Source organism: Sciurus carolinensis, chromosome 16 (genome assembly GCF_902686445.1).
Source record: "Sciurus carolinensis chromosome 16, mSciCar1.2, whole genome shotgun sequence".
Classification (NCBI taxonomy): domain Eukaryota; kingdom Metazoa; phylum Chordata; class Mammalia; order Rodentia; family Sciuridae; genus Sciurus; species Sciurus carolinensis.
The window spans coordinates 63,464,364-63,527,360 of record NC_062228.1 but is presented as its reverse complement, the minus strand read 5'-3'; the positions used below and the strand labels follow the sequence as shown (position 1 = coordinate 63,527,360).

The following is a 62,997-nucleotide window of genomic DNA, read 5'->3' as shown; positions in this document are numbered from 1 at the left end:
AGCTGCTCAGTTCACAATAGCCAGATTGTGGAACCAACCTAGATGTCCTTCAATTGATGAATGGATAAAGAAAATGTGGTATATATATACAATGGAATATTACTCAGCCATAAAGAATGATAAAATTATGGCATTTGCAGGCAAATGGATGAAACTGGAGAATATCATGCTAAGTGAGATAAGCCAATCTCAAAAAACCAAAGGACAAATGATATCGCTAATAAGTGGATGATGACACATAATGGGGGGTGGGAGGGGTTATAGTTAGGGTTAGAGTTAGGGTTAGGGAGGGGGGCAAGAATGGAGGAAGGAAGGAGTGTATAGAGGGAAAAGAGGGGTGGGAGGGGTGGGGGGAAGGGAAAAAATAGCAGAATGAATCAAACAACATTACCCTATGTAAATTTATGATTACACAAATGGTATGCCTTTTCGCCATGTACAAACTGAGAAACAACATGTATCCCTTTTGTTTACAATGAAAAAAAAGAACGTGCACTATTCATCTTTTTATTTCTACATTTTCACTTAATGCCCTCCAGTTTCTGTATGTAGCCACAAGTGACAAACATTCCAACCTTCCAATAGCTTAATAATATTCAAATGAGGGTATATATTCTCATTTTCTTTATCCATTTGTCCATTCATGGACACCACAGCATTCCCTGCTCTCTATGGGCTTCATGATCTGTGTCCAGGGATCAAGGAAAGGAGTCTCCCCAGACACTGCCAAATCTCTTTGGAGATGCCAGCTGGGAGCTAGGAGTTGTTTTGGTAATGGGATCAGGAAAAAAATTTTTCTGATGATCTCAGCTTCCCCAGCTGCACTGCCATTGCCATGACAGGTGACATGATCATTGCAGCTCTGCAGGGAGGTGAGGTCACAGAATCACAAACCATATCTTGTGGTCTACCTGCCTCCATCCACACAGCACTGCCTGTCAGGACCAATGGCTTGTGCTCACCGGTCAGCAGGATGGAGGAAGGTGAGGATGTTACATTTGAGTCTGACAGAATGTGTGAGGGAAGGAGGCATGTCGGAGTCTAGGTAAGTGGTCGTGTGAGATAAAGGGGCTCTTAGAGTTTGGACGTGCTCCAGTGGCAAGGCCAAGCAGGAGGAGTGCACACTCCTGAGAACTGAGCTGAGCTATTGTAGGGAGTTAAGAGTAGCAGACCCCTCACCAATGCCTGATGCCCCCAATGGAACGTAGTGTTTTTGTCAGTGATAAAGACTTTTATTGTTAATCCATGTGACACTGAAACCTGAGTGTCAAGGTGCTTAAGGAATGCAATTCTGAAATCAGTCTGCTGTTCAGCCTGCTTTTCCTCAGTCATAGATATAATTTTGAGAGTAACTAGAAATGTACTTATATAACCTTCATGCTTATAATATGCACTAGGATTAGTCTGCAGGAACTGTCTTGTCCTTTGCAGATTCTGTGCACTCAATTTTGCTGGCTGTAATAGAAATGTCTCCTCAACTCTGCTGTAGGAGGTGCTGAATGGACTGTAACTGCAACTGAACTGGGGACAAGAGAGACTGATGGTGATGGTGAGTTTATTTTCATTCCTGAGGTTCAGGAGACAGCATGGAAGGAACAGGTGACATACAATAACTAGAGTCAGATGGCAGTTGTTAGACTTTGATGAATCTTGATATGAATTTTCTTGCTTTATGAAATTCTGATATCACATTATCACCTCCTCAAGAAGATAAATTCATGAACTTGCAGATTTGTCAATTAAATGATTGACACTATCGCCAATGTATAAAGATCAAAAACATCCCATTTTACCAAATACACGTGATCTGTCATTTGAAAATTAATGTAAACACCAAGTCTACTCTTTTCATACATAAAATGCACATGACTCCATGCCTTACAAATTTCCCATTTTGTCCTGCATAAGTATTTCCCTTTGTCTCACTAGGTGAGCAGTTGTTTCATTTAGAAAACATATTAATTAACATGTGTAAGAAGAAAACCTGGGAAACTGAATTTCTATCCTACTCACTGATGTACTAGTGTTTCATGTGTTGCAGTTAAGTGTGTGCTGGCAGAAGTTTAGTAAATGCTGTGGTAGAAGCTCTTTCCTGTTTTTTTTTTTTTTTTAATGTCCTAAAGGGATATCATTCTTTCTTGGCAATCTGATATGGGGATAATCTCATCTTGATTAAAGTCATCTTGATCCTGGTGCAGCTTTCTCTAAATTCATACTATAGTGAGTGCATCTGACTTTGACCATGATTTTTAAGATTTATTCATAACTGATATTAGTTGGTGGAATTATTACTTCTACATGAAGGGAAGCTAGCTAAATTTTATAAAATTACTTATGGGTGATGAAACACATAATGAGAAGTTGTGAAGTACCAATTAAATACATATCTAGAAAAGCAGAACTCAGTTAATTAGCCATGAAATGAGGGCAACGTGGGTTAAATGTATTGTTCGGAATCAGGACAGTAAGGATCAAGTCCCTTTATTACCAACCAAGTGAAATTGAAAAATTTTAGATAATATCTCTCCACTTAAATTGTCCTCATTTTGAGAACAATAGCAGTGGCCTTGCAGAGTTCTGAAGAATAAACAGGTTACAAATATCTACTCCTGTAATAGCTTTAATACATTTCTACATACTTTCTAATGTTGGAATCCTCTTAATAACAGAAACACCTTTAAGTAAATATTCCTACTGGGAGGTAGCAGTAAGTAGCAGCACTGGACTTCAGTTGACATTTTCAATGTAGCCCATGCCTCTTGTCCTCATGCAGGATCCTCTGCCTCTGAAGATAAATATCAGTCTGTGAGAACTGGCAGAATGGCCTCTGGGGATTTGATGATGGGTATGATCTTCTTAACCCTGACTGTGGGTGGAATCCTGGGGAATTTCTGTCTCCTTTCCTCCTACTTCTGCCTTGACTTCTCTGGGTGTAGGTTGAGATGCACAGATTTGATTATTAAGCACCTGGTTGCAGCCAACTTCCTATTCCTTCTTTTCAGGGGAGTCCCACAGTCCATGGCAGCTCTTGGCTTTAGACATTTCATCAGTGACCTTGGATGCAAACTTGTTTTCTATGTTCACAGGGTGGGTAGGGGTATGTCCTTCAGCAGCACGTGCCTCTTGAGTGTCTTCCAGGCCATCACCATCAGCCCCAGGGACTCCAGGTGGGCAGAGCTCAAAGTGAAAGCTCCCAGGTACACTGGCACCTGTGTATTCCTGTGCTGGATCCTCCACCTGCTGGTCAATATCATTGTTCCTATGTGTGTGACTCATAATGGTAATAACAATATCACAAAGAGAAGAGATTTTGGGTACTGTTCTGGTGGTAATGATGAAAGAACTGTTTATGTAATAAATGTAGCCTTGCTGTCCCTCCCTGATGTGCTGTGTCTGGGATCATGCCCTGGGCCAGTGACTCCATGGTTTTCATCCTGTACAGACACAAGCAGAGGTTCCAACACCTCCATGGCAACAGTCCCTCCCCCAGATCCTCTCCTGAGTCCAGACCTACTAAATCTGTCCTTCTTCTGGTGAGCACCTTTGTGTCTCTCTACACTCTCTCCTTTATCATGCACATTTGGTGGGCCATTTCTGGTAACCCCAGTCAGCTCTTGGTGCACCTCTCTGCCTTAACCAATGCCTGTTTTCCTGCTCTCAGCCCCTTTATTCTCATGAGCAGAGACACCAACGTGCCTAGGCTCTGCTGGAGTAGAATTTCCTCTAGTGCCCTCAGAAACATGTCACATGTATGCACCTGCACAATGCCCTTCTGCTAATTTATTCATCTCCTTAGGACCATAAATGCAATTATTATAAAGTGAGAGCATAAGGAATTATCAGGATACACACATATGTATCCTTATGAATGTGTTACACTATACATGGTCATGTGTGTTTCTGTGTCCATCTGTCAGATTATGTTTATTGTCATCAAGTTAGAATATTAGAAAATTGCATGTAACAACATGAAAAGTGATATTAATGACAACAAAAAAATTCTATACTCTTTTACATTTTATGTCATGTATATCAGTGTGGTTATGATGAATGTTTTACATTTCTTTAAGTTATCTGACTGTATATAGACAATTATTTGTTCTCAATAGAAGGCTTTTGTCTGTTCTGTTGAATAAATAATGGAAACATGTGGAACCAGATTCATCAACTATTTACTCTTCATGATACCTGTTGTATTTTCCTTTCCTATCTTAATATCTTCTATAATAATCCAAACAGAATCCTACCTTTCAATCTTTTTCCATGGAAGTTGTGTATTTAGTACATTTCCATTTTTTACCTAGACAAGACAGCTTATTTTAAAACAGTGGTCACAGTTTCAGGCAATTTAATATTTATGGACTATATAACAGTAGGCTACTTTCCTTCCTTCCACATCAAATAATTTCTGACTTAGATAAAATTATTTCAAGGTCCATGCACAGGTCATTGCCAGACAGCATGATGGAACTTAAAAACTGGACACAACTCTGTAGAGTCTTTCTTGAAGAAATCAGGACGTGATCTGCCCACATATTTCTCCTCATGATTCTCTGTGGTCACTCTTCTCAGGAGTGAGCAATATTCTGACATCTGTTGGCAGAGAACACTGTAACCTCCTTTTCACTGTATGCAACTCTTATACCCCAGGAAATATTTTTGGTGGCTTTAAAATTTATCGGTTGCCTTAAATTCATGTGTCTTTAAATGTAATTGTGGATCCTTTTACTGCACCGAATCCCAGTGTTTATGGCAGCTTCATTGATCTAACTGTCCACTGCAGATGCACACTTGAGTGTTCTCAGTTTACTACTAGGAAGTGTTCTAGAAGGCTAGAAAGCCTTTTGGTGACACATGGAAGAACCTGTTGCACATAGACGTAGTTCTGTACATGGTGTGGAGGTGTTGGATTCTCTTCTGTGTTAGGTGATATTGCCAAGTAGGTTTGTAAAAGGTTTGTATGAATGCCACTGGTTTCAATGTGCATTTCCCAAAGCCTGGACTGCAAAGAGCTGATGAAGCACTGTGGACCTTGCATGCTCCTTTCTCACTGTCTTGAGGACTACATTCCATTGCCAGTAGGAAGTGGGTATCACCATGTTTTCATGTTCATCTATCACAACAGGAACATTAGCAATATCACAGCTCACAAAATCACAGTGAGGAACTGGGGATATAACTGAGTTGGTAGAGTGCTTGCCTACCACACACAGGCCCTGGGTTCAATCTCCAGCACTACAAAAAGAAAGTCATGGTGAGGATTTGGCCCAAACAAAAGACTTCAAGGAGGATCAAATAGAGACCTGGCTCTGAGATCTAAGGGAAAAGAATGATATGGGTTAACCTTGGGGTCAGCATGTAGGTCAGTGGTACAACCTTGCTTGCCATGCCTAAAGCCCTAAGTTAAATCCCCAGTGCCATAAAAATAAGGGTATCCTTTATTGTAATACAAAGAAAAATGAAAACATTTCTTTGGAAACAGATGCATTGGAAAGCAACACCAAAAGCAAAATTTCTAAAGTTCTAAATATATAACATTTCAGGAGGAAATGTGGACAGGGATCCTGTCCTGGAATTTCTCACCCGAGAGGCTGCCATCTCTTCCCACTCCTGTTCTGGGTTTCCTTCTCAGGCAAGATTACCTTTCCCATCTTCTGCTTGAGAAGCTGCCTTTAAAGACATCAACAAAACCCTTCACCTATCTGCCACACCCTTGGGCACAAGGATCTCACAAACAGAAAAGACCTCACTCCTGTGTCCTTTGTCCCAGCAGAGGTTCAAGAACAATGAACTGTGTGGAGACCAAAATGGGAGTCCCTTCCTGCACGCAGGTTGTTCTCCCCTGCCTCCAAAACAAGAATTTTTGCTACAGTAATGGGAATATGGGCTGCCCTGTCCTTTCCTGCCCCTAATGCAACTAGGCAGAGCCTGTTACCTCCCTTTGGAATGGGTAGTAAACTCAACTCTATGAATGTAGTGAGAAACCCTCATGGTTGACCCTGGACTTATCTTACATTCAACATGAACAGTTAATTCAAACACCACTGGTACATCTCCCATGATAAGCAGACTCAATTCACAGTGGTGGACATGGTGAATATATTTCTACAACTGGGTGTGATGCTCTTTGGAACTCTGGACTGAGATGTTCATTGGAACTCTGGGCTGAGACCACTTTGGCAAGTTGCTTCTGGATCTTCCATGTGCTTGTCAATCATGTGGTGTCCACAGTCCTATCTAAGACGTTGTAATTCTGCTGGTTTGGAGTGAAACCCATGAATTGGCTCTTTTAAAAAAACTCCCTGTTGATGGTGATGTTCTTCCCTCTGTATTCACCACGACCAAACCTACACTAGAGAAAGTAGGTACTGCACAGGGTCCCTCACACCCAAATACATTGTATCAACACAAATACTACTTCTTTTTGTTCCCAGTGAAGAATGCTAATCAGCATTCTGAAAGACCACATTTTTTTTTAATGCTTTCTATTTTATGGAAGGTGGTGCAGGCACTTGTCTAAGAAAGTCTGCTTTTGGAAATAACCATGTTTACATTCATTAATGAAATTTTTAATAAACCTGTACTACATGATCAGAAGTATGTTATGTGCCATCTGATGGAACCTCAGTTCTGTTCTGAGTAAATCATCATAATATACAGGGAGATGCAATACTGTATTAGATACTGCCATACACCTTTATTTCTCTTCTGTTTCTTATAATTGTTTTAAGTAAGTTGCATAGAGTAAGAGGTAAATAACATGGATCTTAAGATACAGAAAGGAAGGTGGAAGAAGTAGGTCAAAGAAATTCTTTAAAATTTATCTTTAATGGACTGGGGCTGTGCCTCAGTTATAGAGTTTGTCTAGCATGTGTGAGGGACTGGGTTCTGTTCTTACAACCACATATAAATAAAATGATTAAATAAAAATTAAAAATTAAATCTGTATAGCACCTTTGGAAGTATGGTCATTTGAATAATATTAATTCTGCCTATCCAAGAGCATAGAAGTTCTTTCCATCTTCTAAGGTGTTCTTCAATATCTTTCTTTAATATTCTGTGTTTTTCATTGTAGAGATCTTTTTTTTTTAATGTAAACAAATGGGATACATGTTGTTTCTCTGTTTGTACATGGCGTAAAGGCATACCATTTGTGTAATCATAAATTTACATAAGGTAATGTTGTTTGATTCATTCTGTTATTTTTTCCCTTCCCCCTCACCCCTCCCACCTCTCTTTTCCCTCTATACACTCCTTCCTTCCTCCATTCTTGCCCCCTCCCTAACCCTAACTCTAACCCTAACTATAACCCCTCCCACCCCCCATTATGTGTCATCATCCACTTATTAGTGATATCATTCGTCCTTTGGTTTTTTGAGATTGGCTTATCTCACTTAGCATGATATTCTCCAGTTTCATCCATTTGCCTGCAAATGCCATAATTTTATCATTCTTTATGGCTGAGTAATATTCCATTGTATATATATACCACATTTTCTTTATCCATTCATCAATTGAAGGACATCTAGGTTGGTTCCACAATCTGGCTATTGTGAACTGAGCAGCTATGAACATTGATGTGGCTGTATCTCTGTAATATGCTGATTTTAAGTCCTTTGGGTATAGGCCAAGGAGTGGGATAGCTGGGTCAAATGGTAGTTCCATTCCAAGTTTTCTAAGGAATCTCCATACTGCTTTCCAGAGTGGCTGCACTAATTTGCAACCCCACCAGCAATGTATGAGTGTACCTTTCTCCCCACATCCTCGCCAACACCTGTTGTTGCTTGTATTCTTGATAATCGCCATTCTAATTGGGGTGAGATGGAATCTTAGGGTGGTTTTGATTCGCATTTCTCTTATTACTAGAGATGTTGAACATTTTTCCATATGTTTGTTGATTGCTTGTAGATCTTCTTCTGTGAAGTGTCTATTCATTTCCTTAGCCCATTTGTCGATTGGATTATTTGCATTCTTGGTGTAGAGTTTTTTTAGTTCTTTATAGATTCTGGAGATTAGCGCTCTATCTGAAGTAGGATTGGCAAAGATTTTCTCCCACTCGGTAGGCTCTTTCTTCGCATTGCTGATAGTTTCCTTTGCTGAGAGAAAGCTTTTTAGTTTGAATCTATCCCAGTTATTGATTCTTGCTTTTATTTCTTGTGCTATGGGAGTCCTGTTGAGGAAGTCTGGTCCTAAGCCGACATGTTGAAGCTCTGGACCTACTTTTTCTTCTATAAGATGCAAGGTCTCTGGTCTGATTCTGAGGTCCTTAATCCATTTTGAGTTTAGTTTCGTGCATGGTGAGAGATATGGGTTTAGTTTCATTCTGTTGCATATGGATTTCCAATTCTCCCAGCACCATTTGTTGAAGAGGCTATCTTTTCTCCATTGCATATTTTTGGCCCCTTTGTCTAGTATGAGAAAATTGTATTTATTTGGTTTTGTGTCCATGTCCTCTATTCTGTACCATTGATCTACCCATCTATTTTGGTACCAATACCATGCCATTTTTTTACTATTGCTTTGTAGTAGAGTTGAAGATCTGGTATTGCGATACCCCATGCTTCACTCTTTCTGCCTAGGATTGCTTTAGCTATTCTGGGTTTTTATTTTTCCAGATGAATTTCATAATTGCTTGCTCTATTTCTGTAAGGTACATCATTTGGATTTTAATTGGAATTGCATTGAATCTGTATAGCACTTTTGGTAGTATGGCCATTTTGACAATATTAATTCTTCCTATCCAAGAACATGGGAGATCTTTCCATCTTCTAAGGTTTTCTTTAGAAATTGGTCTATTTAAATTGTGTATGTCCTCCTCGATCAGTTTAGGCAATTCATATGTCTCTAGAAACCTGTTGATGTCTTCAAAATTTTCTATTTTGTTGGAGTATAGATTTTCAAAATAGCTTCTAATTATGTTTTGTATTTCAGTTGTGTCTGTTGTGATATTTCCTTGTTCATTCCGAATTTTAGTGATTTGGGTTTTCTCTCGTCTTCTCTTCGTTAGTGTGGCTAAAGGTTTATCAATTTTGTTTATTTTTTTGAAGAGCCAACTATTTATTTTGTCAATTTTTTGTATTGTTTCTTTTGTTTCAATTTCGTTGATTTCAGCTCTGAGTTTAACTATTTCCTGTGTTCTACTACTTTTGGTGTTTGTTCTTCTTTTTCTAGGGCTTTGAGCTGTAGTGTTAGGTTGTTTATTTGTTGAGTTTGACTTCTTTTATTAAGTGCGCTCCATGAAATAAATTTTCCTCTAAGTACTGCTTTCATAGTGTCCCAGAGATTTTGATATGATGTTTCTTTGTTCTCATTGACCTCTAAGAATTTTTTAATTTCCTTCCTAATATCTTCTGTTATCCATTCATCATATAATAGCGTATTGTTTAATCTCCAGGTGTTGGAGTAGTTTTCTGTATTTTACTCTTTCATTTATTTCTAATTTCAATCCATTATGATCTGATAGAATACAAGGTAGTATCTCTATCTTCTTGTATTTGCTGACATTAGCTTTGTGGCATAATATATGGTCTATTTTAGAGAAGGATCCATGTGCTGCTGAGAAGAAAGTGTATTCGTTCTTTGTAGGATGGTATATTCTATAAATGTCTGTTAAGTCTAAATTATTGATTGTGTTATTGAGTTCTATGGTTTCTTTGTTCAATTTTTGTTTGGAAGATCTGTCCAGTGGTGAGAGAGGCGTGTTGAAATCACCTAGTATTATTGTGTTATGGTCTATTTGGTTTCTGAAATTGAGAAGAATTTGTTTGTCATACATGGATGAGCCACTTTTTGGGGCATAGATGTTTATGATTGTTATATCTTGCTGATTTATGCTTCCCTTAAGCAGTATGAAATGTCCTTCTTTATCCCTTCTGACTAACTTTGGCTTGAAGTCCACATTATCTGAAATGAGGATGGATATTCCAGCTTTTTTGCTGAGTCCATGTGCATGGTATGTTTTTCCCCATCCTTTCACCTTTAGTCTATGGGTATCTCTTTCTATAAAGTGAGTCTCTTGCAGGCAACATATTGTTGGATCTTTCTTTTTAACCCAATCTGCCAGTCTATGTCTTTTGATTGATGAATTCAGGCCATTAACATTCAGGGTTATTATTGAGATATGATTTGTATTCCTGGTCATTTGGTTCATTTTTAAAATTTTATTTATTTATTTATTTTTTTGACACAACTTGGTTCCTCCTTTATTTGACAGTTCCTTTAGGATGATTCCTCCCTTTGCTGATTTGCTTCTTTGTTTTTTATCTCTTCCTCATGGAATATTTTGCTGAGAATGTTCTGTAATGCTGGCTTTCTTTTTGTAAATTCTTTTAGTTTTTGTTTATCATGGAATGATTTTATTTCATCGTCAAATTTGAAGGTAAATTTTGCTGGGTATAAGATTATTGGTTGGCATCCATTTTCTTTCAGAGCTTGAAAAATGTTGTTCCAGGCCCTTCTAGCTTTTAGAGTCTGGATTGAAAAATCTGCTGATATCCGTATTGGTTTCCCCCTGAATGTAATTTGGTTCTTTTCTCTCACAGCCTTTAAAATTCTGTCTTTATTTTGTATGTTAGGTATTTTCATTATAATGTGCCTTGGTGTGGGTCTGTTGTAATTTTGTGTATTTGGAGTCCTATAAGCCTCTTGAACTTGATTTTCCATTTCATTCTTCAGATTTGGGAAATATTCTGAAATTATTTCATTGAATAGATTGTTCATTCCTTTGGTTTGTTTCTCTAAGCCTTCCTCAATCCCAATAATTCTCAAATTTGGCCTTTTCATGATATCCCATAGTTCTTGGAGATTCTGTTCATGATTTCTTACCATCTTCTCTGTTTGTTCAACTTTGTTTTCGAGGTTAAATATTTTGTCTTCAATATCTGAAGTTCTGTCTTCCAGGTGTTCTATCCTATTGGTTATGCTTTCTATGGAGTTCTTAATTTGGTTTATTGTTTCCTTCATTTCAAGGATTTCTGTTTGGTTTTTTTCAATATCTCTAACTCTTTATTGAAATGATCTTTTGTTTCCTGTATTTTCTCTTTTAACTGTTGATTGGTGTGATCATTCAATGCCTGAATTTGCTCTTTCATCTCATCATTCAATGCCTGCATTTGCTCTTTCATCTCATCATTTGCTTCCCTGATCATTTTAATTATGTACATTCTGAACTCCCTTTCTGTCATTTCTTCTGCCATGCTGTCGTTGGATTTTATTGATGTAACATCTAGATTTGTTTGGGGCATTTTCTTCCCTTGTTTTCTCATATTGTTCAGAAATCAGTGGGTCATTAAGATATTGCAGATTTCCTCTATCGACTTATAATGTCCCTGAAGATTGCTAGTATATCCCCTCTTATCCTTCAGTAGCCTGAAGTCTTGGAGGAAGTTGATAATGCGGTGCTCCACAAGGAAGCTGCCTCTCTAGGGTTGGTGACCCTCAGGTGGGGTATATTCCCTGCTAGTGGGCAGAGGTGCCTCCACTTGTTGACCAATGGTCATCCAATGGGGAACTAGGCTGCGGGCTGAGGCAAGGCCTGTTTGTGCCTGTGTCTCTGGTTTTACCGTCCCTGTGTGAAAACCTCACCCGGCAGGGAAGACTCACCTGGTGGAGACGTCTCACTGGTCAGCTCCCCCCACTAGAGGTTCCCTTCAATCTACAACTACCACCTGGGCTGGGCTGCCTTCCTCTGCAATGTTCCCAGGGGCCCGGACCTACCTCCTGGGCCTGGGAGCCTCACCCTTCGCAGACGAGTCTCCTTAGGCTGCTTCTGCTCAGAGAATCTGCCCGCAGGCCTGGAACCTTCGCTCCGCCCCTAAGCGTGTCTCTGTGCGGCTCTTCCACCACGAAGCCGCCTAGGTCCTGGGACCCTGCTCTGCACCTAATCGCCTGGCTATGAGGCCCCTCCTCTGAGCCGCCACCTGGAGCCCTGTACAATAGCTCCGAGACCCAGAGACCCGCCACACTCCTCTTCCTCCGGACAGCTGCCCGGTGTTCCAATGCAGTCACTAGGAGTCCAAGCAACTTACTTCGCGTCTCCTCCTCCCGCCAACCGCCCATAGCCCTAGGCAGTCACTCAGAGTCCAAGTGACCCGCCCTGTTCCTCCTCCTCCTCGGGGTAGCCCCCCGGGTGCTCAGGAGCGGTCGCTTCGAGACCAAGCGACCCACCGCGCTCCTCCCCCAGGCAGGCCACCGGCGTTCAGGAGTGGTTGCTTTGAGTCCAAACAACTAACCACTCTCTTCCTCCTCTGGCAACCACCTGTAGCTCTGATGCAGTCACTCCTAGACCACGCGACCCGCCACATTCCTCCTCTTCCTCCGGGCAGTCCCCTGGTGTTCAGAAGCGATTGCTCTGAGTCTAAACAGCTCGCCACACAGCTCCTCCTCAGGCAGCTGCCTGGAGCCCCAGTGGTTGCTCCGAGTCCAAGCGCTGTGCTGAGCCGCCTCCTCTACGATGATCCCAGTTGTCCGTGTTTACCGCCCCAGTGGGGGGGAGGGGCGTCTCGCTGGGCAACTCTACTTCACAAAGTTCCCTGCGTTCCGGGGCTTCCGCCCCATCCGGGATGCCTCCCCAAGGGAGAGACTCACCCAGCGGGTTTGAGTTGGTCCCAAGTCTCTCACTGTCTCCTCTTTTGAATCCTGCGTCCTGGAGCAACATGAAATGCAGCCACCCTCTAGTCCGTCATCCTGAATCCTCCATTGTAGAGATCTTTAACCTCTTTGGTTAGATTGAATCCCAAGTATTTTATTTTATTTTTTTGAGGCTATTGCAAACGGAGTTGTTTTCCTCATTTCCCTTTCAGATGTTTCATCACTTATGAATAAAAATGCATTAGATTTATGTGTGTTGATTTTATATCCTGCTATTTTGCTGAATTCATTTATGATGTCTAGAAGTTTTCTGGAGGAGTTTTTTGGATCCTATAAATAGAGAATTATGTCATCAGCAAATATTGACAGCTTGAGTTCTTTTCCTATTTGTATTCCTTTAATTTCTTTGGTCTGTCTAACTGCTCTGGCTAGTATTTCAAGCACAATGTTGAATAAAAGTGGTGAAAGAAGGCATCCCTGTCTTGTTCCAGTTTTTAAAGGTAATGCTTTCAATTTTTCTCCATTAAGAATGATGTTGGCCATGGGCTTAGCATAATTAGCTTTTACTATGTTGAGGTATGTTCTTACTATCCCCCTTTTTCCTGTGTTTTGAGCACGAAGAGGTGTTGTATTTTGTGAAACACTTTTTCTGCATCTATTTAAAAATCATATGATTCTTAACATTAAGTCTATTGATGTGATGAATTACATTTATTGATTTCCAAATGTTAAACCAATCTTGCATCCCTGGGATAAACCACACTTGATCGTGGTGCACTATCTTCTTAATACATTTTTGTATGCAATTTGCCAGAATTTTGTTAAGGATTTTTGCATCCATATTCAAAGAGATATTGGTCTAAAGGTTTCTTTCCTTGATGTGTGTTTGTCTGGTTTTGGTATCAGAGTGATACTAGCTTCACAGAATGAATTCGGAAGGGTTTCCTCCTTTTTTATTTCATGAAATTCCTTGAGGAGTATTGGTGTAATTTCTTCTTTGAAGGTCTTGTTGAACTCAGCTGATAATTATCTGGTCCCAAACGTTTCTTGGTTCGTAGGCTTTTGATGACTTCTGCTATTTCATTGCTTGAAATTTATCTGTTTAAATTGTGTATGTCCTCCTAGTTCAATTTGGGAGGATCATATGTCTCTAGAAATTTGTGGATGTCTTTGAGATTTTCTATTTTGTTGGAGTGTAGATTTTTATAATAGCTTCTAATTTTATTATGTATTTCAGTAATGTCTGTCATGATATTTCCTTTTTCATTATGAATTTTAGTAATTTGAGTTTTTTCTTTCTTTTTGTTAATGTGGCTAAGGGTTTATTTATTTTGTTTACTTTTTCAAAGAACCAACTTTTTGCTTTGTCAGTTTTTTAATTGTTTCTTTTGTTTCAATTTCATTGATTTCAGCTGTGATTTTAATTTTTCCTGTCTTGTACTACTTTTGGGGTTGTTTTGCTCTTCCTTTTCTAGGGTTTTGAGATGTAACGTTAGGTCATTTAGTTGTTGACTTTTTATTCTTTTCTTGAATGCACTCAATGCAATGAATTTTCCTCTTAGTACTGTTTCCACAATGTCCCAGAGTTTTGATATATTTTATCATCATTCTCATTTACCTCTAAGAAATTTTTTATCTCTTCCCTGATGTTTTCTGTTATCCATGCTTCATTCAGTAGCATATTATTTAGTCTCCAGATGTTGAAGTAATTTCGGCTTTTTATTTTGTGATTGATTTCCAATTTCATTCCATTGTGATCTGATAGAACACAAGGCAGTATCTCTATTTTTTGCATTTAGTTAGGGCTGCTTTGTGGCATAACATATGGTCTATTTTTGATAAGGTTCCCTGTGCTGCTGAGAAGAAAGTGTATTTGCTCATTGATGGATAGAATATTCTATATATGTCTGTTAAGTCTAAGTTATTGATTGTGTTATTGAGTTGTTTGGTTTTCTTTGTTTAGTTTTTGTTTTGAAGATCTGTTCAATGGTGACAGCAGTGTGTTAAAGTCACCCAGAATTATTGTGTTGTGGTCTATTTGATTCCTGGAATTGGGAAGGATTTATTTGATGTGCATGGATGCACTGTTGTTTGGGGCATAAATATTTATGATTGTTATGTATTCCTGATTTATGGTTCCTGTAAGCAGTATGAAATGACCTTCTTTATCCCTTCTGACTAATTTTGACTTGAAGTCTACTTTATCTGACATAAGGATGGAAACCTCTGCTTTTTTACTGAGTTCGTGTGCATGGTAGGTTTTTTCCCATCCTTTTGCCTTTACTCTGTGGATGTCTTTTTCTATGAGATGAGTCTCTTGAAGGCAGCATATTGTTGGGTCTTTCTTTTTAATCCATTCTGCTAGTCTATGTCTTTTGATTGATGAGTTTAGGCCATTAACATTCAGGGTAATTATTGAGATGTCATTTGTATTTCCAGTCATTTGCGCTTTTTTTTTTGGGGGGGGCAGTGCTGGGGATTGAACCCATGGACTTCTGCTTACAAGGTAAGTACTCTACCGACTGAGCCATCTCCCCAGCCCCTCATTTGGGCTTATTTTTGGTTCTTAACTTGACTTGTTTTCTCCTTTGAATGGTTTTTTCTTTAAGGTAGTTCCTCCCTTTGCTGACTTATGTTACTTTTCATTTTCTCCTCATGGAATATTTTGTTGAGATTATTTTGTAGCACAGGCTTTCTAATTGTAAATTCTTTTAACTTTTGTCTTTCATGGAAGGATTTTATTTCATCTTCAAATATGAAGGTTAGTTTTGCTGGGTATAGGATTCTTGGTTGGCAACCATGTTTTATTAGAGCTTGAAATATGTTGTTCCTGGCCCTTCTAGCTTTTAGGGTCTGGGCTGAGAAATATGATGATATTTGTATTGGTTTTCCCCATCTGTTATCTGATGCTTTTCTCTTGCAGTCTTCAAAATCCTATCTTTATTTTGTATGTTAGGCATTTTCATTATAATGTACCTTGGTGTGGACTTGTTGTGATTTTGTGCATTTGGTGTTCTGTAAGCCTCTTGTATTTGATTTTCCATTTCATTGTTCAGTTTGGGAAATTTTCTGATAATATTTCATTGAATAGGTTGTTCATTCCTTTGGTTTGTATCTCTGTGCCTTCCTCAATCCTGATAATTCTTATATTTGGTCTTTTCATGATGTCCCATAGTTCTCTGAGGTTCTGTTCATGATTTATTACCATCTTCTCTGTTTGGGCAACTTTATTTTCAAGATTAAATATTTTGTTTTCATTGTTGGAGATTCTGTCTTCCAAGTGATCTAGTCTGTTGGTGATGCTTTCATCGAGTTTTTTTATTTGGTCTATTGTTTCCTTCATCTCAGAATTTTTATTTTATTTTGAGAATCTTTGTTGAAATGATCTTTTGCTTCTTGCAGTTGCTCTTTCATCTGCTTATTAGTGTGATCATTGCCTGCATTTGCTCTCTTATCTCATCCTTTGCTCCATGAATCATTTTAATTATGTATATTCTGAACTCCTTTTATGACTTTTCTTCCCACCATACTGTCACTGAATTCTGTTAATATATAATCTAGTTTTGTTTGGATCATTTTCTTCCCTTGTTTTTTCATGTTGTTAATGTATCTTCCCTTCTAGCAGTGTAGATCTGGGGTATTGCAGTCTCTCCCTATAGGCTTATAGTGACCCTATAGGTTTCCAAAATCTTTTCTTTAAGGGGAAGATCAATATTAGCAGTGCCAATATAGACAATATGCAACTCTAAACCAAAGAGCCCCTATGAGTACATAATAATACTGTCATAATAAACAGAATGAGTTTAATTATTATCTACAGTATAACAAATAGATTTGCAATAAGCTCTGCAGTTTCTGAAGGAGGAAGAAGAGGATGGGAACGGGTGTAGGATGTAGCTCTTAATGGAAAAAGAAAAGAATATACAGAAGTTCTAGATCCTAGAAATAGTGATAGTGTAATCAAAAGAAGCTGGTTGTTAGCATGCAAAAAGTTAGAAAGAGACTCTGAGCGAACGGGTGAACAAAAGGAAAAGAGAACAAGAAAAGTAAAGAAATAAACACATAAATTTTTAATAAGGAGATAAAAAATAAAATCTACAGTATAACAGTCATATAGTGTTCAAACCTCCCAGTCTTTTATCGCCTGATGTATGAGAGGTACCTGACAATGAGCTTCCAGTCTCCCGCAGATGCCTCAGGATGGCATTTGCCGCACTTAAAGATGGGAGATACAGCTTCCAGTATTATCCAAGATGGTCATTCTGGCTTCCAAATGTGTTGGCAAATGGGGAGGTGCAGCTCGGGGTGTGGGGTGGTTGGCTGGATGTCCTGGAGGTGAGGTGCAGTTGATCAGGCAGGGGTCCTGGAGGCAGGGTGCAGTCAGTTGGTCTGAGGCCTCTGGAGGCAGGGAGTGATCAGTTGGGTTGAGGGGTTCTGGATATGGAGCTCAGTCAGTCTGGTCAGGAGACCTACAGGTAACCTGCAGCAGCCACAGGTAAACAAACCTGCAGGTACTGTGACAGTGAACTTCCAGGCAACAGCAGGCAGCTAGTGCTACACTGGCGGTCTGCAGTAGGTCTGCTGGCTGCTGTAAGATGATCTTCAGGTGAACCTTGTGTGGTGAGTGATGGGTAGGTGAAAAGTAAGAGGCAGGCAAATGGCGGATGGTAGGTGCCAGACAGTGAGCAATCAGCGCTCAAAATTAGTCATAGATATGCTGGCAGACTGCAGGTGATCACAGTAGACAAATGGGGTAAATAGCAGAGGATTGATAAACAGCAAAGGATTGATAAACAGCAAAAACTGCCTCACCAAGAAACAGATATCCTCTGCTTGAAAACTAAGATACCCCAATATAATTCTTAATGGAGAAAAATTGAAAGCATCCCCTCTAAAATCTGGAACAAGACAAGGAGACCCTCTTTCACCACTTTTATTCAACATTGTCCTAGAAACTCTAGGCAGAGCTATTAGAAGAAAGAAATTAAAGGTATTCAATTAGGTAAGGAAAAACTCAAACTATCACTATTTGTTTGTGATATGATTCTATATTTGCAAGATGCAAAAAATTCCACAAAAAATCTTCTAGAACTAATAAATCAATTCAGCAAAGTATATATAAATCCATACCCACAATTCAAACTTATTCCTATACATCAGTAATGAATCCAATGAAAGAGAAATAAAGAACACTACCCCATTTACAATCTTCTCAAAAAAAAAAACTTGGGAATCAATCTAACAAAAGAGCTGAAAGACCTCTACAACAAAAACTATAGAACACTAAAAAAAGACATTGAAGACCTTAGAATATGGGAAGATCTCTCATGCTCCTCAAGAGGCAGAATTAATATTGTCAAAATGGCCATACTACCGAAAGCATTACCCAGATTCAATGCAATTCCTATTAAAATTGCAATGACATTCTTCATAGAACTAGAAAAAGCAATCATAAAATTTTTTTGGAAAATTAAGAGAGACAGAATACCCAAGGCAATCCTTAGCAAGAAAAGTGAAGCAGAAGGCATCACAATACCAGACCTCAAACTATACTACAGCGCTATAGTAATAAAATCCCATGGTATTGACACCAAAACAAACATGCAGACCAATGATACAGAATAAAAGGCATGGAGACAAACCTACATAAATACAGGTATCTCTTAGAAGCCCACATAAATATGGGTATCTCGTACTAGACAAAGGTGCCAAAAACATTCAGCAGAGAAAAGATAACTTATTCAAAAATTAGTGCTGGGAAAATGGAAAGTCACATGTGATAAAATAAAATTAAACTCTTATCTCTCACCCTGCACAAAACTCAACTCAATATAGGTCAAAGACTTAGGCAGTAGAACAGAGACCCTGCACCTCCTAAAAGAAAAAGTAGGTCCAAATCTTCACCATGTCAGCCTAGAATGTGACTTCCTTAACAAGACCCCCAAAGTGGAAGAAATAAAATCAAGAATCGATAAATGGGATGAGCTCAAACTAAGAAGCTTCTTCTCAGCAAAAGAAACATCAATAATGTGAACAGAGAGCCAACAGAATGGGAGAAAATCTTTACCACATGCACCTCAGATAAAGTATTAATCTCCAGGATATAAAGAGAACTCAAAAAGCTTAACACCAAAAAACACAAATAACCCAATCAATAAATGGGCTCAGGAACTGAACAGACACCTCACAAAAGATATACAATTGATCAACAAATATGTGAAAAAATATTCAGCATCTCTAGCAATTAGAGAAATGCAAATCAAAATTACCCTACGACTTCATCTCACTCCAATCAGAGAGGCAATTACCAAGAATACAAGAAACAATAAATGATGGTGAGGATGTGGAGAAAAAGGTAGACTCATACACTGATGGTGGGAATGCAAATTGGTGCAACCATTAAGGAAAGCAATATGGAGATTCTTCAGAAAACTGGGAATGGAGCCACCATTTGACCCAGTTATCCCACTCATTCATTTGTACCCAAAATAGTTAAAATCAGCATACTATAGTGACACAGTCACATCAATGTTTATAGCAGCTCAATTCACAATACCTAAACTATGGACTCAACCTAAGTGTCCTTCAACAGATGAATGGATAAAGAAAATGGGATATACATATGTAAATATACGCACACACACACACGATGGAACATTACTTAGCTTTAAAGAAGAATGAAATTCTAGAATTTTCCAGCAAATGAATGGAGTTAGAGAATATCTTGCTAAGTGAAATAAACCAAACCCAGAAAACCAAAGGCTGAATGTTTTCTCTGAAATGTAAAAGCTAATTCACAATAAAGTGTGTGGCGGAACTAGGTACAAATAGAGTTACTTTATATTAGGTAGAGGGGTGTGAAGGGAGGGGAAGGCATACGAGGGAAGGAATGACAGTAGAGTGAAACAGACATTATTATTTCAAGTACATGTATGACTGTATGACTGATGTGATCCTGCAATATGTGTAATCAGAAAAATGAGAGATTATACTCTATTTATATATGATCTATCAAAATGTATAAATGCATTGTATTGTCATGTACAACTAATTAGGACAAATAAAATTAAAAAATTAAAAAAGAATTGATAAGTCAGTCAAGTGACCAAAAAAGCATAATCCACAAAGCCAGAATGTGGACCTTCTCCAGGATAAAGTAGTGAGATTGAAAAATATTGGGGAAAAATTTTAGAAGTTACTGATGAGACATAACAAGAGAATGTAATGAGTGGATCTTATTTCATTCTGAATTCCAACAAAGCTACTCTTAAAAGATATATTTTAGGTAATTAGGGAGATTGAAATGTTGACTGGATATTAAATGACTTTAAGGAATGATAGTTAATTACTTAAGTGGTACAATGTTAAGTGTTACACTCTTTTCAATTATAGATACATATTAAGTAAAATAACATGAATTTTGTTTAAAATACTTTAAAAAAGGGGATGATAATTGAAATCATATGAGAAAAAAATGGAAATTATTGAGTGCTGAGTGGTACATGGTAATCCTTAAACAACATTCTTAAAAAAAAAAAAAGCAAATCTTCCTTGACCCAACATTATCATGCACTTTTCTGGACAATATGCAAGCTCTTAAAATTCGTTCACTCTGTTTTCTCCTCCAATTTCACTCAGTAAATGTGGCCAAAATATCCATGCTACTTACTGAATGCTTTTCTGTTTTAAAATTTCCTCCATTGAAAATTTCAGTCCATCACTTTTTAATTTAACCTCACACAAATTCTCAGAACATGGACAAAATTTAGTTAAGTTCCTTGCCTCAATAGAACAAAAGGGGCTTCTATTCCAATTCCCAGTAGGACCCTCATTTCCCTCTGAAACTTTGTGAGCACAGTTCACATTCTTATCCAAATTCTGGTGTTCTGAACTCCCACCAGAATCATCCATTCAGTTGCACTTACAGTATTCTAAAGCCTTTCCAATTTGCATTTCTAATCTTTTCAACATTCTTCCAGGAAAGCAGCTACAAAGGGTTCTGAACCACATGGGTAGGTTAGTCAGGGGAATCACCCCGCTTCTCTGTACCAATTTCTCTTTTAGTCAGTGTTCGCATTGCCTGAGCAAAACACACAAGAACAACTGAGAGGAGGGAAAGTTTATTGGAGGCTCATGGTTTCAGAAGTCTCAGTGTTTAGATGGCTTAGTCCATTAGGCTGGGTCCAAGATGAAGCAGCACATAATGGTAGAATGGACAAGCAGCAGTAATCTGCTTATTCCATGGTATGGCCAGGAAGCAGACAGAGGGAGAAAAAACCATGTGGATGATGGCCATCCAGGGGATGCCTCCAGTGTCCCATCTCCAATAGCCTTGTACAACCTGTGTAAAGTTACCAGTGAGTCCTTCCATTTCATTTAGGATGGATTGTTTAGATTATTGCTTGCACAATCAAATCATTTTTGCCCCTGGATATGCCTGCATTTTTAGGAGCATTGGGGGGAATCTTTATATCAAATGACAACCTTGGGTAAATTTAGCATACCACTCTCAACAATTTTTAGAAATAAAAATAACCCATGAACTGATTTTAATGAATCATTAGATATTACAAGAAGAGACTGCATTGTAGTAGCAAAAATATCAAATATAATTTAAAATAAATAAAAATAATCCAAGGAAAATTATCAATCCTTTTATACATAGAAAATATCGATTTTAAAAAGGAAAAACCCAATCATAACCTTGGTTACCTTATTAATTTGCTGATGCAGCCATAACACAACACTGGGTGCTTCAACAGCTTGTGTTTACTTAAGAATTCTGATGTCTGGAAAGACCACATCAAAATTCTGGGCCCACTTCTTTTTTTATTATTATTAGGACCATATATTATATATAGTATTTGGTTTAATCCTAACAAACACACTCACACTTGAAAATCATTTTTTATCCTCCCTTTTCCTTCCTGCCCTCTTTCCCCTTTCTCATTTTTCTACTCTACTAGACTTCCTTTTGCTCATCTATTAATTTGTATTTGATTTTTTTTGCCATCTTATCCTTCCCTCCCCTTCATTTTATTCTAGTTTCTGCCTATGAGTTTCTGAGTTTGGCTAATTTTACTTAGTATGATGCTACGTAGCCCCTGGCTTCTTGAGAGTGCTTACAAACTGTTGCACATGGTGGTCTTCTTGTGTCCTTATGTGTCAAGAAGGACAGCAACATCTTCAGGTTTTCTTCTGTAAAGAGCCCTAATCCTACCTCAAAAGTCCCAACATATGATCACATTAAACTAAAGTTACCTTCTGTGTGCTTAATCCAAAATACCCTTATTTACTGGGGCCAAAAACATGCACTAAATAGGAAGATATGCACTACCCATCTAGGTAATTTTTTTGTAGAAAGAAGTTTTTTTTTTAACATGTGAAATTGATGTAAACAGTGTACCTATTTAAGGGCTACAGAGTATTTTGGTACATGTGTACAATATGTGTTAAAGAGGGGAACAAACATATCAAATCAACCTCAACCATTTTTGTGTTGTAAACACTCAGTATCCCCTCTACTTGCTGTTTTCAAATACACAATTGTTGTCAACTAATCACCCTACTGTGTTGTAGAACACAAAAATTTATTACTGCTACAAAACAGCACAATTGCACCTGCTACCCATGCTCGCCCCATCCCTCTTCCCATTCTACCTTGCCTCTTGTAACCACCATCCTGCTCTGATTTTTAAACTTTGTAGCTCAAAACATAAGTGAGGACACACAGTATTCCTCTTTATGTGTATACTTTTCACTTACAATATTCTCCAGGCTCATTCATGTTGATATAACAGCAGGTATATGAGCACAGATCCTTCAACCATTCAACCATCTATGAACACCATAATATTCCCTGCTCTTCTTCATGTGCCCCGCTACCTGTGATCATGATTGAATGTTTTAAACAGGGTCCCAAGACAATCCCAACTCTCTTTGGAGATGCTAGCTAGCAGACAGGAACTTAACTTGCTAATTGCAACAGGGAAAAATTTTCCAGAGTTGTTCTCATCTTCCCCAGATGAACCATCATTTCAGTGACAGGTGAAATTGCAGCTCTGCAGGGAGATGAGGTCACAGAATGACAAAGTCATATCTCATGGTCTGGCTGCCTCCACCCACACAGCACTGCCTGTCAGGACCACTAGACTGCACTCACCAGTCAGCAGGATGGAGAAAGGTGAGGAGTTTATGTTTGTGTCTGATAGGTAGAATCTGTAGGGGAAGAAGGCATTTCAGGTAGAGGGGATTTTATGGGTTTGATTGTGGTACAATGACAAAGCCATGCAGGAGGAGGAGTGATTCCTGAGGCATGAAATAAACTAGTGGAGAACTGAGGATAGCAGACCCCTCCCCAATACCTAAAGACCCTAATGGAATTTAGTATAGTCATTAAAATAAAGGTTTTTTGTAATCCATGTGACATTGAAAACTGAGTGTGATTGTGATTATGCTTGGAGTCTGTACATCTGAATTATTCTGCTGTGGAGCTTGCTTAATATCAATCATAGACTCAAGTTTTAGAATAATTAGGTAGCTTAATTCTTGTCATAAAGTAAAGGATAAGCCTGCAAGAAGTATATAATCAGGTACTGATTCAGTGTATCTGATTATCAGTGGCTGGAATGGAAATGTTCCCTCACACTCTGCTGTCAGAGGTGCTGAATGGGACAGTGACTCATCTGTACTGGGGACATGAGTGGCTGTGGGTGATAGTGAGATGGTTTCCATCCTGTGCTTCAGGATGAAGTGTGGAAGGAACAGTTGAATTCATGGTAATCAGTGTCAGATAGCAGTTGTCATATTTCCTTGACTCTTAGGATGATGTTGTTCTGCACAATAAAATTCTAATATTCTATTTTCATTGACTCCATCCTGACAAGTTCACAGACTGACTGAGCTGACTGACTCTTTAAAAGTGTGCCTTTACATATGTATATTTATATAAATATGTAAAATTGTACACTATCAATGTACAAAATCTTTAGTGAATTAACACAAATATCATTAAAAATGTAATACCAACCCCCTTATCTGCCATTTCAGTGTATCAAATGCACAGAATTCCATGTCACACTATTTAAATTTTTGTAAATATATATAGAAATAATCTTTACACATCTTATCCCTTTGTGTTGTTTTATGTACCTTATGTTACATGATGAGCATATGAAGTAATACTAGTCAATGATAGCTTCTACACTCCTCTACTCTAATATGTACTAGGGTTGCATTACTGATAGTATTGGGATGCCATCAGATTGTGGTAGGGATCCTTAGCTTTTCTCCTGGTCTAAAACAAGTCATTCTGTGGCTCTCTTCAGGTGGGGCTGATCGTGTATTCATGATATCCAACTTGATCATGGGGTAGGTTCTTGTAATCCAATACTGCAACCAGCGCATCTACATTTATCAAGATATTTGAAGGTTTACTTATCATTGATACTTACTTACGGAATACTTCTTTACATATCAGTAGAAATGCACAGAAAGTTAAATTAGATATTCCTGATATACAACAGAATGACAAAGTGTAAAAGAAAAATGAAACATATTTGGGGTAGTGGAAGAAATCAACTAACTAGCTGTGATGGTGAAACATGGTTGTTAATGCACCTTTTAATTATTTCTATTTTCCTAGTCTGGTAACATTTTTTAATAAAATAGCACTGTAGGTAAAATTGGGAGGTTTTACTAGTTTTAGTCAACAAATCCTCAAATATTGGTTCCTTCATGTGAGACTATTTATGGCAGAATGGACTTTGTTACAAGTAACTAGTATAAAGACCACAACTATGTCCAATGCACTCTTTTAATCAGGTTGGACTTTATCAATTCTCATACTGTTGATCCAGGGAGGAAATAAATCATTTATCACTCAGTTTAAATCTTCTTCATGTTTTAGTAGCAGTATGAAAGGAATTATAAAGAATGAAAGTTTGTCTTCTCTTTACATCAGTGATAAATACATAATAATACACTTGAAATGGTTGTCATCCTAAAGTTGGAACCTTTTAAAAAGCATGTGTCATTTTATTTCTACACATAAAATTTTTACTTAGAAAATTAAAACAGTTTAAGTCCAATAATTGGAAAATCTTTAATATGTTTAACTGAAGAATAATAAGTGGACATATTGACTGTTATTTGACATTTTCAATGTAGCCCATTCCTCTTATCCTCATGCAGAATCCTCTGCCTCTGAAGATAAATATCAGTCTGTGAGAACTGGCAGAATGGCCTCTGGGGATTTGATGATGGGTATGATCTTCTTAACCCTGACTGTGGGTGGAATCCTGGGGAATTTCTGTCTCCTTTCCTCCTACCTCTGCCTTGACTTCTCTGGATGTAGGTTGAGATGCACAGATTTGATTATTAAGCACCTGATTGCAGCCAACTCCCTATTCCTTCTTTTCAGAGGAGTCCCACAGTCCATGGCAGCTCTTGGCTTTAGACATTTCATCAGTGACCTTGGATGCAAACTTGTTTTCTATGTTCACAGGGTGGGCAGGGGTATGTCCTTCAGTAGCACTTGCCTCTTGAGTGTCTTCCAGGCCATCACCATCAGCCCCAGGGACTCCAGGTGGGCAGAGCTCAAAGTGAAGGCTCCCAGGTACACTGGTACTTCCCTATTTCTGTGCTGGATCCTCCACTTGCTGGTCAATATCATTGTTCCAATGCATGTGACTGCAAATAGGGGTAATATTAATATGACAAGTAGGAAAGAATTTGGGTACTGTTTTGCTAGTGATTATGAAAAAAGTGTACATACAGTAAATGCAGCCTTGCTGTCCCTCCCTGATGTGCTATGTTTGGGGATCATGCCCTGGGCCAGTGGCTCCATGGTTATCAATCTATACAGGCAGAAGCAGCGGTTCCAACACCTCTGTGGCAACAGTCCCTCCCCTAGATCCTCCCCTGAGTCCAGAGCAACCACAACCATCCTTCTTTTGGTGAACACCTTTGTGTCACTGTACACTCTCTCCTGCAGCTTCCAGGTTTGCTTGGGTGTTTCTGGAAATCCCAGTCAGTGGGTGGTGCACTTCTCTGCCTTAACCAACATAGCTTTCTCTGCTCTCAGTCCCTTTGTTCTCATAAGAGGAGACTCCAAAGTATCCCGGCTCTACTTCACCTGGATAAGGGGTGGAGGATTCCCTTTTATCTGCATAACTGTGTGAACTATATGCACCTATACGATGTTCTGCTCTTTACTCATCTACCTTGATCCACAAGTGCAATTAGGACATAGTCAAAACACAAGGAAGTGTCAGAATGCAGACCGTATTAGTATAAAGGAGCCATTATATATCTTTGTGTGTGATGTTTAGTTATATCATTCTGATAGTCTAGTAAGAAATAATATTGGAAACTTCTACATTAAGAAATAATAATAGGAGCTGGGGAGATAGCTCAGTTGGTAGAGTGCTTGCCTGGTATGCACAAGGCCCTGGGTTCAATCCCCAGCACTGCAAAAAAAAAAAAAAAAAAAAAAAAAGAAAAAGAAAAAAAAAAGAATGGCAAAAGAACTAATAATAAATGGATACTCATCTTTGCAAGCTAGTCTCATGGGGCATTAATTTAAAGAAAGCACAAAGCCACTGAATTGGACAGTGGGGAATGGGAGGATGGAAGTGGGGTGGGAATGGGAAAGATAGTAGAATGAATCAGACCTAACTTTCCTATGTTTATATTTGAATACATGACCAGTGTAACTCCTTATAACGTACAATGAATAGAATGGGAAGTTAAACTCCTTGTTTGTATATGTCAAAATATATTCTACTGTCATGTGTAGCTAAAATGTACAAATAAAAATATTAGAAATATTTTATACTTGAATATTTTATGCAACATATCCAGTAAAATACATAGGTTGGATATTTTGCTTGTGGTAGACTTTAAAGTACTGAACTTAAATGTTTATAGAACTCATCAAATTTTTTATTTCTTTCTGAGACCATTTCAATACAACACACTTTTCTAGACATTTATCTGTTTTATCTAAATTTTCATATATATTAGAATAAAGGTTTACATAATGTTCTAAAAAAAAACCCCTAAAAAGTACTGAAAAAGTTTACAACAACAACAACAAGAACACCAAGAAATAATCCAAATGATAAAAGGGAGAAAGAACAACACAGACATTTCTCCAAAGGGAAAATTCAAATTGCCAAAAAGTATATGAAAAATTGTTTAAAATTCCTATCAATCAGGGAAACTCAAATAAAAACTACACTGAGGTTTCATCCACTCTACTGAGAATGACACTCATCAAGAAAAGAAATACTAATTAACGCTGGTGAAAATGGAGCCAGAGGAGAGGTACATTTGTCTTTTATTGGTAGGACTGCACAACTCTTTTGATAAGCATATGGAGATATTAAAAGAACTAGTAATGGAAACACTATATATCCCAGCATCCCATGCTTGTTACTGATCCAAAGAAGACAAATCAGTCTAGTACAGTGATTCAGAAACATTAATATTTATTGTAGTATAATTCACAAGAGCTAATTTGTGGAAAAAACCCAGGTGCCCCTACAGAGATGAATGGATTAAGAATATGTGGTATATTCTGATAAGTGGATGATGATACAGAATAGGGTGTGGGAGGGGGGAAGAATGGAGGAAAGATCAATTATATAGAGGAAAGTGAGGGGTGGGGAGAGGGTGGGAGTAAAGAAATATTATAGAATGAGACAAACATCATACTCGATGTACATGTAGGATTACACAAATGGTGTGACTCTACTTCGTGTGTAACCAGAGAAATGATAGTTGTACCCCATTTGTGTACAATAATTCAGAATAAAAAAATCATATGTGGTATATATGCCCAATGGAGTTTTACACAGCCATTAAGAAAAATAAAGTTATGTCATTTGTTGGAAAATGGATAAAACTGGAGAACATCATGTTAAGTGAAATAAGTCAGAATCTGAAAGTCAAGAGTTGAATGTTTTCTCTCATATGTGACAACTAGTGCAAAAGAAAAAAGGGGGACAGGCAGATCCTAGGAAAACATATGGGAGGTGATTGGATTAAAGAAGGAAAATAACAGGGAGGAAGGAGGACTGGGAGCAGTGAGGGAATGGGGAATGAAATTGACCATATTTTGCTTTGTACATATATGCGAATACCACAGTGAATTCCACCTTTGTGTTTATAGCACCAATTAAAAATAAGTAAATATGGGGATATAGCTCAGTTGGTAGAGTGCTTGCCTCGCAAGCACAAGGCCCTGGGTTCAATCCCCAGTACCCCCCCCAAAAAAAAAAAAAAAAAAAGTAAATATCACAAAGACCAGTAAGGAGTGAAATGGGACAAATTATATTCCATGCATGGATGTTTGGGTCAAAATGAACCCATTATGGTGTATAAGTATAATGCATTAATAAAACATAATAAAAGAATGTAAAAAATACTAGTTACAGTGTCGTGTCCCTCACCCGCAAGAAAGCACGACACAGGAATCTTCCTTCAGCAGTTTAATCAGGACCTTAATATTATAAAACCATGGTTTTTCTTCTTCTACCTCTTGAGCTGAATTCATACACTTTAATACTCTTGCAATAGGCAATCTACTCTTGCCACTTGGCCTATGTTCATAGGTGCTCCCATTTGCAACAGTTAGCTCAACCAAATATGGGCTTGTTTACCTAGAAAGCACTTCAGGAAGCCAGCGCCATCTTATCATGGTGGCAAGGCGGCTCGCCACAGCTCCCCCTTCTTTATTTTATGAACACAGGTGAAGGTAGAGGCCCTATCCTACTGTGCAAAAGTGGCAAATAGTGAACGTCAGTCCCAGAATGGCGCCTTCTCCAGGCCTAATATCACCTAAGCCGATGCCTTTTTTTGTAGGGTGGGACGTGGACATCAAACCCACATGCAATAGGGCATGCCTTCCTTGAGGTTTAAAAATAAAACTCTCAAGTGCAGTGCTTTGCCTCGCATCCTGTGTCCATGAAGACATAGCGGTATGGAAAACCATACTAGGGGGAGCTTATCCAGCTTACGCAACTGCAAAGGCCTGAGGTAGGAAAACACATCACCCTACTTGCCAATGCTGCACAATACAGGGGCACCATAATGAACACAAGGCATACAGTAACAGTTCTCTCCTCCAACATCATTGTTATAGCTCAAGATGAAAAGTGGAAGTTACAAGACAATTGAAGCCTTAATTAGTACAAGAAATCCCCAGGATGCAAATACACAGTCCTCAAAGAAAAGTATATAGTAATTACAGCAGTACCCTGCAGACACCTAGCGTAAATGATAATTCTAACTCTAACAGAGATATATTAAAAATGTCACTTATTCCCGTGCCAGATTAGCCAACCACACAGAAGGTGACACCCCTTGTTCAATGGCTAACACAGCTTGAATTAACACCGCCTTTTCACGTGCTTGACGCACTCTTAGCTTGCAAATAAACCAAAGGCAAAGGCAAATGCCTGCAAAACAAATACATCCAAAGATCCCCACACCAACCCATTCTTTAAAATAACTAAAGGCAGAGGTGAGCTAGTTAGAGAACTGACTCAAAGTAACAGGCTCAACACGAGTGTCATTTAAAATCACAATCTGCAATAATTGTTGATTCATCATCTTCTCAGCTTTTAGGGACCAGTTGCCTGCAAGAAAGGCGGAAATCAAGTGGCTTTGATTTTTTGCTTCTTCATATCTTACTGGAGTTATACACATGTGTTTATGATTCCCGATGCATCCAACTTGTGCAATGTTGAAAAGTTCATCCAACTGTACTTGTAGTAAATCTATCCTTTGATTCACTGCCAAGATCCCAAATAAGATATGTCTGTTGACGCGGTCCTGGGATTCTAACACCTGTGCAGTTTACTGTATGACTTGATCAATGGTTTGTGCTGTTTGAACTTGATTGGTCATGGCTAGAGCAGCGGTAGTGGCTGCAGCAGCAGAGACAGCAATAGCAGTTATTATGGCTGCGGTAATGCCAAAGTCTCTCTTTTCTCTGAAGAGGTTCACCAACGGAAAATTATCTGGATTGACCTCCACTGGGACAGGTACAAAGGTGGGTACCTTTACAATCACAACAACAGATTCACTACCGTTCCAACACTCTGAAAGCAGGCAGGTAATATTGTCATTAGAACAATTTAAAATCACTTCTGAACTGTTTGATAATAGGAATAGAAAAAGGGGGGCAGGCGGCGAACAATGTCTGTCAGCCGCAGAATTATCATGTGCATCCAAAGTTAAAAAATTAATGGTAAAAAGAGCCAAAGACAAACGCTCTTTAGGAGTACGGCTTGCTCCTATTCCCCCTTTTTGTCTTTGCAAAAGTTCTTTAATCGTTCTATGAGCTCTCTCCACGATTCCCTGACCTTGGGAGTTGTAAGGCAAGCCATGAGTCAGTTGCACTCCCATAGTGGAGCAGAAAGAGGTGAATTGTTGACCAGTGTACGCTGGCCCATTATCTGTCTTTAAGGAGCATGGAAGGCCCCAGGCGGCCCAAGCCTCTAGGCAATGGGAGATGACATGATGGCCTTTTTCTCATGCCAAAGCAGAGGCATGCATAATTCCAGGGAAAGTATCTACTGAGACATGAACATATTTTAGGGAACCAAACTCTGCAATATGAGTTACATCCATTTGCCAAATCGTAAGAGGTCGCAAGCCTCGGGGGTTAACGCCAAAAGAAGGGAGATGGTGAAATGGAACACAATGGGAACAATCTAAGACAATCTGTCTCGCTTCTGCTTGAGGAATAGAGAAGCGCTTACGAAGTGTTTGGGAGTTAACATGAAACTTATTATGAAAGTCTCGAGCACTGTCAAGAGAAGAAAGAAAAATTGTGCGGGTAGTGGCATCTGCCCTTGCGTTTCCTTCAACAATAGGTCCAGGAAGAGCTGTATGAGCTCTTATATGTAGAGGAAAAAAGGGTGCAGAACGGCCCAAAATCAAATTTTGTAACTGAGTAAATAAAGATGAAACTTTGTTGTTAGGATTGATGGCACCTACAGTTTCCAACACCTTAAGTGCTCCTTAGAGAAGTCCTTTTATTCCCTGGGTTCAGGCTGACTGAGGGCAAAAGATCCAAATACTGGTGTATCTTGCCTTCTGTACTCCAATCTCTAAGTTTGATCTGAATCATCCAGCAAGCCAGTCTCACTAGTCATAAAGTAAGACTACTGGGCTTTAACTTTAATGTCCATAACTTTACAGTTATTTACCCTTTTATCTAACTGGAGTCTGCATTAGTTCTGGAAGTTACCACTATTTGTTCTGGTATCTGTTACCACTATTTGTTAGGTGATGGCTTATTATCACAAGTTACCTAGGTTGCGTGTTCCTGAAGCAGCTACTTCTGCAAAACATTAATAGGCAACAGTTTTATAAGATGAAATAAGTAAGAGTAAAAATATATTCTGCTTGTATAATAGCTATTTTGAATTTTGACTGAGAACCACATTATATTCCCTATTTGAGATCATAGTAATTTTACAACAAAAAAAACCAATCTTTTGATTATAACTTTAAATAAGCTGAAGTCTGACTTATTTTGGAGTCACTCTAACATGCAGTAAGGTGGGAGGCAGAGCCTTATCTCAGGTAAGGCATGACTCTTAACAGATCTTAAGTGTTCTAATCCTACAACTAATTTTTTGTCCCTTTTGTCATGACCAGCATGACCAAATTTTTAAGTTCAGTGAGGGTCAAAGGAGTATTAGAAAATAAAGGTTTATAAACACAGGTTTTGAAGATTAAGCTGAGATCAGATGGAGCTCTGTTCTCTGATGGAAATGTAGATCTAAAGGGTTATGTTAGCAACATTTATACATGTCTTATTATTAAGTTAAAGACTATGTAAGCATTATTCTTTGTTTTCAGGAGAGTTACAGAGACCAGACCATTTACATAACTTTTTCTCACAACTGCAAAGTGCAATGTTAGAAACTCTGTGTAGCTTTTAAAGAAGTCCACTGTCCAAAGTTACTGTAAGGTGGGCAGGAACTAGAGAAGGGAACTGATGAAACACTGGTTATCTAGCAAAACAATTTCTTTCTGCCCAAGAGCTGTGTGCTTGATATCAATGTAAGAGCTGATAGGACTCCTGTACAGAGCCTCCCCAGGGAGGTTACTGCCACAGCAGTTAGGCATCTTGTGCTCCTACACAGGAACACTTCCAGGCACCAGGCATGCTACAGTCATGAAGTCAGGGACCCCAATCTCAGTCATTGTTATCTCATTTTTGCTATAATGCATTATACTCTTTCTTAAATGTCATTTTAAGAAGTTTATATATATTGATTTTTGAGTTCATATAAACATCAGTTAACACAGTCTAACATTATATCCAAAACAGGAATTAATCAAAGAAAGGCTGAGAGAGCTTTTAACTTTTCTTTTGTGTAGCAAAATGCTTTTACCTTCTACAATATGAACCTTTAAACAAATCAGGCTGTCACTAACTCTTAGATATATATTTACATTTAAATTTTTATCTCAGTGAAATAAGTAACCAATGTTACATATACCTTACTGATAATATGTCCCATAATAGAACATTAAATGATAGAAATAAATCCCCAATTAAAATTTACTCTTTATAAGTTTAAGATTACCATTACAGACAAGTTTAATCTGGAGAATAGCACAGCTTGATAAATTTCCTGCTTTAAAAACTTGTATACCTGAAAAATATGAACACATTTAATATACAACTAGTGACCATTTTACAATTACCTTGACACTTTTATCTTACCAAATTTAGTTTCTTAAGAAAAATGTAGACTCTGTAACACAGTACAATACTTTAACAGTTGTTTAACCATAATTGTATACACCCCAATTTTTAAGACTAATTGTTCTAAAGAATAAAACTTAATAGACACAAAGTTAAGAGTAAATTAGTGTTTCTAAGAAATCCTCGCCATTTTACCATGTCATTTTACCATGTAGATTAAACTTTGGTTTATATCAGAACATTAGTATTTCACCTTAGGAAAAACCTTTAATAGCTTTAGCTGTCTCACATACACACAACCAACTCAGTTTCACACAAACATGTTGAAACTTGCCCTTTACTTACATAGACTTTCTTAGCACTTACTTAGACCCTCATGTATTTCATCACACAAGCACTTTCTTACCCAGAGACATTTCCTTTTCCCTTTTACTAAATATATTTCCATACCCAGACCCTTTTATTTTCTCTTTCCTATCTGTTGACCCCTTTTTGTTCACATTCTGAAACAACTCTTATGAAATTTCTGAATTTAGATAAATTGCTCTATTTTAATAAGATTAAATATTTTGTTGTTTATAGTACTCTAATTGAAACACAGTTGAAACCTTTAGAACCCTTTGTATATAGAATTTCACTTGTTAGGACATAACTCTTAGTAACCTTGTTTTTAGTTTAGTGATGACACAAAGCAAGTTTAAACCCTTTTTATTTACCAACCTATGAAAGCACCAATAATGTTTAAGTATGATACTCCATGGAATTTAAGGAGTTAAGAGTACTTGATGTTATTTAACAATGAGCATTTTAATTTTGTAAATTAATCAGATGTCTCTACAAACACATTTAAGTAATCCCATATATGGTAACTCTAATTTACTTATTCTGTAAAAACCAAGAAAGCAGGCAGGTGTCCTGAACAGTATTTGCTGTCTCTTTCCTGTTGAAGAAAAGTCCTAGAAACAATTGATATTAGACATTGTTTAACATTAACATTTCATTAGTTTGACCACCTAGAGACTTGTAAGTTATTTTTAAAGACATGTCACTTTTATTAGTTTACTCAATTTAAATTGAACCCTTTTAAATCACGTGAATAAAAGTATTTGGATCCATTTTTAAATTTTAATTTTAGGAGCGCTCAGTTTTGATGCAGACAAGACATGACACCAGACAGCATGACATACAAATAACACAAAATCAAAGGCCTTGTAACTTTATAGGTGAATCTCCATTGCAATGTAACAGATGTTCAAAAACTTTAGTTGAATAAAAAAATAGAACTGATCAAAAAGAAAAAAATCATTAACCTAGGTATGCAAGATCAAAATTATGAGCTCAAAAATACAGCATTAAAGAAAAACAAAACAAAACAAGAATCCTGGAAAATGAATTAGTTCTGTGTAGCAACCCAGAAGTTTAAAACAGACACCCTTTTGTTTTCTTTCTCTTATCTTCAGGTTACCCCCCTTTCCCGCTGAGACTGTTACAGTTTACATTCCAATGCAGGCTTCAGCAAGGCCAGGCAGGGGGGAGGGAGGATCACCCAGGACTTTTTTTAACCCTTTTTCTTCCTGGTTGAGAAATCAGGTTAGGTTTGAATGCAGAAAATCACAAAACATTATTTCTTACTACTTTTGAGGAATGGAGCTGCTGAGATCTCTGCCTAGGGGGAGGACTGCTTCAAGGACATGGGTGTTCCCTCCCTAGGTGGCCATGGAGCTGCGTGGAAGGGATCAGGAGGGGGGCCTTTTTCTGTCTCTTGTGATATTTTCTCTTGATCCAACAAGCCCTTATCTAAAAACCAAGGGGCTTCATCTTCTACAGTTTTTAAAAACTTCCTAGCTGAGGAAACCTTTAAAGGTGCTCCATTAGCCTTTAATAAAGCCTTTAATAGTCCTTCCATGCGAAGGAAGGCAGCGGCTAAGCCTGCATTTGTTAATGGGCCACCTATTTCTCTACAAGCTTTCATCCATGCCTCTATGTCTTTGCTTTTAAATGGATTAATAGCATTTCTGCATTCTCTTGTACATTGTTCATATACTAATTGTTTAATTAAAGGCATAGCTACATTAGCATCCCCGAAGATCTTCCCTGCTGCATCTACCATTCTAGCCACGAAATCTGAAAAAGCTTCTGTGGGGCCTTGGACAATTTTTGTTAAGTTACCTTGCACCTCTCCTTTATTAGGGAGTGCTTTTCAGGCAGCAATGCAGATCTTATTAATTTGTTCATAAACCTCTAATGGAAAGCCTGTTTGCTGATTGGCAAATCTACCCTGCCCCAGAAGCATATCCACATCCCAGGCAGGTTTGCCCATAGCTTGGTTGCTTGCAGCCTGTTCATTGGCCCCCTCTAACACGAAGTCTCTCCAGTCTAAATATTTACCTGGGGAAACACAAGTTTTCACTAAACTGGCCCAGTCCGAGGGGGTCATGCAGAATCTATTGAGCCCCTCTATTTGGGCGATAGTAAAAGCAGCATCCACACCATAAGTGTGGACAGATTCTGCTATATTCTTTATCATTTTAAATTCTATGGGTTCCTGATGTCTTCCCCCATCATTGTCCTGGAATACAGGACAGGCAAACCCCAACTCTACATGGGCAGCCCTCCAAGCTGCAGAGTTAAAAGCTCTACCCGTGCCTGGAACCCCTCCCACATATGGGGGAGGATCATAGGCTAGAGCTGGCTTCTGTTCTTCCTCATAGTCCTTCTGTCTGAAATCTTTTTGCCTCTTAGTTCCCCCTTCTTTTATCTTCACCTTCTGTAAGTGCTGCGTTAGCTCTTTCACTTTCTCATCACCGTCTGATTCTGACTCCCCTGTATCTTCTGGTGTTCTAAGGGCTTTTAAATCTGGGTACAGTCTCCTCTTTGGAATAGTTCCATAAACCTGCTCTCCTGCACTATGTTTACTGGAAGTACTCATAGAATCCTCGGACTTCTCCTCATGTAGTTGTTCAAGAACTGCCTGTCCTTTATGAATAGCTTCCTGACATCTACCATCAAGAATACATCCTTTTATTAATTTCCATAGCGGTATCACCCCTTTCTCCAATTGTCCCTGCTCCTGAAGGAAATCCAAATCTCTTTCCAACTTATCCCAACTGGCAGGAGTCAAGCTTCCAGAGACAGCAAACCATGGGGCCACTTTATCAATTCTTACAAGGAATGTTTCTAAAGTACTGTGTTTGACCTTGAGCTCTTTGGAGCGCAACAAAAAAATCTAAAGACTGTACTAATGAACTAGATGGAGAATTGCCCATAATGAAAGCAGCATTCAGAGCAAGCAGAATGAAAGCGAAAACAAAATATCTTTCTTTGTTGACCGACTACACAAAGTCGGTTGAATTTATCTTTGCTGACCGACTACACAAAGTCGGTTGAATTTATCTTTGCTGACCGACTACACAAAGTCGGTTGAATTTATCTTTGCTGACCGACTACACAAAGTCGGTTGAATTTATCTTTGCTGACCGACTACACAAAGTCGGTTGAATTTATCTTTGTTAATCGACTATGCAAGGTCGATTCCCGCTCTCTCTCTTTATACAGAGGAGCGCCCCACTATGTGTGGACCCCACTTACCTGTGGTACTTACCGGTGCACCCCCTGACCACTGAAAGTTCTGACTCCCGGGTTTCAGCACCACTTGTCATGTCCCTCGCCCGCAAGAAAGCACGACACAGGAATCTTCCTTCAGCAGTTTAATCAGGACCTTAATATTATAAAACCATGGTTTTTCTTCTTCTACCTCTTGAGCTGAATTCATACACTTTTATACTCTTGCAATAGCCAATCTACTCCTGCCACTTGGCCTATGTTCATAGGTGCTCCCATTTGCAACAGTTAGCTCAACCAAATATGGGCTTGTTTACCTAGAAAGCACTTCAGGAAGCCAGCGCCATCTTATCATGGTGGCAAGGCGGCTCGCCACATTACAGGAATGACAAATTGCTGTACCATTTATCATTTGCTTTTGATATCTATGTCACTAAGGTAGTGATGAATGACTAATATCTCTTCAAAGATCTGACTATGGTTACAGATATGTCTTCAAGAGGAACACTTACTCTATTTTTGTTGAACATAATATTGGAGGTATTTGTGACAAGAATTATCACTGTATGTGTGTTCCTCACATGGTGTTTTGCCATCTTCCTATCTTTTATAATAATTTTGAGAAATATTTTATATTTTTCATTGGAAGTTTTATGGTTATTATATCTTTGTTTTTAATCTAGTCTACACTTTATTTTAAGATACTAAGCACAAGTTAGAGATTTAATATCTGTGGGCTTTGGATTATTTTCTGTTATTCCATTTCCCTTCCTTTAGAAATATTGTGATTTGGGGCTTTCAATGAGGTTCATGATAGAGTGTCCTCCTAGTGTGTGTAAGACACAGGTTCAATCCTGTGGGCCAAAAACTAATTTTAACACATGTAAAATATTTAATGGTGCATGAAAATGTCATCAATGGTGTTCACATGATGTTTGAAAAACTAGGCAAAACTCTGAGTCTTGTTAGACAAAAATCAGTACATGTTCAGCCAGAGAGCTCTCCTCATGATTCCTGCTGTCTCTGTCCTTAAGGGTGAGTTCTCTTCTGACTTCTATCAGCAGAGAGCACTTTAAGGTGCTTTGTTTTGGATACAGACATCATACAACAGGAACTCTCTTGACCACTGCTTTTAAATTCTATGGGTTGCCTTGAGTTTATCTGCATTTTTGCATGTTATTGTAGGTCCTTTTCCAGCACTCAATTATGCTATGTGAAAATCAGACCACTGACTTAATCATCCTCTGCCTATGGGAATGTGAGTGTGTCCCAGTTCAGTTATTAGGAAGAATCATAAGTTACATCAAATCTGGAAAATATTTAGATGACAATGTACAAATTCCTATAGCACATAGTAGTGGAATCATAGGGTGTTGTTTAAATCTCTTCTGACTTCATTAAAACTGCAAAATATATTCTGGATACTTACTCCCTTCCAGAGAATTAGCTGGAAAAGGTCTTCTCCCATTCTGGAAGACTCTCTCTTTATGCTTTTAATTATTTCCTTGCTTTGCAAAAGTTTTTACATTGGATGCCATCCCACTTAATAAAAGATTTATTTGACTCACAGATTCAGAAAATTTAGTGTATGATCAGGTGCTCTATTGCTTTTATGACTGTGTTGAGACAGAACATTATGTCAGGAAGCAAGAGTGGAACCCAACAGCTCACCTCATGGAATGGGGATGAAGAAAGAGAAATTGTGGGGGCAGGGAGAAAATATATCCTTCACAAAACACCCCAAGAACACCTTTCCTCCCATTAGCCCCATCTCCTCAGTCTCTATCCACTCCCAGTAGCCCATAAATTATAAGTGCACCCGTGGACACACTTACTGATGAGGTTAGAACCTCAAGATTAAATCATCTTCTAAAAAAGGCCCTACCTCTGAACACAGCTGCTTGGGGGAACAAGACTGAACCCATGATCCAAACCATAACATGGAACCTATGCTGACATGTTTCCTCAGTTTCTTATCTCATGTTGGGTCAAATAAGGAACATGGGACAAGGGTACAAGGTCAACATATCATATCTTCTCCAGGGTTCTAATCTGCTATGTATATCTATATTCCATTTCCTCATAAAAAAGTTAATGAATTATAATGTTCTCTAAGTTGTCAGGACTTTTTATGGCTTAGGAGGTGATCCATACTGTGAAAATTTCCTTGAATTATTCATAAGATTGTGTATTCTGCTATGTTTGGTGGAGTACTCTCTACATGCGAGGCTTGACTGTTTTGTAGCATTGCTCATGTCATGGCTTCCTTATGCATACTCTGTGATTTCCTTATCCGTTATGGGAAGTAGGACAACTGAGGTTTCTAGTATGACTGTGATGCTGTCTACTGATTCATTTGTCAAAACTGTCTCACACAGTTGGAAACCCTAAAGTAAAATGCATATATATTATAATTACATAGGTTCCTGGAGAATGCATTCTTTTCTTTCATTTTTCTTTTTTTTAACAGTTTACACCTTAAAGGGTAATTTGTATAACAAAATAATAATGACCACTCCTCGGTTTTGGTTTCCAGTTGCATGGGGGTGTATTTTCCATCCTTTTGCTTACAGCCTATTTGTGTTCCTAGATCTAAAGTGAATCTATATTAGAAAATTTCTAGTTGGACTATGTTTTTCTATTTTTAAAATACCTTTGGGAAATTTAGGCAATTTGATTTTGAAATTTAATCAATTTATATTTAAAAATTTCTTGCACATGTCCTGACTGAGTGAGGAAAATGTTTCCCATCAGAGGGACAGGCTGGCTGGGAAATAAAAGCTAAGAAATTTATATATCAGAAATAAGGACAAAAAGGCAAGAATATTTTTAAAGGTATACTTTACCAATTGAGTCATCCAGAAATGTGTGGCTCTAACAAAGGAAGGAGTCCTCGCTTGCTTTATTTATAGCAGAACAGATCAAAGAAGACGAGTAGGAGCTTCTTTGAGAGAAACAGGATGTGGGGTGGTGGTAAGTAGGCCATTTGGCTCTAGTAGGTCACTCCCATTTCTGATGCATGTATTTGAAGTTGAGTGGTGAGCTGACACAGGATAATCACAGGAGTCAGGTGTTCTGGAACAGTAGTCCAACTCTGAGTTCCTGAGTCAGATATTCCTGGTTAATGGCTCAAAATATGCTCAGTTCTCATACAAGTCATGAATGGTTTCCTGCAAAAATTACTGAGAAAAATTCTAAGAAGGTGGGTGGGGAGGTTCACGCCTGTAATTCCAGTGACTCAGGAGACTGAGGCAGGAGGTTTCTGAGTTCAAAGCCAACCTCAGCAACTCAGCAAGACTCTGAGCAACTCAGTGAGATCCTGTCTCAAAGTAAAATATAAAAAAGGACTGTGATTGTAGCTCTGTGTTTAAAATTCCCTGGTTTCAATCCCTGGTATGAAAAGAAAAGAAAAAAAAAAGTCTAAATCTAAGAACATGATCTGAAAATACTTAGTTATCAGTAGCTGCTCCAGAGATAGATTCATAACAACTTGAGAGTATGGTTATTAAGGTGAGTGACTGTGCAAAGCAACTGGAGTTTAGTTTTGAACAGACCAAGCCAGGTTTTAAAAACACTGGTGGCATCACAGACTGCAACACAGGCTGTGGGAGAGGGCCACAGCTCTTAACATGGCACATCACTGCAGGTGGCTGAGGTAGAAGTCAATGTGAGGAAAAAAGAGGCACAGATCTGGAGAACACAGGGTGCTCAGCTCTCTGCACCATGCAGACATTCAGTCTTAACAGAGATTTAACATGGGAGTTTCATCACTTGCCAGCACTAGGAATGCCATCTCTACTTTAGTTTCTAGGCACTGTTCTGAGGAATCATCCAGGGAGTTATCCTGAGAAGGTCTCAAAGCAGTGTCATGGAGCCACATAAAGATAAGGATGCTGTATCATGGAGTCATCTTGCATCATCACTGTGCAGTACTAGGGAACCATTGTAAGAAGCTGTGTGACAGGATCAGGAAGTCTTCATATGGAAGTCCTGGCATGACTGTCCAACCATGCACAAACACTGCATTGTGCACAGAGCCCAAAGCCTCCAGGGTACATCACAGCCACCTACAGTGGGAACAGAACAACAAGCTGTGCACATATCACTCTCTGGGTACTGGAGGGTGAAACTGACCACATTATGTTATATGCATGGTTAATAAGCACAATGAATTCAAGTATTCTGGATGATTACTCTGTATCATAGAAAAGAGATAAGAAATATAGTATCAAAAAAAATATAAGGAAAACTAATAGAGTAGAAGAAAGAGTCATGACCAGGAAGGAGAGGAGGGGGTGGAAAAGACAGAGGACTAAAATGAAGCAAATTGTGTTATGGAAATATATGAATATGTTAAAATGAACCCCGCTACTATCAAATGCACTTATAAAAATATTTTTTAAAAGAAAGACATGGAACTAAAAACATTACTGAAGGAAAGTAATTACTGAAGGAAAGGAATTATGATGGTCATTTGGTCAACTGTTTTCTGAATTTCTCAGTCCTATGTTAATCTCCAGCTGCCATCCTCTGTGTTTCATTAATTTTTCTAGGGACATGTATTGATCTGCATTTCATTTCTTTTCATGTGGCTTCTACAATGGGATTAAAGTAGCCACAAGAATGTTACAAGTATATACTTTAAGCTGGTTATAAATTACTCAATTTCTATACAAAAACTGTTGGTCTCTAGGTCTACCCACACAGTCACACTGTGGATATCACAAATAGAATCTATTCAGACAGCACATTTATCAATAGTTTTAAGAATATTTATATGCTTCGTTTTCAAATTCTGTGCCAATATTAAAAACTCTTTTATGCATCACCATATCAGTACTATTGAATTCTATATTTTGTATGTATAGAAATTTCTCTGATGCCATTGCTTTTCCATGTAAGTATGTGTTGATATCCGTATTTTATTTTTCATTGTATGGACTCCTTTAAGCATTTCTTGTAGCACAGGTGTAGCAATGAGGTTTTCCTTAGGATATTTTTAACTGTATTTGAAACACAATAATGGTGGATAATAACATGTCAGTGTAACATTTATTACAGATGCATACACCATATTTAATTATCAGACCAGAGGATTTGGCATAACTATCATCTACCAATATTTACCATTTCTTTGTGTTGAGAGCATTCAAAAATATTCTCTACAAGCTTTTTAAAAAATAATTGTTGTCAACCATATATTATTTATATTAATATCCAGTGGAAGAATAGAAATAATTATTCACAGAGATGAACTTTAAGGGCACCTACACCTCAGAAAGCCTTGAGAATGTCTCTTTTGATTGTGTTTTACTTCATTTCTCCTCATAGTATCGCAGCTTTTGAGGTTTTAAGCTGTTGTGCAGCCCTGTGTTGAGCAAGTCCACTGAACAGTTTCATCAGAAACATGTTCTCAACTTTTGTCTTCAAGTCACATTTTCATAATTTTTATATTTGAAACTATTTCATTAATAATAGATCTATTTTGGTGATGTTGGGTCAGTGATGTTTGATAGTACCACTGTAATTATTTGGGGACTGCATAACCCAGGCCAATATGAGAAGAAAACATTTCTGATAAATGTGTGGGTTCTGAAAACTCCATCAACATTCTGTTCCATCTCCCTCACTCCCTTTGTGCCTGCTACCAGAGACAGGAAAACACTGAAATTAGACCAATTAGTGACTCAACAATGGCCAGCAAGTCTTCAAGCAAAAGGAAGCACTGCACACTCTCACTATAATCAAAAATACAAAAGGCTATGCTTAGTAAGAAAGCCATGACAAAAACCAAGTTGGACTAACAGCGAGGCCTCTGGTGCCAAACAGGGAGCCACATCACAAATGTAAGAGAAAAGCTTCTGGAGGAGAATTAAAATGATGACCCAGAGAATCTCAAATGGTAAGAAAATGAAGCCAAATTATTCCTTATTTGGAGAAAGTTTGGAAGATCACACCAGGAAAATGTCAAGTTAGATCTAGGGACTCTAATTTAGGGAAGGTTCTGAGAGTTGGGGAAACTGCAGAGAAAGAGGTGGAAGCTAGAAAAGGTTTCTCCAAAATATGAAAGTGCAATGGAAAGCAACAAGCACTGATGGAGAAGGGGCAGTCGGTTATCCAAGAGACCAGTCAAGATGATAGATGACAATGGCTACACTAAATGAAAGATTTAATTTTTTACTTTTACAGACCGCATTTTGATTCATTGTACACAAATGGAGTACAGCTTTTCATTTCTATGGTTGTACACAATATAGATTCACACCATTCATGTAATCATACATGTACATAGGGTGATGATGTTCATCTTAGTCCATGATCTCTCCTTCTCCTGCCCCTCCCACTCCATTTCCCTCTGCACAACCCAGAGTTCCTTCATTCTTCTCTTACCCCCCCTCCACCACCCCTCCTGTTATGTATCATTATCCACTTATCAGAGAAAACATTGAATCTTTTGTTTTTTGGGATGGGTTCATTTCACTTAGCATGATATTCTTTAAGTCCATCCATTTACCTGCAAGTGCCATAATTTTATTCTTTATGGCTAATATTACATTGTGTGCATATATCACAGTTTTTTAATCCATTAATCTATTTAAGGGCATCTAGGTTGGTTCCACAATCTAGTTATTATGAATTGAGCAGCTATAAAACTTGATGTGGTTGTATTACTGTAGCATGCTAATTTTAAGTCCTTTGGGTATAAACCAGAGTGGAAAAACTGGGTCAAACAGTGGCTTGAGGAATCTTCACACTGCTTTCCAGAGTTGTTGCACCAATTTGCAACTCCACCAGCAATGTATGAGTGTGCCTTTCTCCCCACATCCACACTTAGTTCTTGTCTTCTTGATAATACTTATTCTAATTGGAGTGAGTCGAAATAGTAGGGGGTTTTGATTTGCATTTCTCTAAATACTAGATAATGAGAACTTTTTCATATTATTTGTTGATCGCCTGTATAACTTCTTCTGTGAAGTACTTGTTCAGTTCCTTACACCATTTATTGATTGGGTTCTTTGTCTTTTTGGTATAAAATTTTTTAGTTCTTTATAAATTCTGGAGATTAGTGTTCTGTCTGAAGTGTGTGTGGAAAAGATTTTCTCCCACTCTGTAGACTTTCTTTTCACATTGATCGTGTTCTTTTTAGTTTGAATTCATCCCACATATTGATTCTTGCTTTTTTTTTCTTGTGCTCTGAGAGTCTTGTTAAGGAAGTCTAGTCCTAAGTCATCATGATAAAAATTTGCACGTACTTTTTCTTCTATTTGATGCAGGATCTCAGGTCTAATTCCTAGGTCCTTGATCCATTTGGAGTTGAGTTTTCTGTAGGGTGAAAGATAGGGGTTAAATTTCATCATACTGTCCAAGGATTTCCAGTTTTGTCAGCACCATTTGTTGAAGAACCTATCTTTTCTCTAATGTTTGGTTTTGGCACTTTTGACTAGTATGAGATAACTGTACTTATGTGTGTTTGTCTCTGTCTTCCATCCTGTCCCATTGGTCTACCTATTTTCATGCCAATACCATGTCTTTTTTATTACTTTTGCTCTGTAGTATAGTTCAAGCTCTGGTATTGTGATACCTCCTGCATCACTCTTCCTGCTCAGGACTGCTTTGGCAATTCTGAGTCTTTTGTTCATCCAGATGAATTTCATGATTGCTTTTTCTATTTTTATTGGGAATGTCATTGGGATTTTAATTGGAATTGCCTTAAATCTGTATAGCACCTTTGGAAGTATGGCCATTTTGACAATATTAATTCTGCCTTTCTAAGAGTAAGGGAGATCTTTCCATCTTCTAAGGTTTTCTTTAATTTCTTTCCTTAGTGTTCTGTAGTTTTCATTGTAGAGGTCTTTTGTCTCTTTCATTAGATTGATTCCCAAGTATTTTATGTTTTGGGGGCTATTGTGAATGGAGTAGTTTTCCTAATTTATTTTTCAGAGGATTCATCACTTATGATTAGAAATGCATTAGATTTATGCATGTTGATTTTAGGTCCTGCTACTTTGCTAAATACTTTTATGAGTTATAGAAGTTTTCTGGTGGTTTTTTGGAGTCACTAAATATAGAATCATGTCATTGGCAAATAGTGATTACTTGAGTAAATTATAGACTTTCAATGAAAACAAAACTATCTTAATTATGAAGAAAAATCCACCTAGACAATCATAGCTAGAAGGTCAAAGTCTGGATTCAAAGTCATAACAGACAAGCTGACTCAATCACTGGGGACTAATACAGCTGGTGATTTGAAATTGAAGCCAGTGGTCATTTGTTGAGGGCCGTCTTGGATAAGATGACACCTGGCAGTGAGCCAAAGGGCACTGGCTACCAAAATAAGGAAGTACCCCAAAAGGCTGCTTGCTTACTAGTTCCTTGGAGACTTATGACGTGTTAACGCCAGGCACAAGGATTGGCTATCTAATATCATGCCACGCGTGGACAGCTCATGATTTATATAGTGCTATGCTGGCATTCCTCTGCATGCTCTCCTATGTGAGAGAAAGCTTTGCTATAATTGACTGATAAGCAAGAGCCTGGGGGAGGAGAAAGGGAGAGGGTAGAAGAAGGAAGATAGAGAAGAACAAAGGAGACAGGAAAACATGGAGGATGCAATAAATTTCAACAAACTAAAGATTAGTGGTGTCTCCTTTCTCTGCACCGATTCCACTGGATGGAACAAGTGGTGGCCTGTATGGGGAACTTCTTTCTCCTGTGTCCTCCCAGGTAAGTAATTTGAGGTAAGCTATAGGAAAACTAAGTAACTTAAGCTATAGGAAAACTAGGATAATCTCCCAGAAATCTCTGGCCAGAGTGTATAAGGGGGAGGTCACATAACCCTGGCGAAGGGGTCACATAACCCCAGCGAAGGTGTCACATAACCCCGGTGGAGGGGTCACATAACTCCAGAACGGGGTCACAAGTGTCAAAGAATCAAATGTTAAGAATCATACAAGATGTACTTAAAGCTAATGGGACTGCTATAAAACAATCTACTGTAACAGCATATGTAACCACACTGGCCAAGGTTAGTCCTTGGTTTTTGGAAGAGGGAGCCCTAAATATTCCACAATGGGAACATCATAAAGAGGATCTTATCAAAGCAGAAAAGCAATCCCCGTTACCTAGAGGTACTTTTCCCATGTGGCAGCTCATTAAGTAATGTCTAACATCTGAGAAAGGCAGAATAAAAACTTTAGTAGAAGAAGGAAATATGTGTCTATAAGAGATAAAGGAACAACTAAGTGTAACTTCTCATAAAGAGAAAGAAGGGGAGGAGGGGCTTACCAGGGAGGAATTAGAAAGAATATCAGGGACACGGTTGCCCCACCAGTTATGTCAGGAAGGAACACCAATCCCTTCCTGGAGGTAGCAGCTCCCCCCCAAGCAACCTACCCCCTATATCCCCCAAGGTACCCTTGGGAGGAGTTAGCTCATGCTATAAATCAGATGGGCTTTTCACTGCGGGGAAAAGAAACCCCCATTAAAGAAACCTCAGCAGTCCCACAATTCTTCCCTGTGCTAGAGGACCAAAATAGACAAAGACTCCACCAACCTCTGAATTTCAAAACAGTGAAAAATTTTAAGGAAGCAGTGGCTACATACGATCCACAGGTCCCATTTACAATTAGTATGTTGGAATCAGTAGCGGGGCTAAATCTGGTGCTGGAAGATTGGAAAAGCCTATGTAAAGCTGTACTACCAGGGGGGCAGTACCTAGTGTGGAAAACTGCATAGCAGGAAGCCTCATTATAAATGGCAAGCTGTAACGTGGCCACAGGCTTTCCCCAAAGAAATGTGGAAATGCTAACCGGAGAAGGAAACTATGAAGGTATTCAACAACAGATTATTTATGATCCTGGGGTGTATGCACAAATTGCTGCTGCTGCCACTAAAGCCTGGAAATTAATTCAAGGGACAGGAGATTTACAGGGGCAGTTGTCCAAGGTGATTCAGGGAAGTAACAAACCATTTGCAGATTTTGTTGATAGATTAATCCAAACTGCTGCTAGAGTTTTTGGAGATTCAGAACAAGCAATGCCCTTAATAAAACAATTAGCTTATGAGGAAGCAAATAAATGGTGTAAAGAAGTTATAAGATCATGGAAAAATAAAGATTTAAGTACCTGTATAAAGGTCTGCAGGGATATCAATGGTGCAGTCATTACAGGACAAGTAATAGCTGCTGCTCTTCATGGGCCAAATCAGGGACCATCAAGAGCTAAAGGAATAATATGCTTTAAGTGTGGGCAAGAAGGGCACTTCAGAAAAGACTGCCCGGAAGGACCCTTAGGATTAAAGCCCAGGGAACACCTAAGACTGGAGAACAACAAGGGACAAATCAACCTGCCTCAGGTCTATGTCCCTGGTGCCGAAAAGGAAGGCACTGGGTGAAACATTGTACATCAAGATTTGATATAGAGGGAAATCCTATGCCAGTGCAGTCAAAAAATGACCAGGGGGGCCACCCAGGGCCCTCAAATATATGGGGCCTTTCAGAATCCCATAGTACAGATCCCCACTCACAAGCCTTTCTGACTACCTCCTCATTGTCCCAAGGAACATCAGGGAGCGGGGGATTGGACCTCTGTGCCTCTGCCCAACTCATCTTAACCCCAGAAATGGGAGTACAAGTGGTCCCCACAGGTGTACATGGACCGCTCCCCGAGGGCACAGTAGGATTATTATTAGGATGGAGTTCCACAACTCTGTCAGGATTACAAGTATTGCCAGAAGTCACTGATTCTAATTATACTGGAGAAATAAAGATTATGTTATCTTCCCCTCAAGGCGTATCTGTTGTTTCTCCAGGAGATAAAATAGCACAAATATTGATATTGTCTAGCCATGATGGGGCCTTTCCCAGTTCACAGAGGACTAGAGGAAACAATGGGTTTGGATCCACAGGATCAGGTGTCTTTTGGGCACAATCAACAAAAAATAGACCTATGCTTAAATTAAAAGTTAATGGTACTCCCATAGAGGGTCTAATAGACACGGGTGCTGACATCTTTATTATAAGACAGAAGTACTGGAACAAATCATGGCCTGTTACAGCATCAAGTACTACCTTAAGGGAACTTGGATTTGCCCAAACCCCATTACAAAGTTCAACTGTATTATCTTGGGAGGACCCTGATGGAAAAAGGGGGACATTCCAACCTTATGTATTACCTCACCTGCCTGTCACTCTTTGGGGAAGAGACATTTTAACACAGATGGATGTTTTCATTTCTTTCTCAGTTGAACAAAATATTTCCTGTCTAAACCTAACAATTTTGCCAGTCATGGTGAGACAAGGTTATATCCCTGGAATAGGACTAGGCAAAAATTTACGAGGTGTTACCTGCCCCATTCAAGCTGAAGGGCAAACAGGGACTAAGGGTCTGGGTTTTCCGGAGGGGCCACTGAACCATTAAAGATAACATGGAAATCCAATAATCCTATCTGAGTCCCCCAGTGGCCCCTTTCTAAAGAAAAAATAGAGGCGGCCCAGGAAATAGTTAATCAACAATTAAAGGAAAACCATATCATTCCTTCCACTTCCCTTTGGAATAGACCCATTTTTGTCATAAAAAAGAAGTCTGGGAAATGGCAACTCTTGCAAGATCCGAGAGCCATAATTCCAGTATGCAGATTATGGGCCCGGTACAACTGGGTCTCCCCTCATTAGCTGCTGTTCCAAAACATTGTCATATCATCTCTATAGACATAAAAGATTGTTCCTTTCCCATTCCTATTCATCCCAAGGATAGTCCTCTATTTGCCTTTTCCGTTCCTTCTTCAAATAATGAAGGGCCTAATACTAGATACCAATGGTGGTCCTTCCCCAGGGAATGGCAAATAGTCCCACTATATGTGAAATATATGTATCTATATCACAGATTAGACAAAATTGTAAAGAACTTTATTGTCTCCATTATATGGATGATATTCTTTTGGCTCATAGGGAACAGGAGACTTTATTAGGGGTATTTGACAATATTATTGAGACCCTAGGGAAATGGGGATTACAAGTGGCCCCAGAAAAGGTGCAAACCCACAGCCCTATTACCTTTCTAGGGCATCAAATATTAGATACCTGTGTTAGGCCACAAAAAATTCAATTAGCCACGGAAAAGTTTAAGACTCTAAATGATTTCAAAAAATTATTAGGTGATATAAATTGGATAAGGCCAAATTTGGGAATCACCACTGGTCAACTTAAGCCTTTGATTGATATTCTCCAAGGAGATTCAGACCCTACATCCCCCAGAAGTTTAACTCCTGAAGGTAGAAAAGCCTTAAAGTTAGTAGAACAAGCTTTAGAAAATGCTCATAGTGAGAGTTGATCTATCCTTGCCTTTTAATCTCATAGTATTAGATTCTAAATATACTTCTACAGGTCTATTGGGGCAAACTGGATCCCTGCTATGGATCCATTTGCCAGTGTGCCCCCAAAATGTTGCTTCCCCGTATCCTGTGATGGTGGTAAATCTAGTTGCATTAGGACTTAAGACAGCCCTTTGAGTTTTTGGAGTTCATCCTCAGACAGTTATTGTTCCGTACATGGCAAAACAGATTGAAATACTAGTTAACAATAATGAAGTTTGGGCCATTGTCTATTGTTCCACCATGGCCACATTTGATAATCTCTTGCCAAGTTCACCTATTGTCAGCTTCTTCAAAAGACATCCTGTTATTTTCCCTCAGGTTGTTAAGGCTCAACCTATCCCAGCAGCAAATACAATCTTTACAGATGGTTCCTCCTCCAGTACAGCTACAGTAGTTTCTGATAAAGTGCAGACTATTATTACTTCTCATAAGTCTGCTCAAAAAACTGAACTAGAAGCAATAATAACTGCCTTACAAACATTTTCTGAGGAACCTTTAAATGTTTATACTGACAGTCTCTATATTGCCCATCTTGTGCCATGGCTTGAGACAACTGGACTCATTAGTCCTCAATCTACCTTACAACAATGCTTTTATCAAGTACAAACTCTTCTGTGGGCTCACAAAGAACCTCTATATATAGGCCATATCAGAGCACATTCAGGTTTACCTGGGCTTTTAGCACAAGGAAATTCTACTACAGACTCAGCTACTCAAGATCCTCATGTGTTTAATATTGTGCATGAAGCAATTAATTTCCATAAAGATTTTCATGTCAATGCTACTACTCTCAAGATAAAATATAACATTACAAAAGAGCAAGTCAGAAATATAGTAAAACAGTGTCCTGCCTGTGTGCCTCATTTATCTGTTCCTCATTTTGGAGTCAATCCTAGAGGACTCCTTCCAAATCATCTATGGCAGATGGATGTCACCCATATCCCTGAATTTGGTACTTTAAGATTTGTACATGTACCTGTAGATACCTACTCAGGATATATATTTGCTACCGCCCATACAGGGGAAAAAACAAAAGATGTAATCAGTAATTGCCTTCAAGCTTTTGCTACTATGGGAAGGCCAAAATCATTTAAAATAGATAATGGGCCTGCGTATACTTCTTCATTTCAACAGTTTTGTTCAAAGTTTAATATCTATCATTCTACAGGATTGCCCTACAATCCACAAGAAAAAGCTATCGTGGAAAGGGCTAATCAAACATTGAAAGTCTGCTTAACTAAACAAAAAGGGGGAATAGGAGCATTAGCCCTTCCCAAGAACAGACTTAACCTTGCTTTATTCACCCTCAATTTTTTAAATTTGGATGCTATGGGCTGTATTGCGGCTGATAGACATTTTAGTGGAACATCTGGTGGCCATCCACAAGCAATGTGGAAAGACATCTTGACTGGGTCCTGGAAAGTACCTGACCCAGTATTATTTTGGGGGTGAGGATCTGTGTTCTTCCTCAGGACCAACAACAACCTATCTGGGTCCCGGAGCGCTTGGTAAGAACTAACCATGAGAAAGAAAATGGCACCAAAACACAAAATGATGGTGATGGTGGTAAGCCTGCTGTTGTTAGCTCTTCCTGAAACTTTTGGGGATACATCCTGGGGACTGCTATCCGCATGGCCTATTCCCTTGCCTATCACTCATGATACACAAATTTTCCCTCAATTATTTCCTAGTACAGAACTTCTAGGTATCCCTTACCTATCAGCTGATTCCACTGTAAAACCACTTAATACTAGTCTAAACTTCAAGTTAAGAGGTAATCTTTGCTTCCTCTGGTTAGCCACCTCAGAAACTGCCATGATACAGGGAGGCAATCTCTCTCTCATTCAACAAAGATGCAGTCAAAAGCAAGACTATATAGAGGCAAGTAATACACCTGTTTATAGTTATACAGGGTGCGAGGTCAATTTTACTTCCTTTAATCAATCTTTCCCCCCTACTCCCATATGTGTCACATCTCCGTTTATGTTCATTCTAACAGTTCTAAGTTTAATATTAACATTACTAATAACAATGATAATGATACTGAGGTCCTTAACTGTGCTAACTAAGAGTGTTATGTATCTAGTTGTTGGGATGCTTCATTATTTCCTGTAGCTGTGATTGCCAGGATTCCTAAATTTATTCCAGTCCCAGTGACCTTAAATCATAGTGAGTGGAATTTCCTACCCCTGAGAGCAAAAAGAGATTTTGGTATCTCAGCTATTATAGCCATTGTTGTTGCTGCAGCGGCTGCTGCCACTGCTGCTGGACTTGCCCTAGGAACTGCTATTCCTACTGCTCATGTGCTCAACAATCTGTCATGAGCCACTGCAGAAGCATTGACAGCCCAGGAAAACATCAATACACATCTCACCACGGAAATCCTGATTCTAAACCAAAGAGTGGACTTACTGCAGGAACAAGTGGACATGTTGACTGTTACCGCACAGACATGCCCAAGCATTATGTGTTACTACTATACCCTATTCTAATATGACTGCTGCTGCAAATCTGTCCAAACAGCTTGGAAGCATGCTTAATGGGACATGGATTAAAGAGTTTACTGATTTGACTACCCTATTAAGAAAATCTATATTTGTGGTAAATAGTACTCAGGTCAAGGTCCCGGGTATGCCAGAAGCCATTAGTTTCTTACAGTCAGCACTACAATTTGGTAAACAATGGATGGGAAGTTTTGCTATGATGGGATTGTTGTTCTTGCTGTTATTATTGCTGCTCAGATATCTGTTGTCTCTAAGGAGCCATCAAAGATGGCAAGCCTTAGTGGTATGGCAAGCCCTTATGGCCATGGGCCAAGGCTCTGATCCACAGATTTGGCTCTCCCAATTACAGGACTGGTAGTCAAAGTTGGGTAAGCACAGGGTGGACTTTATACCAACCTAAGACAGGGATCAAAGCATGCCAACAGCTCTTTGACTCCCGATGACAGGTAAGGATAAAGTCTGACTCTGGCACCTAAGACAGACACAGTCATGTCCTTTTCTTTTTATAGTAGAAAGGGGGAGCCTGTTGAGGGCCATCTTGGACAAGATGGTGCCTGGCAGTGAGCAAAGGGCACTGGCTACCAAAATAAGGAAGTACCCCAAAAGGTTGCTTGCTTACTAGTTCCTTGGAGACTTATGATGTGTTAATGCCAGACTCAAGAATTGGCTATCTAATATCATGCCACATGTGGACAGCTCGTGATTTACATAGTGTTAGGCTGGCATTCCTCTGCAGGCTCTCCTGCATGAAAGAAAACTTTACTATAATTGGCTGATAAGCTAGGAGCCTGGGGGAGGAGAGAGGGAGAGAGAAGAAGAAGGGGGATGGAGAACAAAGGAGACAGGAAAACATGGAGGATGCAATAAATCTCGTCAAACTGAAGATTAGTGGTGTCTCCTTTCTCCGCACCGATTCCGCTGGACGGAACAGTCATTTACCATGTTAAAAATCCTAGGACCCTTAAGAATCATAAAAAAATCTACTCTGGCTGTGTATATAATGCTTTACTGAAATTTTCAAGGCCATTATTGATATCTCTAACCCAGGAAAAAAAGATTTGTTTAGAAGTATCACAGCTCATTGACAATGCACTTGATATCTCAAGGACTGCTATGAAAGTGGTGAATCATAAGGTGGATGTTGCTTTTACCTCTGCTAAAAAAGTCTAGTTTGTCGCCTATGAATCCAGGTGTAAGTTTGACTTTTGAATTTCATTAAGAGGTACATTTCTGGAGAACTTGATGCCAGATAGTAAAACATCTGGTAGAACCTGGCAAAGGAAAATGAAACACTCATGGAAAGGATTCACCACACAAGATGCAGGTAAAATGTTCTGTGAATTATGGAAGGAAAAAATATAAACATTCACAGGAACAAAATAGGTTGAATCCAACATTCAAGGGAACTCAGGATTCAAGATATCCATGTTTGCACATAACTGCAGATATGGTGAGAAAAACTATGAGAACTACCAATAAATTTTACTCAGGAGATCTGTTGCATTAATGAAATTGTGATATACTTGTGATAAAAAATTTAACAGATGAGTTCTTATGGATATGCAAAGAAACTGGGGGGTCACATCTTGATGGAATCTCCCTCTGGTACACATGTCATAGCTATTGTTGAAATGATAATACTCATTTAGCATCTTATACTTATGTTGATAGGCAGCAGCAATAACTGAGATGATTCAATCCTACTTGGAAAGAAGTTATTCCATGGTTAAATGCTGGCAAATGGCACCATATGCTAAGAAAAACTAGTTTCTGCAAAGTGTCCAGTTTTTTGACCCATTTATTGATTGGGTTCTTTGTATCTTTGGTGTAAAGTTTTGTAAGTTCTTTATAAATTTTGGAGATAAGTGAAGCAGGAGATATTACAATACCAGATCTTAAACTATACTACAGAGCAATAGTGACAAAAATGGCATGGTTTTGGCACCAAACTAGACAGGCAGATACATGGTACAGAATAGAAGACACAGAAGCAAACCTACTAAGTACAGTTATCTCATACTAGACAAAGCAGCCAAAAACTTACAGTGGAGAAAAGATAGCCTCTTCAACAAATGGTGGTGGCAAGACTAGAAATTCATGTGCAGTATGATGAAATTAAAACCCTATCTCTCACCCTACATACAACTTAACTTCAAATGGATCAAGGACCTAGGAATTAGACCTGATACTCTGCACCAAATAGAAGACAAAATAGTCCCAACTCTTCATGTCGGCTAAGGATCAGACTTCCTTAACACGACCCCAAAAGCACAAGAAATCAAAGCAAGAATCAATAAATGGGATGGACTCAAACTAAAAAGCTTTTATTCAGCCAAGGATACAATCAATAATGTGAAAAGAGAGCTTACAGAGTGGGAGAAAATCTTTTCTACACACATTTCTGATAGAGCACTTATCTCCAAAATTTATTTTTTATTTTGAGACAGGGTCTTGCTAAGTTGCTGAGGTTGGCCTCTAAGTTGTGATTCTCTTGCCTCAGCATTTTGAGTTACTGCAATTACAGGCATGTTCCACCATGTCCAGTGAAACCTCTTTAGTTTTTTTAAGGAAAGAAATATTTCTGATAGGACATGTGTGTTTGCTTTGCCTTCATGTTTCATTTAAAAGAAATCTCTTATAAATGACAACTCTACAAAGTTGGTTTCCAAGAATGCTGCTTCTCACAGTGTCAGTCCTTCACCTCTGCACACACCTGCTCCCTCCTTCCTTCTCTGATAGGGGGGTTTCATCTTTTCCTGGATATTAATGATGTTGTTCTCCTGTTCACATACCTGGGCTATTTCTATGTCTTCTTGAAAGAATTGTCCTTTGGCTCACTGTGCACTTACTGATTTGGCTATTAGACTGCATATTTGTTTTATTACTATTTGCTCTTCTATTGTTGGATTCCTTATATATTTTGAGTGTTAACCCCTAATGAGAGATAAGATTTGGAAATATTTTCTCCTTTTATGTGGGAACCTTTTAATTTTCTTTGTTGTAAAGAGAATTTTAGTTTGATACAATTCCATGGATTTGTTTTTTGGTTATGTCCTGTGCAATTCTGGATGTAAGATCCAATTGTAATTTGAGAAACACTTATTTCAGGGGATTGTGTATGTGATCTTGCTCCCATAATAAATGCTAAACCAAAGTGGCCATAAATTAAAATGTTTATAAGTCTTATGCAGGAATAAAAACAATTTAATTTTATTATTGACTGCTATGCATAAGTTCATTTCCCCATCAATAATTATAAAATAGTTTGTCTTTAAATAAAGCAGAGATAGAATGTGTAACTTTCAATTGAATATGTTGTATTTCCCCAAGACATAAGTGTACAAGCGATTGCAAGGATAGTTCGATTAAAATGTAATAGCAAGTGGGATGGTCCTTCAATGAACTGGGTGTAGAGAGGGTAAGATGGCACTGCATTGGAACCCAACATCCCGGAAATGGGACTTGGTAGACCAGTTGGCCCTGCAGACACTCAGCATTTGGCCAAAAGACTCCATCCAGTTCTAGTTTCTCAAAGGCCTCAAGTTCTTTCAGAGACTCTGATGCCTTTCTCTCTTCCTGACTCGAGTGGAAAGAGTTTATCAGCTGTGGTAATGAATTTTTGACATTTGTTAAGTAGGTTATATTGACATATTAAATACTGGTATAAGTAAATTATCATAAAGTACCTTTCTCTGTTAGTGTTCAGATCAACTAGGAAATGATGGATAATCATTACAGAAAAGATGAGTTTTGTTTCTTACATATGCAGTGAGCAACTAGCAGCCTAGGAGGTGTGAAAAGTCCAGTGACTGTGGGGACCCCACATTTGCTGCTAGGTCCCTCTCTACATGTCTGCATGCAGGTCTCTTGCTCTTTTTAGTCCCTCAAGGTCCAGAGTGGCCGTACCAACTCCAGACTTTGTACTTTCAACTATTCTTTCTTGGGAATGAATGGTTATTTACTTTGGGAACATGGATGTAATAGGTTGTATCTGCTTAATTTTTGGGGGAGATGGTACCAGGGATTGAACACAGGGGAACTTTACCACTGAGTCACATCCCCAGCCCTATTTTGTATTTTATTTAGAGTCAGGGTTTCAGTGAATTGCTTAGCACCTTGTTTTTGCTGAAGCTGACTTTGAACTCATGGTCCTCCTCTCTCAGCCTTCAGAGCTGCTGGTATTACAGTCATGCACCACATCTGCTTGGCTTTAAGAAAGGGTGAAATGTCTTCCTGTGTTCTAATCCCTTAGTAGATTGGCTATAATCCATATCCCATTCTGGTTTAATTGAACAATAAAACGATTGTCATCTTCTAATTGTGTGGAGAGTTTTCAGGATGGGGGGATAATTTGCTTAAAAATGTATTTCCTGAACACTGTCCAGAATTAGGTCTGATATAAATACATAAGGTCCCTACCCAGCTTGTATCTGGAGGAGCATTTGGAAGAGACTGACCAGATTCTCTCTTAGGCTTCTGTCTCATGCAGAACAGAGCTCACTGGCTACAGAATCTGCCTACAGGATATTCCCTGTTTGGAATCTAAAGCACCCTCCTAAGGACAGTGAACCCATATTTCTGGTAAAGGGGTCTCACAAGGAATCAATTGGCAGTTCCAGGCTTGCATGTCAATGCACCTGGAGGTGTGAAATTGTTGAAGAAGATGACGGAGTCCAGATGCTCAGTTGGACATCTGAGAGTACAGTGAGTTGGCCTGGGAATCTTGACTGTATTCTGACTCCTTTTGTGTTGACAAATGCACAGGAAATGCAGTAGTATCCTGAAGTTTTCTTTCCTCTGTAGACACTTAAACATGCAGCTATAAATTATGAATACAGGACCCATGGCTGTTTATTTACTTATTTTTGTACTGGAAAGTAAACTCTGAATCTCCCTTAGGCTGGAAAAGTGTTTTACCACAGTGCAACACCTCATCCATTGGGCTTCTGTGGAATGCCCAGGACCCTGCTGGAGGGGATCTCTCCTCTAGCTTCCCTTCCTTTGCTGTAAACCAGGATCCAAGCCAGCATGATTCCCCCTAGAATCTTCACAATGAACCAGGTCTTAGACTTGCATTCATGTGACATGGTAGACTTCTGACTTTGTACTGAAATTGTAGGGTAAATATTTTATTTCCATGTGAGAGATCAACATGTACTCTGTGATCAGAGGCCCTCTCAGAGTTGTCTGGGTCTTGTCCAGTGACCTGCTGCAGTTTGGTGTGGAGGGCTCTTTTGGCCAGTGCAGAATCTGTAAGTGAAAATGACCATTGGCATCAACCAGTGCTTATAGAGAAACCACATATTTCCTTGGTAATGTCAGGAGGGGAGAGGATCATTCAACCCAGGGTGTTCAGCACCCACAAATATTCAGAGGCAAGCCCACATGTATACCTAGCTTTAAACTGTGTTGCTGAGATAGAATATTACTATTCTTTTCCTTTCCCCAGAGTTAACAGATCACAGACAGAGAATATCACACCTGGACCCAATGTTAGCTTCTTCACTAGGGCAGGTCCATTGTCTGTTGTGATCTCACAGAATCAGCCTGAATACTCCTGGTATGGTCATTCTACAGGCATCTGCCTAAGCTCCCTGAATGTCAAGCACCCTGGGTACTTCAAGATATTGGGGGATTTCCTGTGCAGATGGGAAACAAGCAGACTATGTTATCTAATCCTGCTTCCAACTCAGAGGAAGAGCAGCACGGTACCTGTGAATCCTTTCTCTCCTCACAGAAATAATCTCCCCTGGTTGGTTGTCCCCTGAACAATTCCTCCAATTTCTGGTCCTTGGGTGAAGAACAGTGAGACAGAATACTGAATTCCTTATATATTCTCTATATTAACCCTGTCAAACCAATCACTGGCTAATATTTTCTCCTGTTGTGTGGACTTTCTTCACTCTGTTGATGGTTTCCTTTGCTGTGCAGGATACTTGTAGTTTGCTGAAATCCCATGTGTCAAACTTTTGCTTAAATTTCATGCATTTGCAGGGTCCTACTCAGAAAATCATTGTCTGTATCAATGTTTTTAAAATTTCCCTTATGGTTTATCTATGAGTTTCAGAGAAAAAGAGGAAACTAATGCAAACATGAGACAATGAATCTTTTTCTTTTTTTTGCTATGTGAATGTAACCCAGGGTCACTCTACTATTGAGTGATGGCACCAACACTTTTTACTTTTTATTTTGAGAAAGTCTCACTAACTTTACCAGGATATTCTAGAATTTGAGATCCTTCTTCCTCAGACTCTGTGTAGATGGGATTCCAGGTGTTCACACTGTGCAGTCTAGAGTAAATGATCTTAAGAAACTCTTCTCAGGGCTGGGGATATAGCTCAGTTGGTAGAGTGCTTGCCTTGCATGCACAAGGCTCTGGGTTCAATCTCCAGCACTGCCAAAAAAAAAAAAAAAAAAAAAAAAAAGAAACACTTCTCAAAAGAAGACATACAAATGAGAAACAAATGTATGAAAAAAATGCTCAATAGTTTTAACCATTTAGGAAATACATGCCTAAAGTACAGATAGCATCTCACATCAGTAAGAATGCTGTTATCAACAAAATATAACATGCAGGAAGTAAAATAAATAATCAATAAATGGGATGGTATCAAAGTAAAAGGCTGCTTCATAGCAAAGGAACCAAGATCATGAAGAAAGAGCCTACACAATGGTAGAAAATCTTTACAACCTCCACCTCAGATAGGGCTTTAATTTCCAGGATGTGCAAAAATCTCAAAAACTTAACACCAAAACCCCCACAAAACATATAACTCTATCAAAAATGGGGAAAGGAACTGAACAGACACTTCACAGAAGAAGAAATAAGATAGTTCAACAAATATATGAAATAATGTTCAACATCTCTAGCAATTAGAAAAAATGCAGATTAAAACTGCATTGATATTCTATCTCACTCCACTATGAATGGCAATTATCAAGTGTACAAGTGATATTAAATATTGGTGAGGATGTGGGGAAAAAGGTACACTCATCCCTTGCTTGTTGAACTGTAAATTGGTAGAACCACTCTGGAAAGCAGTATGGAGATTCCTCAGAAAACTTGGAACAGAACCACCATTTGACCCAGTTATCCCACTCCTCATCATATACCAAGGTCTTCAAATCAGCATATACAGTGACACAGCCACATCAACATTTGTAGCAGATCAATCCACAACAGCTAAGCTATGGAAACAACCAATGTGACCTTAAACTGATGAATGGATAAAGAAAAATATGGTTTATAAACACAATGGAATGTAACTCAACCATAAAGAAAAATAAAGTTATGGTATTTGCCAGCAAATGGATGGAACTGGAGACTCTGGTGCTAAATGAGATAATCTAGTCTCCCCAAAACAAAGGCCAAATGTTCTCTCTGATATTTGAATGCTAATGCAATGAGTGAGTTGTGGGAGAGAATAGAATTTCATTGAATTAGATAAAGGGAATGAAGGGAAGGGCTTGGGATTGGGAATAAGAAAGACAGTGGGATGAATTTGACATAACTTTCCTAAGTTCATATATGCATACATGGCCGCTGTAACTTCACATGATGTACAACCACAAGAATGGGATCCTAATTAGAATCAGTCATACTCCATGTATATATGAAATATCAAAATACCCTCTACTTTCATGTATATCTAATGAGAACAAATTAAAAAGAAAATAAGTAATGATAACACAATGAAAAATATATAACAAATGCCAATGAGCTTGTTGAGATGAAGAAATCCTTATACATGACTGGTGAGAACGTAAATCAGTTGAAACCCAATGGCAAAAAGTATGGAGGTTTCTCAAAAAAATAAGAATAGAGATGCCCTGTGACCCACTCATACCAGTCCTAGGTACATATCTGAAGGATTACAGAAGAGATATACGGGTGTTCATGCTTATTGTGATATCTTCACAATAGCCATGGTAAGTGCCCCAAGAGATGAGTAGATAAAGAAAACACGGTATATACACACAACAGAATATTATTAATCCTGTTGCTTGAAGGCCCCTGGATGTGACTAGAAGACACTATCTGAAGCAAAATAAGCCAGACTTAGAAAAAGAATGATACTGTGCATTTTCTTATATGTGGTTCTTTAAAAAGAGACCTGAAAGTAGACCAGTGACTAATAGTGACTAGCAAGGAGATGAGGGAGATGAGGTTGGAATAGATAAAAGAAGGGAGGTGGACATAATGAAAGCTTGATTCAGGCATGTGTGGAAATACCACTGTGAAACCAACTCATTTATACAAGTAACTTTGTTTAATAACCATCAAAATAAACAATAAAAAATAAATTATACCATAAGAAGAATGAAATTATGGCATATTTAAGTAAATTAATGGAAATGGAGAATATCATGCTAGGTTAAATAAGCCAGACTTAGAAAACCAAGGGTCTGCTGGGTGTGGAGGCGCATGTCATAATCCTGGCAACTTGGGAGTCTGAGGCAAGAGGATGAAAATTTCAAGACCAGCCTCATAACAACTTCAACTTAGTGAGAGGCTATCTCAAAATAAAAATGAAAAGTTTAGAATGTGCCTCAGTGGTTAAGTGTCTCTGGGTTCAATTGCCAGTAGGAAAAAAAATTTGTGTGTCAAATATTATTTTAATGTGAAAGCTGCAGCCAATAAAAGAAAGAATATGGAGGGAGAGGATATCACAAACATACAGAGGAAATCAGTGAATCAGAAGGAGGATATGTAGAGGGACAGATAAGGATATGGAGAGGGACAGAAGGAGGATATGGAGAGGGACAGATAAGAAGAGGGACAGATAAGGAAGGACAAATGGAATGAATTCAACAAAATCACATTATATGTATACATGGATATGCCCCAGGGATTTTACCTTTGTGAATATGAGAAAAAGTACAAGTCAAAAATCATTAAATACCTGGGCATGGTGGTGCAAGTTGGTAATTCCAGGCTCTGGGGAGGCTGATACAGGAGGATTTCGAGTCCAAGTCCTGCATCAGCAAAAGTGAGGCACTAAGCAACTCAGTGAGACCCTGTCACTAAATAAAATACAAAATAGGCCTGGGATGTGGCTCAGTGGTTAAGGGTTCCTTATTTCTATCCCTGGAACCCTATCAAAAATCAATAAATAAATGAGTGATGAGAAGACCAGTAGATAAGAAAAATATGGAAAGAGAGGGTAAGGGAAAGGGGGAAATTGGGATTAAAATCAGATTCTATCCTGCATGATTTTGTCAAAATGAAACACACTAGTCTTTATACATAGGTATCTTGCACTAATAAAAATAATAATTTATAAAAATCACTCTGAACTACTTCTGCATCTTTTTTCTGCATCCTCAAATGCATGTTAATTTCCTCTTATTCTATGCCCATTTTCTAAAATCAAGGATAGGGTAATAGAAAATGAAGCAGAAAAGTGGACACTGGCATCTGAATCCTCCTGAGAATTATGGTGCATGTGGAATGCACCTTCCAGTGTATTATGAAGACTATCTCAATATAACTGAGGTACCAGGAAATGCACCACAGCACACATAAGATCACAGAGTATATGCTCTGTAAGTGCAGCAGGAATCAACTCACTCTTGTTGATCTTCAATTGCAAACTTAGTCACAAATACCTTCTCTAGGCTTTGGAAATCTTTAAAGTGCCAGTCAAGAGGTGTATATGAAAATGTCACAGTGAAACTCATTTATTTGTAAAATTACTATAATTACTATTATTAATTGATAGTAAAAATTAAAGTCATTTATTTCTCACACACATATTTTATTGTCTAGATATTTTCTAAGTCAGATGTATTTTCTCATGAATCTCGAATAACGTAGTGCCCACTGCTCAATGGCTAACTTATTCTAACTTAGTATTCAGAAAACTATGGTTGGTGCCTAGTACCTTGCACAAACATGAGTCTAAAAACAATGCTCTAATTTTAGAAACAAGACAGAATATTACAAGACACGTTGGATTTTGAAGTAGACTGAAGAACTATATTTTTCTGCAGCCTGAGTCTTTCAAATATGAGGGCAACTTATTCTTTAAGCCTCCTCTAATTCAAGAAAAATCATCCATTAACTATTAAACATGGAAAGGGGAAAATAATCTTTTTCACAAATTTCAAGTTGCTTAAACTTTTATACAGGTGGACATCCATATGTAGAAAACCCCTATCTCTCACCTTGCACAAATTCAACTCAAAGTGGATCAAAGACCTAGGAATGAGACAAGAAGCCCTGCACCTTCTAGAAGAAAATATAGGACCAACACTCCAACATGTTGACACAGGAAATGACTTGCTTCACAAGACCCTCAAGACACAAGAAATATAATCCAAATCAATAAGTGGGAGGACATCAAATTAAAAAGCTTCAGCACAGCAAAGGATACAATTAAGAGCATGAAGAGGACCCTATAGAGTGGGAGAAAATATTTGCCACCTACTTGTCAAAAAGGGCTTTAATAACCAGACATAGAAAGAACTAAAAAACTTCACACCAAAACCCCCAAATAATGCAAGCAATAAATGGTCAAAGGAACAAAACAGACACTTTTAAAAGAAGAAGTACAAATGTTCAACAAATACATGGAAAAAATATTCAACATTTCGAGAAATTAGGGAAATGCAAAATAAAATTATATTGAGATTTTATCTCACTTCAGTCAGAATGGCAACTGTCAAGGATTCAAACAACAACAGAAATTGGCAGGAATGTGGAGAAAAGGTACACACATACATGGCTGGTGGGATTGCAAATTAGTGTAATCACTCTGGAAAGCAGAGTGGAGATTCCTCAACAAACTAGGAATGAAACAAGTATATAACCCAGCAATCCCTCTCTTTGGCATATATCCCAATGACTTAAAATCAGCATCCTATATTGATGCTGCCACATCAATGCTTATAGCAGTTCAATTCAAAATAGTTAACACATGGAACCAAACCAGGGGCCCTACAATTGATGAAAAGATAAAGACATGTGGTATACATACAGTATTACTTAGCCACAAAAATGACTTTGTAGCATTTGTAGGTAAATGAATGGACATTGAGACTATCATGCTCAGTGAAATAAGTCAGTGCCAAAAAGTTGATTATTTTCTCTGATAGGTGGAAGCTAATCCAAAAGAAAAAACAGGGATGAAAAACAGAAGAAAAATCATCAGAGTAGATGAAAGGGACTGAAGTCCTTTCAGGGACATGTGAGGGAGTAGAGGAAGAATAAGAAAAGAAGATGTGAAAAATTCTGACCTAATTTTCCAATGTGCCTATATGAATACAGCACAGGGAATCTCACCATCATAAACATCCACAAGACACAAGTTTAGGCAAAACTTAAATAAATAGAAGAAAGAGTAGTGTAGAGTAGAGGGAAGGGAACAGGGGAATGGAGGTGAAGGTAAATGGGAAGTACTGGGACTGAAGTAGAACAAATTATATTCCATGCTTTTATAACACTGTCAAAATGAATCCTAATGTTGTATATTACTGAAAAAAACTAAGATAAAAGGATTTGGTTGATTAATTCAGCTCTATCAAACTCCTAATCTGAAAAAATATTAATCATGTACATTTCTCTATGATTTGTTTCAAGCAGATTATGTTCCTGTTTAATAATTGAATTATGATTTTTAGGATCCTAAAGAACAGATTAATTATTGCTGAGAAAGCAGTCTGAAAGTATTCCTCAGGGAAACCCCATTAAACTATCATAGAAGCACCTGGAGATTATGGTAGTTTCTCAGACCTCCAGGCACAGCCTACATTGGTGATTCTGTGACTTCAATTCCCCAGGAGATGCAAGCATCACCTCACATGTGATTTCAATTGGGGGCTCAGGACTAGTGCTGAAAGAAAAAAAACCCAACTTTCTCTGATTTCCCAATTGTAGAGCTATGGGTAGTTCCTGGTGAACATTCCCATGATGCAGTTTGGATGTGTGTGTGCCTCCTTTTTTCCTCAACACCTAGAGGTAGACAGGATACCACAGGGTGGAAGCAGGAAAGATTGAGAATTGAGAGAAGATGGAATCACAGTGCAGCTTGAGTTCACAACCTGCATTGTCCCCAATAGAGCTGTTTATTCTCAGGCTTCAAAGTGGTAGGAAACTGTATGCAGAGCCATGGAAAGAGGAACAGGACTTGAGAAGCACTTTATGAGAAGAGAGGAATGAAAACATAGTACAATACCTTGAGCTAATAAAAAATTTAAAAACAGATTTGTGATGGTCTGTGTAAAGTAATAGAA

General features: G+C 38.5%; 1 protein-coding gene, 1 non-coding gene and 1 pseudogene across 2 annotated transcripts; all 3 read left to right on the top strand.

Annotated features, from left to right (window-relative positions):
* Nucleotides 1–2,820: 2,820 nt before the first annotated feature.
* On the top strand, nucleotides 2,821–3,779 carry LOC124966214 (vomeronasal type-1 receptor 4-like; annotated as a pseudogene).
* A 21,048-nt stretch (nucleotides 3,780–24,827) lies between these two features.
* On the top strand, nucleotides 24,828–25,769 carry LOC124966213 (vomeronasal type-1 receptor 4-like). Its single transcript, XM_047527255.1, has one exon. It carries the CDS (start codon nucleotides 24,828–24,830, stop codon nucleotides 25,767–25,769), a length of 942 nt encoding a protein of 313 aa, XP_047383211.1.
* A 2,018-nt stretch (nucleotides 25,770–27,787) lies between these two features.
* On the top strand, nucleotides 27,788–27,860 carry Trnaa-cgc (transfer RNA alanine (anticodon CGC)). The gene has a single exon. It is a non-coding gene; the product is annotated as a tRNA-Ala (tRNA).
* The last annotated feature ends 35,137 nt before the right edge of the window (nucleotides 27,861–62,997 follow it).

Bases quoted from the DNA above. Each gene is read 5' to 3' on its own strand.
- LOC124966213 (XM_047527255.1), top strand. From the start codon at position 24,828: ATGGCCTCTGGGGATTTGATGATGGGTATGATCTTCTTAACCCTGACT.